General features: G+C 47.0%; 1 protein-coding gene and 1 pseudogene across 4 annotated transcripts; both read left to right on the forward strand.

Moving 5' to 3' along the window:
* Positions 1 to 16,743: 16,743 nt before the first annotated feature.
* Positions 16,744 to 17,392, forward strand: LOC138434631 (large ribosomal subunit protein uL1 pseudogene; annotated as a pseudogene).
* A 3,620-nt stretch (positions 17,393 to 21,012) lies between these two features.
* Positions 21,013 to 50,364, forward strand: PNOC (prepronociceptin). Of its 4 annotated transcripts, none has more exons than XM_069576695.1 (4): positions 21,013 to 21,294; positions 34,723 to 34,872; positions 44,959 to 45,352; positions 49,930 to 50,364. In XM_069576695.1, the coding sequence occupies exons 2-4, from the start codon at positions 34,747 to 34,749 to the stop codon at positions 50,013 to 50,015; spliced, it is 606 nt and encodes a 201-aa protein (XP_069432796.1). In that variant the 5' UTR covers positions 21,013 to 21,294; positions 34,723 to 34,746; the 3' UTR covers positions 50,016 to 50,364. The 4 variants fall into 4 exon arrangements, with proteins under 4 accessions (XP_069432796.1, XP_069432798.1, XP_069432795.1 ...); XM_069576697.1 differs by having other exon boundaries at positions 21,221 to 21,294; positions 44,959 to 45,410; XM_069576694.1 differs by lacking the exon at positions 21,013 to 21,294 and adding an exon at positions 21,302 to 21,553 and having other exon boundaries at positions 44,959 to 45,410.
* Positions 50,365 to 51,097: the final 733 nt, after the last annotated feature.

A 51,097-nucleotide genomic window follows, 5' to 3' on the forward strand; every position in this document is an offset into this window, starting at 1 on the left:
AGAAGACGAACAGAGAAAGACGTTTCAAATTATTTGATAAACCAGAAAATGAAAAGCGACAGAGAGCAGCACTCTAGGCTTGAATCATGATGGGAAAATGTGACCTGTAAGTGAAACCTCAGACTGCGAGTCCTCAGATGATGTCATCCTGATGATTCTTCCCAGATTTTAAGAACCAAGGTGTGAACGATGTATATTTAAGGCTGAAAAGGGAATGCAGTATTTTATAATCATTAGTCAAAGGATGGATAATTGTTACAAGCACCTGGTCTATTCCATTTTGCTAAAAGGACATGCAATATTAACAGCACTGTCTTATTTTTTATATTTGTGCCACAAAATTTGCTTGATTCAAAGAGGTTTACTATTTGAATTTTTACCAAAATTTCTAATGAGGTTGTTTTCCACTACTCCTTTATGTTCACTTCTATAAAGTATTCATAAAAATGAGTGGAAGTCGCTCAGTCATGTCTGACTCTTTGCAACCCCATGGACATCCATGGGATTCTTCAGGCCAGAATACTGAAGTAAGTAGCCTTTCCCTTCTCCAGGGGATCCTCCCAACCCAGGGATCAAACCCAGGTCTCCCACACTGCAGGCAGACTCTTTACCAGCCGAGCCACAAGGAAAGCCCATAAAGTATTCATGCGGCTGCTGCTGCTGCTGCCGCCAAGTCGCGTCAGTCGTGTCCGACTCTGTGCGACCCCATAGACGGCAGCCCATCAGGCTCCCCCGTCCCTGGGATTCTCCAGGCAAGAACACTGGAGTGGGTTGCCATTTCCTTCTCCAATGCATGAAAGTGAAAGTGAAATTTCTCAGTCATGTCTGACTCTTAGCGACCCCAGGAACTACAGCCCACCAGGCTCCTCTGTCCATGGGATTCTCCAGGCAAGAGTACTGGAGTGGGGTGCATTGCCTTCTCCTAAATTATTCCTGCTGCTGCTGCTAAGTCGCTTCAGTTGTGTCCGACTCTGTGCGACCCCATAGACAGCAGCCCATCAGGCTCCACCGTCCCTGGGATTCACAGAGTGACTCAAAATAGAAAAGACAAATAAACCACTGGACCCCAATGCTGACCATTTTCCCCTCTGCCTTCTGGAATCCTCCCTCTGTTATAACCCACCCTGACTTTCCCTTCCCAGAATTATTGTCCCCCAAATCTCCACCATAACAATAGTTTCGTGTTATTTTTACATTTGGTTTCTTACCTAGAACGAATCATAATGCTCTTATAAACACATAGTTTTTCAGCCAACAAACATGTGAGTGCTGTGATGGGTACTGTGGGAGCCACAGGGACATGTCAGTAAGCACATTAGACATCATCCCCGACTTTAGGGCAGCATTTACTTCAACTGTGGCAACACCAGAACTTAATCAAGGGGGAGAGCAGTGAAAAATGTCATAGCTTCAGTGTGAGATAGACCTGGATTTGAATTCTGGTAGTACCATTTCCTGGGCTTCCCAGGTAGCTCAGTGGTAAAGAATCCACCTGCCAACATAGGAGACGTGGGTTCGATTCCTGGGTCAAGAAGATCCCCTGGAGGAGGAAATGGCAACTCACTCTAGCATTCTTACCCGAGAAATCCCATGATCAGAGGAGCCTGGTGAGCTACAGTCCATGGAATCGCAAAAGAGTCAGACATGCTGAAACTTCCCTGGTGGTCAGGTAGTTAAAAATCTGCCTGTCGGTGCAGGGGACATGGGTTCAATCCCTGGTCCAGGAAAATCCCAAATACTTAAGCTTTCACACTGCAGTGAAGAGTAGCCCCCACTCACCACAACTAGAGAAAGCTCTCATGCAACAGTGAGGACCCAGGGCTGCCAAAAATAAAGAAAGAAATTTAAAAAAAAAAAGTCAGACACAACTGAGGATGCACGTATGCATGCATGACTGCTTCCTACCTGCAGGAGCTTGGGAAAGTGTCTCTGCCTGTCTGAACCCTGTTCTCTTCATCTGAGCAGTGGCGGTTCCAGTTCCTTCCTTGAATAAATGTGTATTAGTTTACTAGAGCTTCCATAATAAGATACCACACAGACTGAGGAGGGGCTTTAAAAAAAATAGACATTGATTTGTTCACAGTTCTGGAGGTGGAAATCCAAATCAAAGTCGGGGCAAGGTTTCTCCTGCAGCCTTGCTCTTTGCCCTGAAGACGGCCGCCTTCTCACTGTGTGCTCACACCGACCGTCCTCTGCACACACACCCCTGGGTTCTCCTTGTCTTCTTATAGGGACACCAGCCACGTTGGATTAGGGCTCCACCCTTATGACCTCATTTAACCTTAATTATTTCCTTAAAAGCCTTCTCTCCTGCAGACACAGTGGGTGAAGGAGAGGGGGTGGGACATGAGAGAGTAGCACTGAAACATATACGCAACCGTGTGTAAAACAGGGAACTTGCTGTGTAACGCAGGGAGCGCGGACTGCAGCTCTGTGACAGCCTAGCGGGGTGGGAGGAGGGAGGGAGGTTCACGAGGGAGGGGATATATGTTTGCCTGTGGCTGATTCACGGTGATGTATGGCAGAAACCAACAAAATAAATAAAAACAAAAATAAATTAATTTTTAAAAACACATGAATTTTTTAAAAAAACCTATCTCTAAATACAGTCACATTAGGGATGAGGGTTTCAACATATAAATTTAGGGAGGACACAATCTGCAACAAAGTGTTATAAGGATTAAAGCATATACCGTCTATAACATACCTGGCACACAACAGATGCTCAATTTAAAAGTAATTAATTATCATTCAAGTCTTTCTGGCTCCTAGGTCAGTACTTTTTGCACCAAGTACTTCAAACAAGTCGAAATGACGTCTCACAGTTGTTACAGTATCTATACATTAGATATTTTATGACACCTTTTTCACAAGTCGACACTCACCTATTGCTTTGAGGTGTGGGTCTTTCTAGGTGTCTTCTGTCACTCCCGAGTCTGAGTATAAAGCCGCAAACAATGGGAAGCGTGTCTTCCGTTCATTTGCACACCAACCAGGAAGGTCCTCACCCCACACCCCAGACCCCTCCACCGCCACTGGGATTGAGAATGAGGGGTAACAGATTTGTGTTAAGCCATTCATTCAGATGCTCTCTTTTGGTTGGTCCCAGATCTGGGGTGAGGAAGTACAAGATAATTCTGAAACATATTGTACCAGAAAACACAAAGTATTCGTGTGATCAGTTTAGGACACGAGCCAACTGAAGAACTCCCACGGGCCAAATTTGGGGAAATTTGAGTGTCAAAATAGAATAATTACAGTAAGTGTTTGCAATACATTAAGGGTTTTTTTTAAGATTATAAATTCTATAATCCTCCTAAAGAAGTAGGGGGAGGGGAGAGAAGGAAAATAGGGGAAATTTTCTGTGTAAGAATGCCATTTAAAAATGAAGGATTGATAGAAAATCACCACTCTGCAACCTCTAATGCAGTAATTAATTTAGGCAAAGCTCATCAAGGAATACTGAATGAAAGTTGCAGGGAAACAGAATAGTCACAGTCTCCAAGCTACCATCCCACAGATTTCTTATGAATTAGAAAAGTCAAACATCAAGTTACAATGGAAAGACTTGGTGATGTCTATATTAACTAAATAATCAAGATTAATCTCACCAGAAATTGCCTCCTGATGTGATGAAGTAAGTATACATCACCAAGGTCATTGTTTTACCAAAAAATGTTTAACCTGAATCTTACCATGAAGAAACACCAGACAAATTCAGAATGGAGGACATTCTATAAGGCAACTGGCCAGAAGGCTTCAAAATGGTCAGTATCAAGAAACACAAAAGAAGGCAGGGTGATTGTTCTAGATTTTTAAATGACCAGAAATAGGCAGCATGAAAACCTTGACTGAAGATTATATACTAAGTGAAGTGAGGCAGACAGACAAAGATAAATATTATATGATATCCCTTTACGTGGGGGGCGGTGGCGGGGAGGATGGATTGGGAGTTGGGGATGGACATGTACACGCTACTTTATTTTAAATGGATGACCAACAAGAGTCTTCTGTACAGCACAGGGAACTCTGCTCAATATTCTGTAATAACCTAAGTGGGAAAAGAATTTGAAAAAGAATAGATATAGTATAACTGAATCACTTTGCTGTATACCTGGAATGAGCACAACATTGTTAATCCGCTATAAAATAAAATTTAAAAAAATTTAAAAACCTTGATTGGATCCTCAGTTTTAAAAATCATAAAGGGAAATTTGGGACACTTGATAAACTTTGAATATATGTTGGATATTACCTGATACTGTTAAATTGTGGCTAATTTTCTTAGGTGTGATAAGGGTGGTTCAGAAGAAGAAAGTCTTTACCTTAGGAGGCAATGCTAAAGAACTTTAAGGGCAAACCTCGTATCTACTACTTACTTTCAAATAGTTCAGTCAAAAATCAGCATGCGTGTGCTCGCGTGTGTATGTGTGTGTGGGGGGTGTGTGTAGGCAGAGAAAGAGAAAGCACATAAACATGGCAAAATGCTAACTGATGAGCATTAATCAACAATAAACAAGAAAAAGGTTTATTGTTCTATTCATTCAACTTTTCTATGGGCTTGAAATTTTTCAAGATACCCTTGGGAGCAAATAACCTCTTTTCTCGGAATTTGCAATTAGGATTTAGAAATGTTATTCTAGGTTGATCACTCAAGCCTGGAAATTGAGTTTGGGTTGTTTATTTTAAAGATGACAAGTAAATCCGAAGCTAAGGTCATCCACCTTCTACCACAGGCTTGGAAAAACAGGAAAACAACCCAGATGAAGAAACAGAAGAATCAGATACCCAGAAATTTGCAGAACAGAGAAAGCAGGCAACCCCAAAGATAGAGAGATAGACAGACAGACAGACAACATCTCCTTGTTTCTGGAGCTTTGGTTCTTGATCTCAGGCCCCTAAAAAGGCAGCCACGTGCCTGCCAATGGGTTTTAGGTGGCATTGCTATATCTAATGTCCTCCTTTGGGGACTTCCCTGTGGTTAAGTGGGTTAAGAATTTGAGAATCTGCCTTCCAATGCTGAGGACAGAGTTTCCATCCCTGGTCAGGGAACTAAGATCCCTAATACCAAAGGCCACAACTAGAGAAAGCTGGCATATCGCAATGAAGACCCAATGCAGCCAAAAATATGTTTTACAGTTTCAAAATCTAAAGTCCTCCTTTTGCTGAAACCAATTTGAGTGAGCTTTTCAGTTACTTGCAATCAAAGTGTATGTATATTATGTGTGTATATAGTGGTAGAGTTTTAATCTAACATTGCACATTGTGGTAAAATATACACAGCCTATGGGATTAACAGGTACAGAGTTCTAAAACAGATGAACAACAAGGTAGCACAGGGAACTGCATTCAATATCTTGGAATAACTTATAATGGAAAAGAATCTGGAAAAAAAATATATATATATACCAAATCACTTTGCTGAACACTTGAAACACCATATTATAAATCAACTATATATACTTCAATTTTTTAAAATACATATATAAATCCAGAACATAAATTTGACCATTTCTACCATTTTTAAGTGTACAGTTCAGTGGCATTCCCGGGTGGCTCAGAGGTAAAGAATTGGCCTGCCAGAGCAGGAGACACAAGAGATGTGAGTTTAATGGCTGAGGGGGGAAGATCCCCTGGAGAAAGAAATGGCAGCCCACTCACTCCAGCATTCTTACCTGGGAAATCCCACAGACAGAGCCTAGTGGGCTGCAGTCCATGGGTCACAAAGGTCAGACACGACTGGGCTTTAACGTGTACGTGCACTATCAGTGGTATTACACACATTCACCTCCCCATGCAGCCTTCACCCCCATCTAGCTCCAGAACTTTCCACCTTTCCCAGCTGAAACTCTGTACCCATTAAACAACAACTCCTCAATCTCCCCTCCTGCAGCCCCTGTTGTTAAATGTCGCTTCAGTTGTGTCCAACTCTGTGTGACCCTAGGAACTGTAGCCGGCCAGGCTTCTCTGTCCATGGGATTCTCCAGGCAGTTCTGGAGTGGATTGCCTTTTCCTCCTCCAGGGGACCTTCCCGACCCAGGGATCAAATCAGCTTTTTTGTCTCCTGCATTGGCAGGCAGGTTCTTTACCACTACTGCTACCTGGGAAGGCCTTCCCACAGCTCCTGGGTGACCACCATTGTGCCTTACGTTGCTATGACTTTGAACCCTCTAGTTATCTCCTATAAGTGGGATCCTACAATATTTGTTTTCTTGGGACGGATTCATTTCATTTCATGCAGCATCCTGTCTTCAAGATTCATCCATGTCGTAGCCTCTGCCAGCATTTCCTTCCTTCGTGGCTAAATAATGTTCCTTTGTATGTATATACACATTCTGTTCACCCATTCGTTGCTGATGGGTACTAGGGTTGTTTCTACCTTTTGGCTACTATGAATAATGCTGCTATGAATGTGATGGTAGAGTTTTAAAGATATGTTGTGTGGGCTTCCCTGGTGGTCCAGACAGTAAAGAATTCACCTGCAATGCAGGAGACCTGGGTTCAATCCCTGGGTTGGGGAAATCCCCTGGAGGAGGGCATGGCAACCCATTCCAGTATTCTTGCCTGGAGAATCCACATGGACAGAGGAGCCTGATGGGCTACACTCCAGGGGGTTGCAAAGCGTCAGACATGACTGAGCAACTAAGCATAAGCACACAGAGTTTTAAAGATATGCACACATGTCATTGAAACATGTATAATATCATATATGAAATGAATCACCAGTCCAGGCTTGATGCAGGATACAGGATGCTTGGGGCTGGTGCACCGGGATGACCCAGAGGGATGGTACGGGGAGGGGGATTCAGGACGGGGATTCAGGATGGGGAACATGGGTACACCCATGGCGGATTCATGTTGATGTATGGCAAAACCAATACAATATTGTAAAGTAATTAACCTCCAATTAAAATAAATAAATTTATATTTTTAAAAAGATATGCACATAAAGAAAAGTTTAGTTCTATGCAGTCAAATACTAAAAGAAGTTATCTCTGAAAGAATTAAAGACAATTTTTTAAAAGATGTTTTTAGAGACGTTTGATATGCACAGCAAAACTGAGAGGAAGATACAGAAGTTTCCCACATACCCCTCTCCCCCTCACATGCACAGCCTCCCCAGCCATCAACATCCCCCACCAGATGGTACATTTGTTGTAACCGATGAACCTACGCTGACAATTACTAATCACCCGAAGTCCATGGTTGATGTTAGGGTTCACTCTTGGTGTTGTATATTCCGATTGTGGATAAATGCAAGCACTGTTCTAGTGCCGTATATTTTCACTGCCCTAAAATCCTCTGTGCTCTGCCTATTCATTCCCCTTACCCTCTAGCCCTTGGTAACCACTTTTTACTGCCTACACAGTTTTGCTTTTCCCAGAGTGTTATATAGTTGGATGGCATCGCCGACTCAATGGATGCGAGTTTCAGCAAACTCCAGGAGACAGTGGAGGACAGGGAAGCCTGGAGTGCTGCAGTCCATGGGGTCAAAATAGTCGGACGAGACTGAGCGACTAAACGCATCCAGGTGTGTAGTGGTATCTCACTGCTGTTTTATTTTGCAGTTCCTTGACGACATATGATGTGGAGCATATTTGCATGTGTTTTTTTGCCATCTTATACCTGCTTGCCTGGTGGCTCAGAGGGTAAAGCGTCTGCCTGCAATGTGGGAGACCCAGGTTCGATCCCTGGGTTGGGAAGATCCCCTGGAAAAGGAAATGGCAACCCACTCCAGTACTCTTGCCTGGAAAATTCCATGGACTGAGGAGCCTGGTAGGCTACAGTCGGGGTCGCAAAGAGTCGGTCACAGCTGAGTGACTTCACTTTCACGTTCACCTTCTTTGGTGAAGTGCCTGTTAAAGTTTTCAGCTCATTTTTTATTCTGGTTGTTTCCTTATTGTTGAATTTTAAGAGTTTTTCTGTATTATGGATAATACTCTTTTAACAGATGTGTCTTTTGTAAATATTTTCTTTCAGTCTGTGTCTTGTCTTCTCATTCTCTTGACATTGTCTTTTGCAAAAAAGTTTTTAGTTTGAATGAAGTCCAGATTATCAGTGCTTCCTTTTATGGATCATTCCTCAGGTGTCTTACCTTCATACTCAAGGTCATTGAAGTTTTCTCCCATGTTATCTTCTTGGAGTTTTCCAGTTTTGTGCTTTACATTTAGGTCTATGATGGATTTTGAGTTAATTTTTGAGAAGAGTATAAGGCCTGTGACTAGATTCTGTTTTCCTTTTTTTCATTGGATGTCAAGTTGTCTCAGCACCACTTGTTGAAAACACTCGGGCTTCGCTGGTGGCTCAGTGGTAAAGAATCCACCACCAGCCAATGCAGGAGACACGAGTTCAATGCCTGATCTGGGAAGATCCCACATGCCATGTGGCATCTACGCCCATGTGCCACAACTATTAAACCTGTGCTCCAGAGCCAGGAGCCCGTGAGGTCTAGAGCTGTGCTCCACAGCAAGGGAAGCCACCACAACAAGAAGCTTGTGCACTGCAGCTAGAGGGTAGACACCACACACTGCAACTGGAAAAAGCTATGCAACAAAAAGGCCAGCACAGCAAGCTCAGTTACGTGTGTGCATTTGTTCAGCCCCATGGTGGTGAGGGGGCTGGGGTACAGTGGGCGTCATGGACTTTGTTCTGAACCCGATGAGACATGTTCCTAAGGGCACAGAACCGTTCAGCCTCCAGGAAATCATCCTCACATGGAAGAGAGGAATCAGATTTTGTTTTCTGAAATTGATTGGGATCTAAAGCCTGAAATAAATATTCATACTTAAAAAAAAAAACTGTTTAATGGGAGCAAAATACTTTGCAAAAAATAAATTAAAAAAAGAAAAGACTATCTTTGCTCCTTTGTCAAAGATAAGTTGACTATTTCTACATGGGTCTCCAGATAAATTTTTATTTTTATGCTATTTTTTGGTATAGTTTAAAAATTATTTGCTACAATGAACATATATTGCTTACATAGTCAGAAGAAAAAACACTCTTTTCATTTTAGGGGGAAGATACCATTTTCTGTTCCACAAGTGGTCTTTCCACCCCTGGAAATTATTGGAATAACTGTGTGGTGAAACATTCATTCATTTAGCAAACATTTCAGTATGAGAAAATTCTGTATTGCCTGCAAAGACTGGCTGTATCTTGAAGGTTTTTCTCATCCAAATTTAAGCTTTTTCTCCCTATTTTATACTATAAAGATTATTGTAACAATATGAAATAAACTTCTGAAAGCAGGGGGGAAATCATCATGGTGATATCTTTCTTGTTTCCCCCTAATCTGTGTCCAGATAATTTTTTCAAAAGAACGACTTCATTGAATTTGTTACAATATTGTTTCTGTTTGATGTTTTGGATTTTTGGCCTGGAGGCACATGGGATCTCAGCTCCACAGTCACAGATGGAACCTGTACCCCATGTGTTGGGAGGTGAAGTCTCACCACTGGACACCCAAGGAAGTGCCTGTATTCATGCCATTCCATCCAGTCATACTTAATCATCTGGCCTTCCTTTGACTTCCCTCTTCACAATCTACTAACTCATTCACTTAAAACCCTCTGCAATATTTCATATCTGGAGCATGTTTTGCTTTGTGCTAATTCTAAATGCGTTTTTCAAGCTTCAACGGTTACTCTGTGCGACAGACAGGATCTTGTCTCATTCTTGTCTGGTACCCAGCTCTGAGCATGGTGATGGGCACAGAGGAGGTCGGTAGCCCCCGCGCTTATTGAGTGAATGAACCAGAGTATGGATAGTTGTGTTGGCGGGGAGGGGATGGTCTATGTTTAGATGAAGCACAGGCGCAAAGCTAGACAATGCAAATGAGAACATCTTCCCCTCCCCAATCCTGAACCCTGACTCAGAGCCCTCTGGTGCCTTTTGTCTCCAAGCAGCAGGGAATCCAAGCAGAAAATTCACTATTAATGGTTCAATAAAACATTCAGGTCCTGGATGCAGCCCCATGGAGGCCGCGTGGCAGCCGGTAATACACATGTGCCGGCTCAGGAGGAAGCCCCAAACTCATTTAGTCTTATCTGTCATTAGGACCAAAGCCTGGGCTCCCCTGGGCCAGGCCTGGGGAACTCTTTCCCCATCGGAGGGCAAAGCGGCAGAACCAAGTTTTGGCAAGCCAGCTGAGTGTCTGGAAATTTCCCCTCCTGGAGGTCTGCACTCGGTTTTGTAATATATGACACAAGAGGCTCATCGCCTACCTTTCCCTCGGAGGAACAATGCCATTATCTTCAACCGATGATGCGACTTTGGGGTTTTTTTTAAGCGCTGTGCTCCTGTGATTCAACAAGATACATTTTGCAAGTAATTCTGACGGCACCAGCTCCTGTTGCTTAGGGAAAGCTCTTTGATTGTAATGATGGCAGACAGAGCTGGAGGTACCAGCTGTGTGCATGATGAGTGTGGTCCACAGAGGCCCAGGGTGGGGAGATCCATGGGAGGGAGGGAGACCAGCAGGACGAAGTTCTTAGGTAATGTCTTTTAATTGATGGTGAAAACATGGACTCAGAGATCCATTATTTCATTTTTGCAAAGAATGAAAATGAGTTTCTCTTTCAAAAAAAAATATATATATATGTCCTTATGTATGTGCATGGTGAGAGCTCTTTCGCTCAGTCACATCTGACTTTTTTTGTGACCCCCACTGGACTGTAGTCCACCAGGCTCTTCTGTCTATGGGATCACAAAAAAGTCAGACATAACTGAGCAACTGAGCATGCACCATGCACATATACAAATGAATTTTTTTTTAGAAAGAAAATTGTTTTGATTCATAATAGAAAAATATTTTATATCCTTTACCATCACTCCACCTGAGAAGCCATATATATATATATATGTATGTATAAAATCTGTTTTGTATTCTCCTCTCCCAAAACCATGAAATAGCTTTGGGAAGATAGTCATCTTGTGTGACAAACAGCATCATTTCGTGAAATGGCATTCTGTGAACTTTGTTTGGGGAGAGGGAGGATGAATGGGCCCTCCTCCCGTGAGGAGGGGCAGGCTCAGACTGGCTGTAGCTGTTTCAGGCCCCTGACTGCACTGGCGAAGGAGAGATGTGAGTTAGTCTAGAAACAGGAGGTGTCATGAGATTAGGAGATTTTCACACAATTTGCTGAAAAAACAAAACTTTCCGTGCAGTTGCTTGATTGCCTGTATGTCTATTTCTGACAGGATTTTGAGGTTGGAGTCATCCTTGGGGGAACAGCCTCAAGAGGAGAATCCACACACTCTCCTGCTCTCTCTGATCAGTAAGTATTTAGGTGGCTCAGTGGTAAAGAATCCACCCACCAATGCAGGAGACAGAGATTCAATCCTGGATCCAGGAAGATCCGACATGCCCCAGGGCCACTAAGCCTGTGCACCCTACCACCCAGACTCCCCAACAAGGGAAGCCACCGCAGTGAGACGCCCACGCCCCACAACTAGAGTAGCCCCCACTCGGAATCTAGAGAAAATCCCGAGCAGAGATGAAGACCCAGCACAGCCAAGCATAAGGAAATAAAATTATTTAAAAAGTAAGGAATCAGTGTTAACCCTCCCTTAACACTCCAAAGACTGCCCTGAGTCTATCACCCCCTGAGCAAAAAGTCCCCAAGTCTTCCAATTGCCAAGACAGAGCACAAATCACTGAGGCTACCATTCCAGGCCTTCCACTGTCTCACCCAGCTGGCTGGTCCAGCTTTCTGTCCGATCACCCTCTTCTGCCAAGCCTTCTCCATTCCAGGTCACCTGGCCTGTGCACTGTAATCCACCTTCTGGCCTATACATCTATCCGGATCTCACCCATCCTCCAGGACTCAGATCAAAAGCTTGCCTTTCAGCCAAGCCTTTCCCACCACCCAGGCAGGAGGGGACTCATCACCCTCACACACCAATGTATCTTTTGGAACAGTTTTACACACCCTTTTCCACTCTTACAACTCGTCTTCCAAGCCAGACTGTGAGCTCTTTGGGTGCAAGGATTTTTATTATAGCTCACTGAATCTCTTGCCTATTTATATGTGCCTTGTGTGATGAAATAGCTGATGTTCAATCAATATACGTGAGATTTGTTGACTTCAGGATGCTTGGCACTGTACTCAGTTGAAGAGGAACAGGAGAGAATATATATGCATCCCTCAGGTGGTTTATGCGCTTCCCAGGTGGTGAAGTGAAGTGAAGTGAAAGTCGCTCAGTTGTGTCTGACTCTTTGCAACCCCATGGACTATACAGTCCGTGGAATTCTCCAGGCCAGAATACTGGAGTGGGTGGCTTTCCCCTTCTCCAGCTGATCTTCTTGACCCAGGAATCAAATCAGGGTATTCTGTATTGCAGGCATGTTATTTACCAACTGAGCTATGTGGGAAGCCCTCCCAGGTGGTGCTAGAGGCAAAGAATGCCTGCCAGTGCAAGAGATGCAAGAGACTCCGGTTCAATCTCTGGGCCAGGGGAAGATCCCCTGGAACAGGAAATCACAACCTGAGCCAATACTTATGTCTAGAAAATCCCATGGACAGAGGAACCTGGCAGGCTACAGTCTATGGGGCCAAAGAGAGTCTGACATGATTCAGCAGCTGAGCACGCAAGTGGTTTGCAATCCTCCTAAGACAGGCAAGATGTGAAACTGGCAGGGAACAGCAGGGGGCGCACCAGGCAACGCAAACTGCAAATCTGAATACAAGCAATTGTCCTGGAAAAGGTTCTAGAAGCTCAGGAGAGGAAAAGGGCAACTTTTAATTGGTTGTAAGGTTTCCCTGGTAGCTCAAATGGTAAAGCATCTGCCTGCAATGCAGGAGACCTGGGTTCGATCCCTGGGTCTGGAAGATCCCCTGGAGAAGAAACTGGCAACCCACTCCAGTATTCCTGCCTGGAAAATCCCATGGATGGAGGAGCCTTGCAGGCTATCGTCAATGGGGTTGCAAAGAGTCGGACACGACTGAGTGACTAACACTTTAATTAGTTGTAAGACGTGGCTGTACTTGAGATGAGCTTGAGAGGCAATTATATGTCATAGTATTTATGTGGTGGCTCCCCAGGTAGCTCAGACAGTAAAGAACCTGCCTGTAATGTGGGAGACCTGGGTTCGATCCCTCCGTCAGGAAGATCCCCTGGAGAAGGGAAAGGTTACCCACACCAGTTTGCTGGTCTGGAGGATTCCATGGACAGAACAGCCTAGCAGGTTATAGTTCATGGGGTCGCAAAGAGTCAGACACGACTGAGCCTCTTTCATTTTCACTTTCCCTGGTGGCTCAGTGGTTAAGAATCTGCCTGACGATGTAGGAGACACAGGTTTGATCCCAGGGTCAGGAAGATGCCCTGCAGAAGGTCTTGACAACCCACTCCAGTACTCTTGCCTGGGAAATCCCATGGAGAGACTAGCCTGGTGGGCTACAGTCCATGAGGTCCCAAAAGAGTTGGGCACGACTAAAACAACAAGTATTTTTGTGATACCTTAGCATTTTCAAAGCCCCTTCCATTATATTGACTGAATAAATGTTATACCATGTTAGGTATTACTAGACCCATTTTAAAGAATAAGTGGACAAGGTCCTGGAAGCAGGAGAGATTTAGCCAGAGTCACATGGCAGGGTAGGGGCAAAGCTGGGACTCAAACTCCAATCTTTGGAGTTCAAATTGAATGGGCCTTGCAGTTCGCTCACTGCTTCAAACTGTTATTATCCACTGCCTTTAAATTTTGGATGTAAAGGATTTTGGAGTAAGCTAATGAAGCAAAATGAAAATGGCATTATTGGGCACACCGGGGTGGGGGTAGGACAGGGTAAAGGGATAATTAGGGAGTTTGGGATGGACATGTACACACTAAGTAACACCCTTAGTCATTTTAAATGGATAACTTAGGACCTACCGTATAAAAGTAAATGAAACGTTGGGCACAGAACCAGAATCATGGACGTAAAAAACAGACTGGTGGTTTCCAAGGAGGAGGGGGCTCGGGGAGGGATGGAGTACGGGGTGGAGGTGAACAGAGGTCAACTTTTATATGTAGAATGGATAACAGACAAGGTCCTAGTGTATAGCCCAGGGAACTATATTTGATATCCTGTGATAAATCATAATGGAAAAGAATGTTTAAAAAAAGAATGTGTATGTATATATGTGTATAACTGAATCATGTTGCTCTACAGCAGAAATTAACACAACATTGTAAATCAACTGCACTTCAATTAAAGAAATTAATTTTTGAAATTAATTTAAAATATTGGGCAAGGGGCTGTGTACAGGATAGATTGAAGGGGTGGGGGTGCTGGGAGCTCTGACAAATGGCAATAAAGGTGAAATGATGGCACTTGATAACTGTCCGAATGCAGAGGATGGGGAGAGAGGAGGGAAACACTCAGGTTATAAGCTGAGCAGCTGGGATGATGAGGTTGTGACTCTGGTAGTGTGGGCGGGATGCGTCAGAGTGGATAGGACAGCATCCCTGTGGGTATCGAGGTGAGCGAGTGAGGATTCCTGAAGGCAATGAAAATGTGGCAAGCGGGCTGAGACCTAAGGGCCTCCCCCAGGGAGTAAAGGCAATGAGCTTATCTTCACACCCTGTGCCTAAGTTGGGACTTTCTTGGTAGTCTAGCAGCTGAGACTCTGAACTCTCAAAGCAGGGGGCCGGGGTTCAAACCCTGGCTGGGAAATTAGATCCCGCATATCACAACTAAGAGTTCACATGCCCGCAACAAAATGCAGCGCAGCCATCTTATTATTTATTATTATAACAAATAATACATTATATTAAACTATAATAAAGCCATCTTTATTATGCATTAATAAATAACTTATGCCGAATTTAACAGAGGGACCAGCTCCGGACCTGGAGAAGGAAATGGCAACCCACTCCAGCACTCTTGCCTGGGAAATCCCACAGAGGAGCCTGACGGGCTACAGTCCGTGGGGTTGCAGAGTTGGATGCGACTGAGTCTGAGCGGCAGCTCCAGAGGGGTTCTGTAGCATTTATTTTAAAAAAGTGATGGAACATAAGCATATGAGAGCCCCCCACCCCCAGCCCCCGGTATTCATATGCTAACCTACCATCCTACAAACTCAGGGCCGGCAATCTGGAGCCTGTGAAGTGCCTGGAGGCCTTCTTCCTCCTGAGAATGCCAAGCCTTACGGTTCCAAGTTCCAGGATACACCTCCTCATGGGGATGGGACTCTTAAGACATGGCCCTGAGAACTGGGCAGGTACCAGGCCCACCAAGATACAGCAAAGCAGGACAGCCAGGGCCTGGGTAACCCCGGGGGAGGATGGAACCCACTGTGCACAGCAGTCACCCAGTGGCCCAGTGACCTTCAGTTCCCTTTCTGGGGTTTCATCCCCCTTATCTGATGGGCACAGTATCACTTCCCCCTGTTATTAATACACATGCCCTCCCCCACACACCAAATTTGTCTGTTGAAGTGCTCATCCGCAGGACCTCGGAATGTGACTGTTTGAAGATGGAGTCTACGGGAGGTGACTAAGGTTAAATAGAACGATCAGGGTGGGCCCCGATCCCATATGATGGGTGTCCTTGTAAGGGATGAAGATACAGAACACAGAGAGACCAGACCACGTGAAGATACAGGGAGGAGAAGACAGAAGGAGAGAGGCCTCTGGAGGATCCTCTAAAGCCCAGCCAGCCTCCCAACAGGGAGAAAACGAACATCTGTTGTTCGGCCAGCCGCTCAAGCTGACCTGTATATCCCATAATCCCGACGCTGCCCAGAATGAAGCCCGGATGCCCCTTCCTACCCACTCAGAACCTGCCACTGACCTTCAGTATCTTAACATTTTGTTCAAAAAGTAAGAAAATATATCCCATCTCTCCCTTCTCACCCAAACAGCTCTCTCGCTTCCGGCAGATCTGCAGTTGGCACCAGGGTATGTACTCCCTCATTCTCTCATTTCTAAGCCACCAGTGTGTGTCCTGTGCCCCAGGCTAGCTTCTCGAGGGCGGGACATCTGAGCTCACCCCTTGGGCTTCCCAGTCCCAGCACTTGGCTGGATGCTCTGGATTGTAAGACCACAACAATGGGCTATTTTGCCTTGAAACTGGATTTGCCTGACTCTTCATTTATTTTTTTTTTAATTTATTTGATTGTGCCAGGTCTTAGTTGTAGGATCTCTGATCTTCTTTATGGCACGTGGGATCTAGCTCCCCAACCAAGGATCGAACCCGGGCTCCCCTGCATTGGAAGCATAGCACCATAGTCACTGAACCACCAGGGAAGTCCCCTAACTCTTCATTTAAAACAATCACTATCACTCAGCTTGCCCTGCAAAACCATCAAATCCCACTGCTGGAGAAAAGAGGCTGGAGAGAGACAGGAGAGTCTCTTGATTTTCAAATCCATTTGTGTTTTGATTGAAGGTATTTGACAGTGAGGAGAGGGTTTGCCCTCTTTGAAAATAGGAAACAGCTTCTCCGTCTGGGACCCTGCTAGTGTGGTTACTAAGGAGACCAATTGGCAGTAGGTGCCGTAATTAATCACTAAATTCCCAGCAGCCAAATCCCTGGCGATGAGAGGCTCTTTCCTTTGAGAGAGACAAGTCCTGGGTGGGTGGAAGGTCGAGGAGTTCATGGTGGGAGCCCAGTCCTGCCTGCCTGCCTCCTCCTGCAGCTCCCTCGACTGAGATTTGCCAGTGATTGTTTTAAGAGCTTCTAAATCTGCCTCCAGGCTTATCTGTTAGAACTGAATGAAGAATAGAGCTCTTTTCCAGTTATTGCGACGTGGGGAACCATGAGCAGCTAAGTCTCCCCTGACACCATCTACGAGGCGGTGCGGGAAGTCCTGCATGGGAACCAGCGCAAGTGCCGGAAGTTTTTGGAGACGGTGGAGCTTCAGACCAGCCTGAAGAACTATGACCCTCAGAAGGACAAACGCTTCCCGGGCACCGTCAGGCTTAAGTCCACTCCCCGCCCCAAGTTCTCCGTGTGTGTCTTGGGGGACCAGCAGCATCGTGTTGAGGCCAAGGCTGTGAATATCCCCCACATGGAAACTGAGGCGCTGAAGAAACTCAACAAGAATAAGAAACTGGTCAAGAAGCTGGCCAAGAAACATGATGCCTTTTTGGCTTCAGAGTCTCTGATCAAGCAGATCCCACGAATCCTGTGCCCAGGCCTGAACAAGGCTGGCAAGTTCCCTTCCTTGCTGACCCACAATGAGAACATGGTGGCCAAAGCTGATGAAGTCCACGATCAAGTTCCAGATGAAGAAGGTGCTGTGTCTGGCAGTGGCTGTTGGCCACGTGAAGATGACAGATGATGAGCTTGTGTACAACACCCACTTAGCGGTCGACAGCCTGGTGTCATTGCTCAAGAAAAACTGGCAGAACGTCAGGGCCTTGTACATTAAGAGCACCATGGGCAAGCCCCAGTGTCTGTACTAATGCACAACTTAATAAACCATACACAACAATCAAAAAGAAAAAAAGTATAGATACATGTAGATGTATGGAGAAGGAAATGGCAACCTACTTCAGTGTTCTTGCCTGGAGAATTCCATGGAGAGAGGAGCCTGGTGGGCTGCCGTCTATGGGGTCGCACAGAGTAAGACATGATTGAAGCGACTTAGCAGCAGCAGCATACGTGAATCACTGCTGTACATCAGAAACTAACACAACATTCTTAATCAACTGTACTCCAATATGGGCTTTTCAGGGGGTGCTGGAGTAAAAGATCCACCCGCCAATGCGGGAGAGTAGGGTTCAATCCCCGGGGCAGGAAGATCCCCTGGAGGAGGAACTGGCAACCGATTGCAGTATTCTTGCCTGGAAAAAACATTCCTATAGACGGAGGAGCCTGCTGGGCTACAGTCCATGGGGTCATGAAGAGTTGAACACAACTGAAGCAACTGAGCATATACTCCAAAATGAAATTAAAAAAAAAAAAAAAACTGAATGGCTCTAAAGCTTGTAACCACCTGGCTTGGGCCTCTTGATTGCAAGAGGATGGGGAGCTGGTATGGACAGAGATGACTTTTCTGCTCCAATAATTTGAGTAAGTGGGTGTTGTCATTCAGAAGAGCAGAGGGCAGCTTGATGCTCCAAGACCTAGTCCCACCTCCAAGGAAGCCCGTGGACCTCAGGGTGCCATAATTCATCCACCAAGTGCAGAGGAGAAAACCTTTAAGTGACCCTGAGCACCCAAGTTGCACCCACAAAGTTTGTATCCCTGCTACTTGGCTCCTGCTCTTCCCAGAGGCAAGGTTCATACACACACACACTCCCACACTCCCCCCACATACACAGACACAACTGTGACCATAAATTCCTCTGGGCTCATTTCTGCCCTTCTCTCCAGGTGGTACAGGAAACGGCCCCCCACAAAATGCAACTTCATTCAACCCAACGGGAACTTCCAGCTCATTCAGTTCAATTCTTCTATTTGGTAAAGAAACAAAGAAAAATGCAGAGACGTTAAATGACTTTTCACTCTTGCTTTTTCTTTCTCTCCACTTCAAGGGAAGAAGATTGTTTGGCCACCCAACACCCAGCGAATAGGAAGATGCTCAAAAGTAAGAAGACCATGGAAGGTGTTTTTTGACTTCAGGTAACAGAAAACCCAAGAAAGTGACTGAAACAAAACATGGTGGTTAAAGTTAGCAATGGTTCCAGTGAACAGCCTCTGTAGAGCCACGTCTTTGTCCTCTGACCTTGGGGGTCTCCACCCAACCTGGCTCTGGACTGGCCTTATGACAGTCCCAGGTGGCCCAGCAGTAAAGAATCCATCTGCTAATGCAGGAGACAAAAGAGATGCGTGTTCAACCCCTGAGTCGGAAAGATCCTCTGCAGGAAGAGATGGCAACCCGCTCTAGTATTCTGCAAAAGTCCATGGACAGAAGAGCCTGGTGGGCTACTGTCCATGGGGTCACAAAGAGTTAGATGTGACTGAGCACACACACAGCCAATAAATGCAGTCAGAGCAAGCGGAGGGCCAGCACCAGGCTTAGGTAACCCCCAGGAATTCTACATGCTTCTGCTTGGTGCTTGCCTGGCTGGGACATACTTACTTGAACTTGCACCCCAGACCATGCCAGACCAGGCTGCTTAGGGGATGAGAGAGACACAGGAAGGATAAGACATTTGGGAGAGAACCAAGGTGCCCCCAGCCAACAACCAGCCCATCTATAGCCAACTGCAGAGTCATAGGGCGCCTGAGACCAAGGCTGCCCTGCCCCTCCCAGCCTAAGTAACCAATCTGCAGGATCAAGAACCAAATAAGTGGTTTGTTGTTTAACGAATTCTCTGACTTTGGTGTGGCTTGTTAGGAGCAAAGAGCAAACCGAAGCCTCACATTTGAAATAAACATCTGAGATTTTTTCTCTTAGAAAAAAGTTAGAAATTGGAAATCCAGGATGGGTATGGCAGCTCAGAGTCATCCAGGACCCAGAATCCTTCTGTTTTGATGCTCCATCATCTTTAGTTCATGGCTTTCCTCCTCAAAGCCATCTCATGATCCAAGATAGCTGCTGAAGCTCCACTCATCACATTTGTTTCCAGGAAGGCAGGCAGTAGGGTAGAGAAGAGGCCTCTTCTAGTTGAAGTTTTCCCCTTAAAAGAGTTTTCCTGGAAGCTCCACCCAATGACTGGCAGATTGATTCTCATTGGCTACCCTTGGCCACAAGGAAGGCTGGGAAAGCTAGGCTTTTAGTTGAGCGCTTTGCCACCTAGAATAAAAAAACCAGGGGTACTGTGTAGTAAGGAAGAACAGGGAAATGGGTACTGGGTAGGCCACCAGCAACATCTGCCACAGCGTGTGTGAAATCAAGCTCCAGTCCCCAACATACATCAGGATGCAAACCTGATCACATGCCATGCTGATTTCTCAGAGCTCACAGTGGTGGCTTTGCCCTATCGTAACGAAGTGTAAGATTTGGGCAATAGAAACCTAGGCGGAAAACTGTGCGTATGCCAGTCTCCTGGGCCTCTCTACACAGATGAATGGATGCTTTATTCTTAGAACTTGTTGCTCGTAACCTGGAGCAGATGTTGCTTGCTTGTTCTCTTACTTGCTGTTTTTTCAAAAAATTGAAATATGATTCGCATAGCATAAAGTTCACTGTTTTAAGGGACAGAATTGAGCGGAGGTTTTAGCATATTCACTATGTCGCGCAGCATCAGCCCTATCTAATTCCAGAACCGTTCCATCGCCCTCAGAAGAAACCCTGTACCCATTAGGAGTCAGAGCACATGCTTTCTGTAATGCTTCTGCATCCAGTCTCAGGTTGATGCAAGACCCAGACTCGAGACATGAGAGAGTGCTGAAGATCCTTGCAGCACTAGGCTCGAACCCTGGGATTCTGGAATATTTGTGGATCTTCTTGGGACAGCCAAGGAGGAAGTCCTGGTGTGATTCACCTGCAGCTGGGAAAGGAGGGAGGCACAAGGGCGTGCAGAATTGAAACATTCCCTGCCGAGACTGCTGTTGTCATTCCATCTGTAACTCGTGTCCAATTCTTTGCAACCCCACGGACTACAGCAGACCAGGCTCCGCTGTCCTTCTTTCCTGGCAGCAGATGAATTACACCATGGCCTCCTTCTTGCCGGAGGAGCCCTCATGAGCTGACCATGAGCTCTTTTCACACAGAGAAGGGAAAGACGCTGCATGCTGCAGGTCAGGTGCTTGGGTGGCGACACCCTTAAGTGTAGCAGCAGGTTTAAAAGCACTCTGTTGTGACAGTAAGCTGTTGGCAGAGGGAGTTTCAGATTCAGTTGGTCTGATTCCATGGGAAGAGATGAAGAGTGTGCATTCATTAAAGGTGTCGTAGATTCCGAATACAAACAGAATCTCATTTTTCTACCCACACTGCCATCCTGGGAGGTATTTGACTTTCCCCCTTCATAGGAGGAGACCTGAGGTTCACAGAGAGAGCTCGCTCTAATCAGAATCTCAGGCATGAAGTGCTGAGTCTCGTGTCTCAACACCTTCCGCTGTGAGCACCTGGGAGGCACCCGGGCCGCCCCATAGCAGGGGTGGCCATTCCCTCCAGCGGCCTAGTTGTGGCTGCCTGCGGGCAGGGATAGCTGGAGGGGACTCATCTGAACTCAGCTCTGGGCTTGTCTTTGCCAGTGGGAGCTCCCCCCACTTCTGCCCACTCCCGCTTCTTCATTCTCAGGAGAAAAGGTTGCTCAAGGAGACTCCAGGACTGGGGTCTGCCTCGTCACTGTCACCAGGAGGCTTTTTTTTTTTTCTTTCCCTTCCTGACTTGCCAGAGCTCCCCGTCAGTCCTCCCAGCGCCTCTGGAAGCAGAGCAGAGGCAGCTGTGGGATCCTGGCTGAGCAGCGTCCAGGTAAAGCAGTTGGGGGGTGGCCTGATGGGGCGCCTGAGATGTCACAGGTCTGAGCACAGAGCCAAGGCGGGCGGGGAACAGCCAGGAAGGGCTGTAGGTTCTGCTGCTCGCCTGATTAAGGGGGTCAGCCGTGTGTATGTGTCATCGAGGTGGGCAGGGAAGGGGAGGGCTGTGCGTGTGGGGGGAGGATATATACGCCGGTGTGGCTGACACGGCGGAGCCTCACACCCGGAGGAGCCCGGTTACTGACAGCTCGCAGGTAGGCGACTGCGCGAAGCCCTCCGCCCCAAGACACGCTGCTGGGAGCCTGGGGAAGTGGCGGGAGGGCGGCAAGGCTGTCTCCCCAGCCCCTCTCCTTCGTCCAGTGTAGATGCTGCTGGCCTCCCTTTAGATTATTCATTCATCTTTTCCGTGCTCTCATGGGGGTGGGGGGTAGCGGTGGAGGGGAGGGCTAAGGCTTTTATTCTGGAGAGAGATGCAGAAGAGCTGAACTTGGAAAGGAGGAAAACTTTCCACTCCCCAGGTGTGGTCCCTACTCTGTCACTGCTGTCTGCGGCGAAGAGGTGGTTGTAGAAGTGAGGCTGGGGGAGCGGCAGGCACTGGGGGGGTGGAGTGGGGGCTTGCCTTGCAAGGCAACCTTCCGGAAGCGCCCCCCACCCCCGACCTTCCCCTCCAGGCACACTTTAGGAGGGGTTTCTCTCTGTGACTGACTTCCTTTCATAGTGGGTGCAGGCTGCTTTTCAACATATCACTGAACTCGATTGCGATTTGGCTTTTTCATCCCGAGGGAACCCTGCTCCCCTCGGCACCGAATACAAATGGCTAGTGGTGATGTGGAGAAGAGTCGGAGCCTGCCCTGGGCTTGACCGGTACCCAGCCGATCGCGGTGGCTGTGTGTGAATTCCGCCGTGTATTTCCGCAGGGTTGACCTTGGTCTCCAGACCCTCATTCTTTCGGAGGTCTGTTCTCTTTTTTGCATCTTTCTTTCTCCTACCCATCTCTGCCACCTAAAGGTTTCTGCTGGGGTCCTGCGAAAATGACGTTCAGAAGTCATCCAAACTCTGGCTCTCGCTCAGCCTCCTTTTCCTCTCTCTCTCTTTGTGCGTCTCTCTCCCTGCGGGTCTGTCTTTCCCCTCCCACCACTACCCATCTTTATCCTCCCGCATCTCATTCTGAACATGGCCAAGTTCTGGGGGAATTTCAAGTAAGTCAGGATGATTCGGGAAACGGACTATTTAAAGCAAGCAGCTTTGGACTTGAATACCCTGATCCTGGGTTTCGACATCTGTGTTTCGCTTCCTCGAGCAGCCCATAATTGCCCTAATTATAACCAATAACATTGTTCGGCAGACTAACAAAAGATGAGCTTTGCATGGCATTTGCCAGCAAGCCGAAACCGGAGTTTTCAACATAGAGGGTTTGAGGCGCGCGGGGGGGCGGGGGGTGGGGGCGGCGGGGGGTGGTGGCGGGCGGGCAGACGGGTGACTGCCTGGCTTCTTCTCAAAACCTCCGAAGGAAATTGCTGCTCTCTGCCTGCCTGTGGGTGGCTGCTGCAGGCACGCTCCTCTTTCTCAATTATAAAGTGTGGCAGGGAAAAAGGTCTGCACCCTTCCACTGATGATGCTGCAATACCTTTCACAAAAAGCATTCGCGTTCCTTTGGACTAACTGAGTCTGCTGCCGGGGAGGGTCCCTGGAAAGACTGTCTCCCCAACCATCACCTTGGTAGAAGGAACAGCTTCCGCGTTTCCATGTGCTGCCTGTTGAGGGCGCTCTGGTGCAGCAGCAGGGTCCTTGGGCGCAGTTCCATTCTCCCTGGCTTTATCAGCTAAAGGCTGAGGGTACAGGGGATTTAGAGGATGCAGATTTAGCATTATCAACAAAGGGAGTAATTGCAGGATCAGGCGCAAAGCGGTGTTTCTGGAGCCCAAGACAGGAGCTGTCACGAAGCTATTCTGTATTCAATCAATCAGGTATTTATTATGCTCCACCAAGCAGGGGTCGATCCAACAGAGGTGATAATAACAGCCTTTACATTCACACAACGATTTACATCTTAGCGCTTTCACACCCATTATCCTCCGCGACAGCAATGGGAGATGGTGTCATTATCTCCATGGCGCAGTCGAAGAAACTGAAGCTGAGAGGTTAAATAATCTGTTTCAGGATGTGGCCGAGAGGGGACCAAGGCTGGCTCCAGTGCACGGCCCTCTACGAACCTGGGGTGCTTACAAACTAAGGGGGTGGGGATGGAGCAACACACAGTGAAAGAATTCGAGGAGGATGCAAGGCTGGGTGTAATTAAGTCCTAAATTTCGTAGTCCAGACAGCAAGCGCTGTAGGCATCTGGAGGAAGGAGCGCTTGCTCAGAGAGTCCAGGATTTCAAGCCGGTCAGGGAAGGAGATAGAATCTCGATGACCCAAGGGTTTTGGAGAGGGAGGTGGCCGCCAGAACAAAGGCACAAAAAGAGGGCAAAGGAATGGACATGTATTGACACCTACTGTATGCCAGACAGTGAGCTAAACTTATCTATATGTCTATTTCATGCTAATGTGCACACACACACACACACAGTAGGGATGGGAGATCTGGGGTGAGTTTTCTATACTTTTATCCATACTCAGTGAGACCCACACACACCCCGCAAGCCCCAGCTCCCACGAAGGAAATCTACCTGATAAGAATCTGGCTAGAGAACAGGCGTAACAACAGCTTTCACGGCTTGAATGGCTGGGAGCTCATCAGGCAACCAATGTTCTAAACACTTCTATTTAAATGCCTTTAGGTCCTCCTAGTCACCAATATGCCACTTTCCTTCTAAACACAAACTAGCTGTGAGATGTATGACACGCCTATTTGGGGGGCAAGCCGGTTTTGTGGGCATCTTCCTAGATCTATGATCACGTTCGATGTTGATTTTCTACGATCCTGAGATTTTTCAAATACTGGATGATGTCTCAGTGTTGCAGACACACAGCATCGCCAGCTCTGATGGGACTGACTGGGTGAGTGACGTGTGGAGCCGGCCTCCAAGGAGTCTAGGTCTCAGTGAAAATGTCAGCGGATCACCTGCACACACCCAGGCTCTGCCTAGCCACCCAGGCTGGGAGCCAGCCTCCCCGTAGCTCACTCTCCACCCCTCCACCCAGTCCCCATTCATCCTTTCATTCATTCAGCCGAGAAATGTGCCTGGATTCCTGATGAGAGCCCGCAGCGCTGAGTGCCTGGGAAACAGACCGGGCAGCCTGTCCTCAGAGCTCCTGGCCAATGTCACTCTCTATTAATGGGTCCAGGCTGGTGGTCTCCGAAAGGGGTGTGTGTGCCCAACAGTCCAGCGGGCTTTGGGAAACACATTGAATTTTTTCTGTGGTTATCTTATCTTTCTTAATTTGCACTTTAGTGGGTATTATAATGTAGGTAACAAATAAATTGGAAAGGTTTGCTCAAAACGGTTTGATTGCTTGAGGTATAAAGTTAAAGACATGTGAAGATTATTGGTCTTCCCTGGTGGTCTAGTAGCTAAGACTCCAGGCTCCCCCTTCCCAATGCAGGGGGCCTGGGTTCAACCCCTGGTCAGGGAAATAGATCCTGAATGTATGCCAGAAATAAAAGTCTGCATGCTGCAAATAAGACCTGGTGCAGCCAAATAAATAAATACTGGGAGAGAAAAAAGGGTACTAGGCTTCAGGAGATGCAGGAGACAGGGCTTTGATTCCTGAGTGGGGAAGAAACCTTGGAGGAGGAAACAGCAACCCACTCCAGCATTCTTGCCTGGAAAATCCCATGGACAGAGGAGCCTGGTGGGCTACAGTCCATGGCGTCGCAGAGAGACACAAGTGAGCACACACGCACACTGATCTGTACCCATTGTTCTTTTGCTGATCTGTATTTTCCAACGTTTTTGAAAGGAACATTAAGTGATTTTACTGTAAAAGCAATGGGGGGAAAAAAGCACATTTTTTTTATAGGGAACCGCAGGCCAGAATCAGGAAGATCCAAGACAAGAGTGACAACACCTTCCCACCTTTGCAACAGCACTGAGAGTAAATGTGCCTCTTAGGAATTCCCTGGTGGTCCAGTGATCAGAACTCGGCATCTTTGCTTCTGGGGCCTGGGTTCAATCCCTGGTCAGGGGGCAGCCAAAATATTTTAAAATAATATAAATAAAATTAAATTTAAAAAATAAAATTAAAAACTTTAAAAAAAATAAAAGAAAAGAAAAGAGGGGCTCTCCTGGTGGCTTGGTGGTAAAGAATCTACTTGCCAAAGCAGGAGACACAGGTTTGATCCCTTATCAGGGAAGTTCCCACATGCTGAAGAGCAGCTAAGCCAGCGTGCCGCAACTGTTGAGCCTGTGCGCTGGAGCCTGGGAGCAAGCCCTACGGCCCGAGCTTCGCAACAGGAGAAGCCCACCGCAATACGAAACGAAACTCGCAGTCACAGCTAGACAGTAGCCCCTGCTGGCGGCAACTAGAAAAAAGCCCTCAAAGCAATGAAGACCCAGCATAGCCAAAAATAAACAAGCAAAATTTAAAACGAAAAAAGAAAATGGGTCCATCTCTGCTCTGAGCCCCAGGTGCGCTGTTGTAACAAATATCTGGCCACTTATAAAATCAAAAACATTAATATTGACCATCTAACCCAACTGCCTCTTTTTGGAGAAGGGTAAACAGAGCCGCAGAGAAAGGGCTTTGCTCAAGATCCCATAAGAGGAGCCTGGTGGGCTACAAGAGAGTCAGACATGACTAAGCACTCAAGACTCAGGATCCCAAAGGTGAGGGCGGAGCTGGAGCCCAGGCCTCTTCCTCCCCAGGCACAGGGCTCTGTTCATTCATTGCCCACCAGCTCCCAGCATATCCGGTCTGTGTGGGGTGGGGACATGCTTGGCCCTCCACCTTCTCTACACCCACCTCCCCACCTCTTTCCAGGTGGGAATTTAGAAGCAGAGGAGCAACCTTTTTGGATGTAAGTCTATTAGAGGAAGAAAAGAAATAAAAGGGATTCAGTCATAACTGGTGAATAAGCAAAAGCTCAATGTAGGAGTCGGGGTTGCGACGGGTTAAAGAAATGAGGAAGACAAACCCTCATGCTGGGGGGCAATGAAAAACCCCTTCAGGAACTCAGGACAGGCAGCAATACAGAGGGTGTCAGTAGCAATGACATTTTTACACTACCGTGTGTAAAATAGATAATTAGCAGGAAGCTGCTGAATAGCACAGGAAGCCCAGCCTGGTGCTCTGTGACGACATAGAGGGGTGGGACGGGGTGGGGGAGAACAGAAGAGACACTCAAGAGGGAGAGGAGATATAAATAATCACGACTGATTAGAGTGTGCCGAAGAAACCAATGTAACATTTAAAGCAATTATCCTCCAATTAGAAAAAAAAAAAAAGGTGTATCATGAGAGAGGGACACCCAGAGTTCAGGACAAAAGGAGCTCCTTGCAATGAATTCGCCCGCAGGAACAGACAGAAAACCACCAAAATCCTGTTTCTCTTCTTATTTTGGTCACACAACTTGTGTGGCATGTGAGATCTTAATCACCCAACCAGAGATCAAACCCATGCCCCTTGCAATGGAATCAGTGTCCTAACCACTGGACCACTGGGGAAGGCCCTTTGCCAAGATCATTGAAACATCTGATGAGAACATGAGCTTGGAAATCAGATGGGTTGGGGTCTCAGCTCTGCCACTTCAAGTTATTTCACCTCTTCAAGCCTCAGTCTTCTCAACTGTAAAACGGGGGCAATAACATTTACCCCATAGGACGGATGGTTACAAAGCCGTCAAGACAGTGCCTGGCACAGAGGAGTGTGCTAAATATAATAATAATAATATGATTACTGTTAAATACAGAGACCATCCCAATAAGATGCCACCAGAATTTGTCAACCTTTCCAAAGCAGGACCAGTATGTGGAGTTTATGGTTTCCCAGAACATGTTTTAGAGTCAAAACACCTGAGTTTAAGTCCTGGCTTTTTTATAAGCCGGATTACTTTAAGTAAATTGTTAACCTCTATAAACATACGAGAGGGGATAATATTAAGATTATAGGATTGTATTGGGCTTCCCTGGTGGCTCAGATGGTAAAGAATATGCCTGCAATGCAGGAGAGCCAGGTTCAATCCCTAGGTCAGGAAGATCCCCTGGAAAAGGGAATGGCAACCCACTCCAGTATTCTTGCCTGGGAAATCCCATGGACAGAGAAGCCTGGTGAGCTATAGTCCATAGGGTGGCAAAGAGTCACTTTACAGGACTGTATAAGAATATAAAACTTTTGTTACCAGCAAGAACAACAATCATACATGTGGCTGATGAGAAGGATAGGGGGAGATATGCCTCTAGCAGAAAGCCCAGTCCCTCTTGCCTTCTCCACTAAAAGCACTAAAATTACAGCCTTTCTCATAGGTCATAAGACAAAACTCAATTAGCTTTTAGCTCCGCTAAAGCCTCATACGTAATCCTCCAAACAGATAAGCAACTAATTATATTGCCCTTGGAAGCATGATTACAAACAAATAGATTAAATAGATTAAAGCTAAATACAGTGGTATTTTATCTTTATAAAGAGTGCTGTGGCTGAAATAAAAGGTAATTAAATATTTCTTTACTCAATACAAGATGTTCGGATGCATAGCATCCCCACAAGGAAGTGTTAGCTGAGTTTGGTTCACAAAGTGAATATAAACCATGTAAAATTTAGATACATTCAGGGAAATTTTATTTACTGATAGTCTCTACTGCACAATTAAAAACAACAATCACAACAAATCTGTTGTTCCCCCCATTTTGCAGGTGAGAAGACTGAGGCTCTCAAAGGTGAAATGTGCCCAAAGTCACACAATTACAAAGTGCAAAGATCAAATATAAATGTAACTCAGAAATCAATTACTTGTCTACATTTCTCTTGCCATTAACTGACACACAGCTACAAAGAAAGCACACAGATGTTAAGACTTCTCAAAAAAAAGTCTTAACCTAGAACACAGTAGTACAGGGCTGTGAGGATCACCAAAAGCAGCAAAGTGTTGTCCCCTTTATGAGAATATATACTAGTCACTCAGTCGTGTCTTTTTGCGATTCCATGGACTGTAGCCCACCAGGCTCCCCTGTCCATAGAATTCTCCAGGCAAGGATACTGGGGTGCGTAGCCATTCTCTTCTCCAAGGGATCTTCCCAAGGGGATCGACCCAAGGATCGAACCTGGGTCTCTCGCATTGCAGGCAGATATTTTACCATCTAGGTCACCAGGGAAGCAAGCCTCTTTATGAGAATAATTACACATATTTTGAGCTTTTGTTTATTTTAATCTCATTTAAATACTAGAAGCCACCTGTAAGTTTGGACTGTGTGGTAATTCCAATTTTTAGGATTCTTTGAATTGCAAAGCAGAATGAATAGCACTGAGTAACGATTTTTCATTAATTAGTGGAGTCACTTGTTAAAAGTGATGGGTAGCAATCTCTGGCTTCCTGGCTTCTTTTACTGTTAAATGCCCACTGACATTCATCAATCTTTCTGTTTCGGTATGGATGGAACTTTGTTTTGTTTTGCCATACCATACAGCCTATGGGACCTTACTTCCCTGACCAGGGCTCAAACCGGTGTCCCCTGCCTTGGGAGCATGGAGCCTTTACCCACTGACCCACCAGGGAAGTCCTGGATGGAACATTGTTACAAAAAAGAAATAAAACCTTTAGCCTCCAGCATCAGCTACTCTTTAATGCTAACTCGTAAACAAGGATAATAACCAATCACACCTCCCCAGCACTCAATTGCTACCAAGTGTTTTTCATTAAACTTAAGCGAAACACTGCCCAGGATGCAATTTTAAGATAATATTATTAATCACATGCCTTGATTAGCCTGGCGGAGTAGAATAAGAGAACCGGCTAAATTTTTTAAAATGATTTTCTTATTTCTGAAAAATAAATTAAAATGTAAAATAAATAATTGCAAGGGATGGGAGCTCAGAGGTGAGAGGAAAGGTTGGTGTTCCAAGGATCAGCAGTAATGGCTGGGCTAACCACTAGTAGGTTTGATAAGGTTTCCCCAAGGACCAAACAGTTTCACATGCAGGAAGGGTATGGAATGGAACACATGCTCATCTTTCTTTACCTCATCCTCAAAACCCATTTACCCAGAATTTGAGATAAGGAGTAACAGTCAATCCGCCAGACATTTGCTGAATGAGCAAGTTGCCACATTTAATGAAGTTCATGAAAAACCTCAGCAGGAGAGCATTTCATTAACATCTGTCAGAATTTATCAGCTCAGCCTATGCAAACATTACGGATCGCAATTTTGTATTAGGAAGGAAAGGCAAAGGTCCCTTTCCTCCTGGCTTTTCCCTTCCTTCTGTGACGTACGGACACTGCCACCATGTGGCCAGAGAGAACATAGCATGCTGAACAAAGGAGACACAACTGTCTCTCTGCCCAGAATGAAACTGAATAAAGAAGCTTAAAGGCAACTACCAAATTAAACAAAGGATGTAACCAAGCAGTCCTCAGTTTGAGACCTTTGCTGATAAGGTGACTGTTTGGAACTCAAAACATATAGTCTCTTCCAAAGAGCCTATAAGTGGTGATGAGTCTACCTGTTGTCTACCAACAGGTTGCACCACTGCAGACTTAGCACATAGCACCATCCCAACCGTGCCTCCCAGACACTGGCAACTAGTCTTTTTCCAGAACATGCATGCGGTTCCAGCTTTGGATGGCATCTGGCCTTGCTCTGGAGCAAAACTTGTTCCCAGCCCTCCCACCTGGAGTGGAACAATTAACTACCAGAACCTTGTCAGGCCACAGGCTTCCCTGGTGGTTCAGACAGAAAAGAATCCTCCTGCACTGCAGGAGACCTGGGTTTGATCCCTGGGTTGGGAAGATCCCCTGGAGGAAGGCATGGCAACCCACTCCAGTATTCTTGCCTGGAGAATCCCCATGGACAGAGGAGCCTGGCAGGCTACAGTCCGTGGGGTTGCAAAGAGTAGGACACGACTGGGCGACTAAGCACAGCGATTTGTCGGATAGGTCCTGAAGTGGCTTTTATGCCTGAGCATCCCAGGCTCCCAGGGAAGTGGGGGTCCTCCTAAACATGCCCCAGCTCTCATTTGTGAAGAAGAGACACTCGTGAGACTCCACTGTCATCTATTAGACTTTCTTGAGCATGGCCTAAGCACCTGGCCCTGTGCTGGGTGCTGGAAATTCAGAGAACCACAGAACATGGTTTCTGCCCTTCAGGAAGTCACAGCCCAGTGGGAGAAATAGACACGTAAGTCAAGCTTACAGTGTAGAGTGCTAAGTGCCACACAGCAGACAATAATAGTATTACAGTAGTAGAGTGAAGGCTATGTCCTGGGCTCCTTCGACAAACTTTTGTTATACTTGTTCTGTGCTGGGTGCTATTTTAACTGTGTCAGGTTGATATTTTAAAGATAACCCATTAATCGTCCTATAAGATGGTTACTCTTACTGTCCCAGTTTTACAGATGAGAACCTGAGAGGTTGAGTTGCAGATATGGGATTTTGCAGACCCAGGCAGTCTGTAGGGATGAGAAGATGAGAAAAGATGAATCCCTCCGTTGAAAACAAACAAACAAACAAAAGTAGAGCTACTATATGCTGCTACAATCCCACTCCTGGGCATATATCCAGGAAAAAAAACGTAATTCAAAAATATACATGCACTCCAATGTTCATAACAGCACTATTTACAATGACCAACACATGGAAGCAACCTGAATGTCCAGGGAAAAATGAATGGATAAACAAGCATCCATATATATATATAATGGAATATTACTCAGTCATAAAGAATGAAATAGTGCCATTTGCAGCAACATAGATTATCATACTAAGAAAGACAAATTATATGATATCACTAATACGTGGAATCTAAAAAAATAATAATACAAATGAATTTATTTACAAAACAGACTCACAGACAGAAAACAAACTTATGGTTACCACAGGGGGAAGGCTGTGGCGGGGGCGGGAGGATAAATCAGGGGGCTGGGATTAACATATACACACTACACTATATAGCAAAAGGGACTCTACTCAATATTCTGTAATAACCTACATGGGGAAAAGAATCCAAAATATGTATAAGTGAATCACTGTGCTGTACACCTGAAACTATTACAACATTGTTAATCAATTATAAAATTAAAGTTTTTTTTTTTAAAAGAAAACAGGAATCCTAGCAACCCCGTCTATAGGTCCCTTGCGCCTGTTTGATGGACAGGTCCCCAGGGCTCACGGTCCCCAGGGCCGTGATGTACTTCACAATGCCACACAAACAAAGGGGACTCATCTAACTCAGACCAGGGAGGGCTTCCCCTGGGGGATAACTCCTGTATAAAGTGTGAGCTGGAGTCGGGTATTCCGAGCAGAAGGAAGAGCAGGGACCAAGACACAGAGGCATGGAGGGACCTGATATTATGTGTGACTCATGAGGACTGGAGGAGATTCAAGGAGCTGAAGCCAGAGGGCTGGGTAGGAGTGGGGCTGAGTCCCACGGGGGACGAGAGAATTAAAGAATGAGGGAATCATCAGACGTGGAGATGGCTTGGTGGGAGGCTGGATCTTTGGGTGGACTAATTAGAGGGTGATCACAATAACCACGGTGATAAATCTCAACTAAGGTACTAGCCCCTGGGATATAGGAGAAAGATGCATTTGAGGCATATTCATTTGAAGACAGCCCATGCCATCACAAGAGGGTTGGACACAACTTAGCAACTAAACAACATTTGAATACATGTTCAAGTTCCTTGTTCATTAGCACAGACCTCCCAACTGGTAGGGTAGAGGTTGAACCCTGTAGATGGCAAATATTGCCCTGTTTCACCGAAAACGGGCCTCTCTCTCTCAGAACGGGCTTCCCTTAGGAAGACAGCCCCAGGAAGGCTGCCTGCTCACCATCCCCTCCCACCCCTGCTGTGTTCTCCCTTCCTCTACGTCTTCGCTCTTTGTTTATCTTTCAGCTGTGCCGTGTGGCAGGTGGGATCTTAGTTCCCTGACCAGGTATGGTATCAAATCCGTACCCCCTCCACTGGCAGCATGGAATCTTAACCGCTGGACCACCATGGACGTCCCTATGCCTTTGGAAAGCCATTCCCTGTGTCTTCTTTGTCCTCTTGGCAAACTCTTTTTGTGATAACTGGAGTATAACGGCTTTACAATGTTGTGTTAGCCCCTGCTGTACAGTGAAGTGAATCAGCTATAGGAACACGTATATTCCGCCCCTCTTGAACTTCCCTCCCACCCCACCCCCAGCCCAGCCCTCTAGGTCTTCAGAGCACTGACCTGTGCTATGCACAGGTACCATATTGCCTAGCAACCCCTCTACTGGGCATATGCCCTGAGAAAAGACACGTGTGCCCCAACATTCATTGCAGCGCTATTTAAAACAGCCAGGCCTTGGAAGCAACCTGAATGTCCATCAACAGATGGATAAAGGAGGCATGGTACATACATGTGATGGAATATTGCTCAGCCGTTAAAAAAGCTGGGTCATCTGTAGAGATGCGGATGGACCTAGAGTCTGTCATGCAGAGTGAAGGAAGTCAGAAATAGAAAAACAAATGTCATATATTGATGCATACATGTGGAATCTAAAAAAATGGTACAGATGGGCCTGCCTGCAGGGCAGAAACAGATGTGGAGAGCGGACATGCAGACACAGGGGAGCGGGGAAAGAGGGATGAACTGGGGGACTAGGACTGAACATATACACTACCACGTGAGAATAGACAGCTAGTGGCAAACTCTCACTCGTTACTCAAAACCCATCTCAGATGTCACCTCAATAACTTAACAAGCACTGACCATTGATTCAGTCGACATACTCTTGGTATGAAAAGCGTGGATGATGCCCAAGAAGAGCTGGCCTGGTGTCCCTACAGGGGGGGTGACCCATGGCCGCGGAGGCTCCTCCTCCCGCTGACTAGCTCCATTGCAGACCCACTTTCTACCTCTGCTTCTCAAACTCTAAGCATGTGTGCAAATCACCTGAGAATCTTACTAAAAGGACAGATCCAGATTCAGCAGATCCGGGGTAGGGACCGAAATTCTTGATCCCAGGAGATGCTGCTGGTCTGCAGACTGCATTTGCATAGTAAGGCTTATACATCGTTTCAGTGTCGTCTAATAAAAAAGTAATAAAGGCCATTATTTGTTTTTCTATGCTGAATACTGAAGGTGAAATTTACATGCAAGGAAACACACAGAATCTAAATGTACAATTCAGTGAATTTCTGGCAAACATATACACCCCTGTGACCTACGCCTCAATCAAGAACATTTCACATTTCCAGAAAGTTCCCTCATTCCCCTTTCCATTTAACCCTCCAAATAAAGCTGATTCTACAGGGACCCAAAGTGATGCGGTCCAAGAAAATAGCTTTCCAATGCAGGAGACTTGATCACAGGATAAGTTTAAAGGGAAACAGAAAGAACTGCACATCTTTGAGGCAATCCTGCTGCTGCTGCTGCTGCTAAGTCGCTTCAGTCGTGTCCGACCCTGTGCGACCCCATAGATGGCAGCCCACCAGGCTCCCCCGTCCCTGGGATTCTCCAGGCAAGAACACTGGAGTGGGGTGCCATTTCCTTCTCCAATGCATGAAAGTGAAAAGTGAAAGTGAAGTTACTGAGTCGTGTCCAACTCTCAGCGACTCCACGGACTGCAGCCCACCGGGCTCCTCCGTCCATGGGATTTTCCAGGCAAGAGTACTGGAGTGGGGTGCCATCGCCTTCTCCGTGAGACAATCCTACATAAAGAATATAAATGACTGATCTAACTCATAATCATTGGCGCTATTACCTTAGAATAGTCTCTGGTCGTTTTTCAATAAATGACTCCATCTGCCTGGCCCTGTGCTTTGCACAGAATAACAAGGTGAACATATTAGCTCTGTGTGCAGAGAGCTGGCTCCCATCAAGGAGGAGAAACAGACAGGAAACCTAGCAGATGCTTCCCAGAAGAGTGAATTTGGGGCCGCAGGGCATTCCTGGCCAAGGCAGGGGAGGATGAGTCATTCATAAACCTCCTATGTTACACATCTCACACTCTGCAAAACATTTCTTATGGCTCTCATTTTTGCAACAGCCCTGGGGCAAGGCAGGCACCAGTGTTTCCCATTAAGAGCTGTGAAAAGTGAGACTGGGAGGGGCTGTCTCAAGGCCACAAGTGGGCCTTGCAAGTGGGGCCTTCAGCTCCCTGGAAGCTCCATACACATGGAGGCCAGTTGGATGGCAGGAGTAACAGGTGTGCCTGCTTCCCCATCCCCACCCCAGAACCCAGATGCCAGCCTGTGCGTGAATATCACCCCCGGCAGACAGGATGTGGATGAGGGTCTCCAGCCCCTACCGGCTCCCAGAGAAGGGCTGTGCTAATGGTGCCCACCCTCACTTTTGTTTTAGCATCTGGCTTCCGGCTCCTGCACCATGAAAATCCTGTTTTGTGACCTCCTGCTGCTCAGCCTCTTCTCCAGCGTGTCCAGCAGCTGTCAGAAGGACTGTCTGGTCTGCAGAGAGAAGCTCCACCCCACTCTTGACAACTTCAACCTCGAGGTAGGTCCAGGAGGTTGGACCCTGTCTTCCTCTCCCCACCCAGGTCACGTGAGTCTCCCAGTGTGAGATGGTCCCTAAGAAACAGCAGCTTCTGAAAGCAAACCCTGTCATCGTCCCACGTTTCCACATTTGAGTAAAGACCCACCCAGGCTGCTGTTTTGCTCCTATTATTAAAAGCATGCACACTCATTCTAGAGAATTTGGCAAATTCCAAGAACTATGAAAAGAAAAAGTTAAAGTCACCTTTAATCTCACCGGTCAGAGAAAAAAATCTTAGTTTTTTCACTTGCTGTGTTATACCAAAATAAGTTTCTCATTATTAACATTATTTTAAGTATACTTGGCTTAACCAATCCCTCCTGCTGAGCATGTAAGTTATCATCCAGTTTTGATATTATAGACAATTCTACAGTGAACACTTAGGTGCTATCTCGTATTTAATTTGTTTATTTGAGCACTAAATTTCACTAAGTCAGCTGCTTTCTCCACTGCTTTCACTACCATTTAAATAGTTACTCCTCTCCTACTTAATCTAATATAACTTGATTACTTTTTCTTTTTAGTCAAGAAAACTTCTTTCAAAAGATGTCATGTTTGGAACTCCTCAATCTTAAGAGCCACCTTTTCCCTCCTGTCCCTTGAGGCAAGTGTACAAATATAGAAACCAAGTACCCACATTGGGCTGACACACAAACGTGAACAGACACAGCCCCCTGACCCACCAAAACACCACGCTCCTCCCATGCCACCTCAGTGGCTTTCGAGCCTGTTTTCTGAACAGTAATGACCGCCAAATCATGAAGACGCATCCCGAGAACCCATTCAAAAGATCATCCATTCTCCTCCTTCAGTTATTGTGGGTCTTCTGAGCACTTACTATGCACCAAGCACCTACTATGCACCAAGCACTGAACTAGACCAAGGGCCCCAAGGTGAGCAGATAGATAGTGGCAGAGAAGAACCCAGGATCCTTTCCTGAGAAATGAGGAAGCAAGAGCAGTGCACCCCAACCTAGTCTAGAGGGGTGGAGGGGGCTTTGGGAGGAACTGAGGCCTCTAAGGAGACCTAAAGATGATCAGAGAGGCAGGGGGTGAGCCCAGGTGCCCAGGTAATGAGGAAGGCACTAGAGTGGGGAGGAGCGCACATGTGCAAATGCCTTTTGGGGAGAGGGGAGTGGCATGTAAGGAATTGAGGCAAGCTGGATTTGGCTAGAACACAGAAGACCCACACGCCTTTTCTGTGCAGGCCAGAGAGGCTTAAAATTTCACCCAAAACAAAACGCTTTCCCGTGGTCTCAGTCAACAGAGCAGACGGCTAGTTCACAGGTAAACCAGTGAAGGAGTTGATTAAGGAATAATCTCATCATCATCGCAGTCTTGACAAAGACTGACAGTTGTGCACAATTCCTGAATCACAAGCTTTAACTGCAACCCTCTATCTCCCACTCCAAAAAAGCATGAGGACCTGTGTACACCCATATTTATGCAGCATTACTCACGACAGTCAAAAGGCAGAAAAGACAAGTGACCGACGAGAGACGAATGGATAAACCAAACATGGTCGAGGCGGACAACGGAATATTATGCAGCTTTTAAAAAGGAAGGGAACTGTGATACAGGCTACATCCTGGATGAGCCCTGAAGATGTATGCTGTCACAAAACAACAAATACTGTAGGACTGCACTTACCTGCGGTTCCAAGAACAGTCAGATTCAGAGACAGAAAGTAGAATGGGGCTGCCAAGAGCTGGGGACACAGGGAGAGGGGAGCTAGTGTTTAATAAATGCCAAGTGCCAGTTTGGGAGAATGAAAAATTTCTAGAGACGGGGGCAAGGGTTGATGGTAACCCAACAAAGTGAATGTACTTAACGCCGCTGAGCTGTATGCTTAGAAATGGTTTCAGTATAAATTTGATGGTATTTGGATTTTACAATAGAAAAAAAAGTATTTGGAGCTCAACTGTAAAGATAACACGGAGTCTGCACTAGGTTGTTTTTTTTTTTTTTTTTTTTTTAACAAAGTAAAGCATTCACAGATTTAGGTAACTTGTCGAGAGCAAACATCATGCCTGACTGTGAAGCACTGTGATGCTCTGGCTCCCGGGACACCTTGACCCTGGGTGCCGGTCGTGAGATGACAGAGGCTACCAGGGGCAGGGGCAGGTTCCCTCCAGCCTCCTTATTGTCATCTCAGAATCTGCTTCTGCTCCTTCTTCTCCCCCCTTCCTGTGTACCACTGATTTTCCTGCTGGAAATTCTTTTTTCCCATCTCCCACTTGCTCTTTCCTTCCCTTTGTGGTCCTGTTTTTGGAAGAGTGTCCACATTTGCAACTTGGACCCCTCACGGTTGCCTCACCCCTTTGCTGTGCTCGAGCTCAGTTGCTCAGTAGTATCCGCCCGCATGGACTGTAGCCCGCCAGGCTCCTCTGTCCATGGGATTCTCCAGGCAAGAATACTGCCATTTCCTTCTCCAGGGGACCTCCTCTACCCCGTGACTTGAACCCGTGTCTGCTGCACTGCAGGCAGATTCTTTAACACTGCCCCACCTGGGAAGCCTGCCTTAACTCCTTAGCCAATCTCCAAGGTCGTCAGCGGTTCCTAACCACAGAAACCTTCGCCAGTGTGCAGGCTTCCCCTCCTCGTCCTCTCTGGTGAACCCCGCTCTCTTCTCCATTCTGACTCTTCCTTTTCTGCCTGTTAGAGCCCCATTTCTCTTCCTGCCCTCCCCAAACACAAGTGATAGCCAAGATTCCCTGTTCTTACCTCCATGTCCTTTCCCCTTCCCGGCATCTGCTTTCCCAGGCAGCAGGAACACTTTTTGCCTCCTCTTTCCTGGGCTCCCATCACTTTCCATAGTTCCTGGGAAACCCATGCTTCTCTTCCCTCCCCACAGCTGTCCTGCCATCTTGCTCATACCTCCGACTCCTCCCCCAGCCAATAAACCCTTCAATACTACTCTTAGGAGAGGATGCTTTGCTGATTCTCCACCAGTCCCCAGCTGAGCCAGCCCCTAGCACCTTTGTTCTCTGACAATTACTTGCATCTGCTGGGCTATCTCTTAGGCGCTGTCTTTGCCGGTTAATCTGGGCCTTGCCAGCACACAGTACAGTGTGGAACAGGGCACTACTCAATAAACAGGTCCCATGAAAACTGGAGGGCTTCCCAGGTGGTGCTAGTGGGAACCTGCCTGCCTGTGCAGGAGATGAAAAAGATACAGACAGGTTCAAACCCTGGGTTTGGAATATTCCCTGGAGGAGGAAATGGCAACCCCCTCCAATATTCTTGCCGAGAGAATCCCATGGACAGAGGAGCCTGATGGGCTACAGTCCATGGAGTCACAAAGAGGTGGACATGACTGAAACGACTTAGCATGCAAGCACAGGGAAATTGTAACATTGCAAGACCTTTTAGTTTCCTAATGGGTGCAGACGCTGTAGAAGTTTTACACAGGTGTCTTTCAAAGCCAGGAAGGAATTTGGAGCTTGTTTCTATTTCTCCATAGCATCTTAAATCTCTGGGGTCTGGAAAACACTGTAAGAAAATGGCCAGTTCCCGCTTCAGAGTGATGGACGACCTCTGCAAGCGCCTGCTGACCCCCAGAGGCCCTGGTTGCCTGGGTGTTTCTAGCTTGTATTCACTTTTAACCTATTTTTTTTTTTTAAGTTTTATGAAATGCCTAGAATCGAGGCAACCACATCTCACTTCCAAATCTTGCAACCCTTGACTATGTCCCCTCTGTGAAAGATGGGGGGACTCAGATATTTAGGCAAGGGTCACTATCCGCCCCCACCCCAATCCTTCCACCAAATGATGGAATCCTAACCTAATCCCAGGACCTTCCGGACCCTTGGCTTCCTCAGGACTTTCATTTGTTCTCACTCCAGGGCAATGGTCCAAGCATGCCTGCCTTTTGTTAGACTATCATTTTGGTCAGTAACTGACTAACACACAAGCCAAATGATTGGAAAGTCCTGGGCTGTCAGCTAATTGAGAATGATACTTACCCTACCAGCTTACGAAGAAGAAAACTAGACTCACCGAGTTATTTTAGTGACCAGGAAGAAGGTAACTCCCAAGAAAGGTCTGTCTTGTTGCTGTAGAAGTTTAGTCACTCAGTCATGTCCAGTTCTTTGCGACCTCACAGACTGTAGCCCACCAGGCTCCTCTGTCCATGGGATTTCCCAGGCAAGAACACTGGAGTGGGTTGCCATTTCCTTCTCCAGGGGATCTTCCCAACCCAGGGATCAAACCTGTATCTCCTGCATTGGCAGGCAGATTCTTTACCGCTGAGCCGTCAGGGAAGCCAAGAAAGGTCTAGGGAAACTTATTTAAATTCCCTAAAACTCTATTAACAGCAGAAGAGTTACTACTCCTGGTAGTTTCTGTCTTCATTACACAGAAAATCTTAGTAGTTGACTTGCCGTAGGAGTTCCTAATACGTTTTTCTTTTGTACTATGCATCTGCTGGCCCACTAGCGTTGGCTCTCTGATATACTGGCAGACCCTCCCAAAGCAAATAGGTCCCAAATGTCTCTTGGTCAGAAGTGGCTGGATTCCTTAGAGGCAGAAACGTGACAGTCTGAATGAGTTGTTTATTTTCCTTCTGTTGGGCTCACTAATCTTTGATCCTAGACATTCAGATGACCCTTTGCTCACTGACTTCCCTCCTCCATGCAAAGCCCAGCTTCACAGATCAATTTGGCACCAATCTGGGACTTTCCAGATGCTCCTCCATGCTGTGTCTGAATATAGCAATGTCATCAGAGTGGGCTGTGAAAATGTGTCCAGCTCACTTAATGGGCCATTAACCCATCTCTGCAAACAGGCTGGTGAGTCCCTCAGACCAGAGAGTGTAGTCAGGAAGCTCATATGCCCATCTGGTGCTACAAATGTTGCCGTCAATTTGGATTCCTCATTTTTTTGCCCCAAAACCTTCTCCTAAATCAAGAATCAAGATCCGTTTTTTAGTACCTAATCATCTAACAGTATGTTGAGTCTCAGGAAGGGCTATACATCTGGTTTGATCATAGAATTTCATTTTCTCTGATTGACATGCAATATAATTACCATCTGGGCTTAGAAAGCCAGGGGCTTGCAGAAGATCTGAGAGACTCTAGGATAACAGTTTCCACCTGTTCCTGTAAATGGACAGAGCAGAACAAGGCAACAAGCACTTTGAGGATCCTATCCATGTGAGGGCTGAATCAAGTGTGTTCAAAAGTCCTTTTGAGTCCTACAAGTCTACGCTTATGACCACACAAGTCAGGTTGGGACTTGAACCCAGCAAAACCCCAGGATGGAACTTGAACCCACTCCTTTTTTTCTTTTTTATGTGACTGCTCCAGGTCTTAGTGGCAGCACACTGGAGTTTTCCTTCTCACATGCTAGATTTTCATCGTGGCATGTGGGAGTGAGTGTGTGCTCAGTTACTCAATCGAGTCTGACTCTTTTCGGCCCCATGGACTGTAGCCCCCCAGGCTCTTCGGTCATGGGATTCTCTAGGCAAGAATACTGGAGTGGGTTGCCATTTCCTCTTCCAGGGGATCTTCCTGACAGAGGGATCGATACCCACATTTCCTGTGCCTCCTCCATTGGCAGGCAGATTCTTTACCAAGGAGCCACTTGCGACGCCCTTAGTAGCAGGATGAGGGATCTAATTTCCTGACCAGGGATGGAACCCAAGTGCCCTGCATCGGGAGTGCAGAGTCTTAACCACTGGACCACCAGGAAAGCCCCTGAATCCACTGTCTTTTCATTGAGATTGCACACCTGGTCTCAGGACTTAATGAAGCTTAGATTCTTTATGTCTCCTTGCAGAAAGAACTCAGTAAGAGACAAAGTGATAGGTAACAAGTGGATTTATTTAGAGATACACATTCCATAGACAGAATCCAGTCTGTCTCAAAAGGAGAGAATGGCCCTGGAAGAAATACATGTCACAGACAGAGTGTGATCCATCTCAGAAGGCAAGAGGTCCCAAAACATGGGGTGGTTAGTTTTTATGGGCTGGGTGATTTCATGGGCTAGTGAGTACGAGAATTATTCCAGCTATTTTGGAAAAGGGGTAGAGATTTTCTGGAATTGGGCCAGCGCCCACTTTTTGACCTTTTATGATCAGCCTCTGAACTGTCATGGTGCCTGTAGGTGTGTCATTTAGATGCTAATATCACAGCGAGCATATGACGAGGCTCAAGGTTCACTGGAAGTTGAATCTTCCACCATCTTGTATCTAGTCGGTTCTCACCAGTTTACGTCATATCTTCTAGGGCTATGTCATGTGATCAGAGGTTTTATCCTTCCCACTTCCCTCCTATTTCACTTCTGCTGGCTTTTCGGGTGTTACCCATGCTTTCTGCTTCCTCCCTGACTCTGTAGAGTAGAGTTTCTCAGACTCTGTGGATGTATTAAGCTGGATAATTATTTGTTGGGGTGGGCTGTCCTATCCATTACAGGTTGTTTGCCAGTGTCCTTGTGAAATGGAGCAGGACCCTGGGGGTCCTCCTGGGTACAAGTCCTTTCTGTGTCCCCCAGTTCTTGTTTTTAGGAAATAGGTTTCGTTCAGTCTCCTGAACCTGCCCTGAGTTCCAAAGGGAAGTTGCTAATCAGGGAAGGCAGGGGATGCCAAGAGCAGGGAGGGGCAGTCAAACAACAGTGCAGCCATTCTTGGTTCCGCCTCAAGGAATATACATAACAATACCTTTGAGTTCAAAGAGCTGACTCATTAGAAAAGACCCGGATGCTGGGAAAGTTGGAGGCAGGAAAAGAAGGGGATGATGGGAGATGAGATGACTGGATAGTGGCACCGACTCAGTGGACATGAGTTTGAGAAAACTCCGGGAGGTGGGGAAGGACAGGGAAGCCTGGTGTGCTGCGGTCTGTGGGTCGCAGAGTCAGACACGACTATCGATGGAATGACGATGACGACCTTTGAATTCTTCTGTGGGACCTAAGGCCCCCACCCAGGTGAATGATGGTGACTTCAGGATGAGTACAAGATTCCTGGAACATCTGTTACCACCAGCCATTCAGAACAAAGTCACACACCCTGCAGCCTTTACCCCAAACCTTGCCTATAAAAACTTCTCCCCAAAATCCATCAGGGAGTTTGGGGCTTTTGGATAGGAGTCACCTGTTCTCCTTGCTTCACAGCACCCTCAGGAGGAAGTCAGGCAGAGGGTGGAAAGGAGACGGCAGACTCACATGCTGACCAGATGGAGAAACGGGGTCCGAGAAGGGGCGTGCTCCAGGGGTCTGAACCTGAACCAGCTGGGGAATAAGGTGACGTTCAGAGAGAGACAGAGCAAAAAGACTTGAGGTGGGAAAAAGTAGGAGTGAAGTACTGATATATCTGCTTCATTCAAACCTGTTCCACTCATACTGAAAAAGTATATCAGATAAGAATTAGAGTCACTGTCTATGGGGTCACACAGAGTTGGACATGACTGGCACGACTTAGCAGCAGCAGCAGCAGCAGCAGCAGCTAGTAACAAACACCTGATGTGACTTCTTTAATAAGATAGAGATTTAGGAGTTCTCAGGTGGCTCAGCGGTAAAGAATCCGCCTGAAAATGTAGGAGACTTGGGTTCTATTCCGGAGTAGGGAAGATCCCCTGGAGGAGGAAAAGGCAACTCACTACAGTCTTCTTGCTTGGGCAATCCCACGGACAGAGAGGAGCCTGCTGGGCTACAGTCTGTGGGGTCGCAAAAGAGTTGGACGAAACTTGGCAACTAAACAACAACAATACCTGGTAGTCCACTGGTAGGATTCCGGGCTTTCACTGCTGTGACATGGGTTTAGTCCCTGGTTGGGGAACTGAGATCCCACAGGCTGCGCTGTGTGTCCCATCCCCTGCCCCCCAAAGATGGAGATTTGATCCCTCACACAGAAGTCAGGAGGAGAAAGTGGAAAATGCTGAAGTGGAGGCATGGGCGTGACCACATCTTGGAGAAGTTTGGTAGAAACAAAAGGAGGGCAGGGTCAGAATAGTAAAGGCAAGCCGGAGAAGTCAGACTGAAGGACAGGTTTTGATGATTTCGTGGAACAGCTGGTGAAGTCTGTGATTTAAGCTGCATGCCTATCTCACTACTCAGTTAGAGATCACGTTGGAAACCTTGCCTATAGAGGCATGTGTGCCGCTCTGAACACCCGGGTGGGAGTGCTTGCTCCCCAGAGAGCCCCGATGGGGCACACACACATCTTCTCACATCCTGCACCTGTCCAACCAGAGCAGTAACTCCTGACGTCCTGTAAGCCAGGCACGGACCCCTTGGCTTGGGGCTCTCTTGGTAGTCCAGTGGTTAAGACTCCAAGCTTCCAATGCAGTGGGTGCAGGTTTGATCCCTGGTCCAGGAACTAAGATCCCACATGCTTCATGGTACAGCCAAAAAAATTAAAAATTCAATTAAAAAAAAGACTCCAAGTTTTGATGAAGGACTCTGCAGCTTCCTGCTCACCATGATGTCAAAGTCAGGCTGAAGTGGGATTTTCATCTGGCACCAAAAACACAGAGAGGAGTGTTCAGGGTGAAGTGTGCGTGGGCGCTCAGTCATTTCTGACTTTTTGCGGCCCCACAGACTATAGCCCACCAGACTCCTCTGTCCACGGGATTTTCCAGGCAAGAATACTGGAGCAGGTTCCCATTTCCTTCTCCAGGGAATCTTCCTAAACCAGGGACTGAAGCTGTGTCTCCTGTGGTTCCTGCTTTACAGGTGGATTCTTTACCACCTGAGTCATCCAGGAAGCCTGAAGCCAAAACAATAGGAAAAAAACTTGGAGGCAGAGGCTTCCAGGAGATTCCAATCAGACAGGAATGTGGGAGGGAAGGGTTACGGCCAGGGCCAGTCAGGAAGGTACAGGAACATCATGGTCAGGCTGGTGGTCTAGACGAGAGGTGGGAGATGCCAGGAGAGACAGAAGCTGCAGGGGTTCCTAGAGAGCTGGCAGGTCCACTGAATTGTGTTGGGCAGTCCCAGATTACCAACCTGTCTATATCCCAAAGGGTCTTAACCCCCCTTTTCTACTTTTTTACTGGTGTATAGTTGATTTACAATGTTGTATTAATTTCTGCTGTACAGCAAAGTGACTCGGTTATTATATATGCAAATTTTTTATATTCTTTTCCATTGTGGTTTATCCTAGGACATTGGATTTAGATCCCTATGCTATACAGTAGGACCGTGCTGTCCATTCATTCTGTGTGTAATAGTTTGCACCTGCTCACCCTAAACTCCCAGTCCATCCTTCCTCCACCCCCTCCTAACCCCTGGCAACCATAAGTCTGTTCTCTATTTGACCCCTATTTTCTATAACTCATGCACTGATAGTGATAATGAATGTACGCAAGGTGAAAAATGAATCACACCAAGGTTGATCTTTACCAGGTGACCTTAGAATAACCATGCAGATTTAACTGCGTGACTGTATGCTTTAACATCCCCAGTTTCTTAAATCGCTCTGACCTCTCCCAGGCCGGATAAGAGAACAGAATAAAATGTTTCTTTATGGATGATCCTGATGACCTATGTTTGGCTCCCAAAACCCAACAAAGACTATAACTCTTGTTTGTGCATTTTGTTAACTTGCTGGGTCACCTGGGTCACTTAACCTCACCTCTCTGAGCCCCAGCTTTCTTTTTGAAATGACAGAGATGGGCCAGTTCATTTTCTGCTTCTTTCCAACTCTGAAATTCTAGGAACTTGAGTAACTGTATGTAAAGCGGCTCCATGGTACTGAAGAGGTGCTTCAGAGGCCCTTGCATTGATTGGCACCAAAATAGATCCTGCGTGCACGCTCAGTCGTGTCCTGACTCTTTGCCACCCCATGGATTGTAGCCTGCCAGGCTCCTCTGTCCACGGGATTATCCCAGCAAGAATACTGAAGCAGTTGCCATTTCCTCCTCCAGGAAACCTTCCTGATCCAGGGATCCAGCCTGCACCTCCTGCTTCTCCTGTACTGTCAGGCGGATTCTTCACCACTGAGCAATCTGGGAAGCCCTCAAGTAGACAGCAAAAACACTTGATCTCCTCATTGCCTTGGACTAACAGATGTCCCTGGTCTTTCTCTTTCCTCCAACCTCTTTCTTGGCAGGTGTGCATCGTCGAGTGTGAAGAGAAGGTCTTCACCAGCCCTCTCTGGACTCCATGCACCAAGGTCATGGCCAGGGGCTCCTGGCAGCTCAGCCCTGCTGACCCAGACCACGTGGCAGCTGCTCCGGACCAGGCCAGAGCCTCTGAGATGCAGCATCTGAAGCGAATGCCCCGGGTCAGGAGCCTCTTTCAAAGGCAGAAGAGGACAGAGCCCGGCCTGGAGGAGGTGGGGGATATCGAGCAGAAGCAGCTGCAGAAGCGGTTCGGGGGCTTCACTGGGGCCCGGAAGTCGGCCCGGAAGTTGGCTAATCAGAAGCGGTTCAGTGAGTTTATGCGGCAGTACCTGGTCCTGAGCATGCAGTCCAGCCAGCGTCGGCGCACCCTGCACCAGAATGGTAATGCGTAGCTGGAAGGGGAGCCCCTCCCGGCTGCACCGTCCACTTCAACCCATGAGTGAGTGGGGCCCCAATGAGCTGGGGGCAAGAAGAAACGTCCTCTAGCCCATCTTAAACTTCCTCCCCGGGAAACATGTTGGCACCCAAACACATACACATACTCCACACCACTTCCTTCAGGGGTTCAGCTCCTAAGACTGCTCCAACCGGCCTTTTTTTTTTCCTTTCTGGGAGCAAAAATTTTCCTGGGATTACTCCCAACAGCTCACCACTGCGGTGAAGAGACTGGTTACCATGGGGATAATAGTAGTGTGTTAAGATAACTAATTCCTCTATGGCTCTTCAGGAGCTTAGTTACTATGGGGACAATGAAGTGGACCAAGCCTCCTATCTGGTTGCCATAGAAACCATTCACTCACCTTTCCCCGGAGACTTTAAGGACCCAGAGCTGGACCTGCACTTAGCCATTTGCAGAGTCTGATCTATGTCTGTGATGTTGCTGTTTCACCTTCAAAGATGGTTTAGCTGTCCCCTTCCCTCCTCCCTCTATCTCAAGGTGACTGGCTTCCATGTCAACCTTTCAACTTTCCCACTCTCCCCCAGTCAAGGAGCTCTGGTTAGGACCAGTTCTTGTTAGGACACCTTCTGTGTGTCTTTCTGCCACACGTCATTTGTTCACCTGATCACTTTGGGCTGGTGGGCTGGTGCTTTGTAGCCGACGGCACCTGAGCAAGGCTTTGAGAATCTGGCCCTAATGACCTGAGTCACTTTTAGGAGAGGGACTATAGGATCATCATTTTTCCTCACTTATTTGCGTCTTTCCGAGTGCCAGGTCTGGTTTTTTGTTGGTCGGTTGGTTGGTCTTAATTTTTATTTATTATTTTTGGCTGCACAGTCTTCGGTGCTGCTCATGGGTTTTCTCTGGCTGCAGCGACTGAGGGCTACTCTGTAGTGCAGCGCACAGGCTTCTCCCTGTGGCGGCTTCTTTTGGTGCAGAGCACGGGTTCTAGGGTGTGAGAGCTTCAGTAGTTGTGTACAGGCTGAGTTGCCACACAGCATGTGGGATCTTCCTGTCCTAGGGGTTAACCCATGTCCCTTCCTTGGCAGGCAGATTCTTAACCACTGGACCACCAGGAAAGTGCCCAGGTGCCATTTCTGCTTTGTGTTTCTTTGGTTGCTTGCCTTTCCTCCTATCTCCCTGCCTGTCTGTTCTTACTCCCCTAGGCACTTGTTTATACACGTACCTACAATGCAGATCAGATCATAAATATCAGAGATCCTAACTTATTTCCCAGTCATTACAAACTCGGCTTTCCTCAGCCCATTAACCTATACATAACTTTGAGTGGCAGAGGGACCTAGCACAATGAACTTTTCTGAAAACCTGAGAGAATTCCAATCATTAAGCATATGTGCCTTAATTCATATGTAGGAATATGATTATCTGCAGGAGTTCATCTGAGCTTCCCTGGTGGCTCAGTGGTAAAGAATTTGCCTGTCAATGCAGGAGACATGGGTTCAGTCCCTGGGTTGGGAAGATCCCCAGGAGGAGGAAATGGCAACCCACTCCAGTATTCTTGCCTGGAGAATCCCATGGACAGAGGAGCCTGGCAGGTTGCATGCAGTTCATGAGGTTGAAAAGAGACAGGACAGAGCGCATAGGCTCGCATGCGGTATCTCATATCTCTCCTTAAAGAGAGAAGCTTCCCCGAACAGAATGAACTATTTAGTTGGTCTGAAACTCCACAGACATTATCACCCAAGTAGGGGCTTTTGCCTGACACAGAGGCATAAAAGCAAAAAGTTTGTTCATGGGCTCCTTTACTTTGCTTCCTATATGTCAAAGGTGGCCAGATTGTTAATAATCTTCCTTCAATGTATATTAATCCACATGTGAATCTTGAGCTCCCACACTGCAGCAGGAAGGCAGCCCACTTAACACTTTGCAGGTAGGCTGGCTTGTTTGCAAAACGCCCATTGCCAAATATGGACATATGTATTCAGTGGCGAGCCAAAGGCTGCTGTGTTCATTTTAGCAGAATGACTAATCTCTGAAGGCCCTAAATTAACCTGCACTGGGTTTAAAGTCATATTCTTGGATCCCTAATAAGCATTCATTTCTCCAAAGCCATATCTACACAGGACCAAATAATCTTTCAGAAATGGCATGGGCTGAATTCTTCCAAATCTTAAAGAAATTCTTCTTCTTTTTAAATTTTTAATTGGAGGATAATTGCTTTACAATATTGTGTTGGTTTCTGCCACACATCAACATGAGTCAGCCATAGGTATACATATGTCCCCCCCGCCCCCCCCGCCCCCACCGAACCTTCCTCCTAAACTTTAGGGACATTCTTCTTTAAAGGGACCATCAAGGCACCCTGAAGACACGTCTAAGCCTGAACTACGACCGTTTACCTTATAAAGACAGTTTCAAATCAGTCATGTTAGCAGGAATCAATTTAGTTTTTAGAAAAACTATTTGAGCCCCTATTTGGGCAATTGGTTTTTCTAGTTTTCTATTAAGCCTCCAACTGAGAGGCACTGGAACATAACGGATAACCAGCTTCTGCCTGTGGCTTTGCTAAAGATATAAAGTTCTTGATGGAAACGCTGGTGATATTAAGCAGCTCATCTGGGTATTATCGATTGCTCTCCTCCTGCGACCATCTTGCTGATTCTTTTTTCCACACATTCATGGCTGCTGAGTTCCAGTGTGGATGTGTATCTATGAGTCCCTTAAGCCTGTCTTTATTCGCCTGTACACACCCCAGCCAGCCCCACACATGCTTGAGATTTCTCCACGGCTCGGGGGCTCCTATTGGCAGAGCTGTTCTGGACACCTGAGACAACCAACACCAACCTATATTTAGAATGCTGGACGAAACGGCGCCACCCAACACATGGGACGTGTGTCTGTGTGCTCAATCATGTCCGACTCTTTGTGACCTCATGGACTGCAGCCCACCAGGCTCCTCTATCCGTGGGATTCCCCAGGCAAGAATACTGGAGTGGGTTGCCACTTCCTCCTCCAGGGGATAGGACCCATGTCTCCTGTGTCTCCTGCATTGGCAGGCAGGTTCTTTACCACTGAGCCACTGGGGAAGCAAACTCTTGGGATAAAGAACCCTTATTCAGAAAGTGTAATGATGTCCTGGACACTGGTATATATGGAATCTAGAAAAATGGTACAGAGGAACCTATTTGCAGGGTGGGAATAGACATAGACTGTAGGGAATGGACTTGCGGACGCAGCAGGGAGAGGCGAGAGGTGGCCTGGATCGAGAGAGCAGCACTGACTATACACACTGTCATGTCAAACAGCTAGTGGGCAGCTGCGGTATGGCACAGGGAGCTCAGCCCAGCGCTCTGTGACGACTGAGAGGGGTGGGATGGGGCGAGATGGGAAGGAGACAGGCTCAGGAGGAGGAGATGTACGTATGCTCATAGCCGACTCACTTTGTTCTACAGCAGACAATAACAACATAAGAAAGCAATGACACTCCAATAAAAAAATAACAAATGGAACCAAAAAAAAAAAAAAGGGACATTGGGGTGCAGGACCAGTCCTAGAGAGGCCTGTGAAGAGTACATGACTGATCCCGATACCTAGTGTCCGTTTTCCTGGCCCTGTGCTCCCCTCCTCTCTTCCGCTGCCCCGGATCTTGACCTTCTAGATGGGGGAGAGTGAGCAGATTCCTTCCTGCTGAGGAATCAGTGAAGTTAGCGCTTGTAATATAAGAGAGCCACAAATGAGGGCTCTTTTTAGCCTGAAGAAATGAATTCCTACACAGAGATCCCAAATACTGATACCAGGGATAAGAGAACCGTTTCTAGGCAGGAGGCTTCCCCTTTGTTCTGTTGGTTCTGACGCTAGATTATGGGCCAGGGAAACAGGTGTGTAGGAGTCAAGGACCCCTTCTTGCTGCTTTTGCGGCTAATTATGTGGATTATAAAACTTTTTTTTTTTTTAACATAATTTACTTGGCCGCACTGTACAACATGTGGGATCTCAGTTCCCTGACCAGGGATTGAACCCGGGCCCTGCACCTTTAGGGGTTCCCTGGTAGCTCAGCTGGTGAAGAATCCGCCTGCAAGGCAGGAGACCCCCTTATTCAATTCCTGGGTCGGGAAGATCTGCTGGAGAAGGGATAAATTACCCACTCCAGTATTCTTAGGCTTCCCTGGTGGCTTGGAGGGTAAAGAATCCACCTGCAATGTGGGAGACCCAGGTTCGATTCCTGGGCTGGGAAGATGCCCTGGAGAAGTGCATGGCAACCCACTCCAGTATTCTTGCCTGGAGAATCTCCAAGGACAGAGGTGCCTGGTGGGCTACAGTCCATGGGGTTGCAAAGAGTTGGACACGACAGCGACTAAGCACAGCACACAGCACCCCTGCATTTAGAGCATGAAATCTTAACCTCTGGACCACCGGGAAAGTCCCAGGTGATAGTTTTTCTTTGCCCCCTTTCTATTCCTCAGGCACTAGGGAAAATCGAATTGAAGGGTCAGAAAAACTGTCAGATTTGCCATTTTAATCTGCCATTAATTTGTCATTTTAATTTATGTCTCCCCAGGTGTCCGGGCGATCCCCAAAGCAGCATGTCTCCAGCCCCAAACCTGCCGGCTGGGCATCAGGACGCCTCCCTCCCCAAGGCACTGAGGCGAGCTTTGCCTCCAGGCCGCCACCCCAGGGCCCTGCCCCATCTGGTTGTCTTTCCCTCCCTGACTCCTCCTGGCCCCTCCCCACCCATGGCATGTTTCATGACAACCCTGTTGCTACATCAGAGTGTATTTTTGTAATTCCTCCAGCTAACATTTAAACGGCCCCATCTCTCCTTCTCACCCACCTCTTCCTTCTTTGAGGTGGTGGGTTCAAGGAACAGGAAATCAAGCCTGGGGTTTTGACTTGTCACTGCCGTAACTTGTTTGTAAAAGAGCTGTTCTTTTTGACCGATTGTTTTAAACAGATATTTCTCCATTAAACTTCTACTGAGCAAATGGTTAGTAAACGGGTTGGCTGCTTCTTTAACTGAGAGCGCAGACTCCAGAGCTGCCTCTCCAGGGAGCCAGAGGCAAAACGCATGTGACTCTGTTTTATGTGAAGTGTGTCGAGCAGGAACACCCCAACTGTGCTGGGTCCCCAGATCCAAAGCCCCGAGCTGTGATTGGACCCAGCGGGCGAGATGGTGGAGGGGCCAGGCTGTTGCACCCCACTCTCAGTTTCTGACTCACTAGAAAGTTTCATCTTTAACAATTCCCAGGTGATGTAGCATTTGCTGGTTTGGGACCCTCTGGCTGGGGTCAAAATTAACTCAAAACATGTTAAGATGGGTAATATCAGTTCAGCCAAGAAACCTCTGATCCACCCAAATGGAGTGATTGAGGTGGGTCAATCATCTATACAGATAGATAGGGAGCCGTGGGAAATCAATAGGGAGGGTAAAGGGGGAGGGGGCGCCTGGTGAGGTGAGGGATTACTGGAACCCAGTGAGGACTGTAGCTCCCTCTAGTGGTCAGGAGGGAAACAGCCACTCACTGTGCAGGGTAGTACCGTCGGCGAGATTGAACAACTCTCTCCCTTCCAACTCTAGCCTGGCGTCTCCTGGTGGTCAGACCCAGCTGGGAGCCAGAAAGTTAGGAGGTCCTCGGATGCACCCACAAAAGTGGGCTTGGGAGGGTCCAGAGCTGCAAATGGACAATGTCCGGCCCAAAAGCAGTAAACCCTTTTAAAGGAGGGGTGTA

The sequence above is a fragment of the Ovis canadensis genome, chromosome 2, assembly GCF_042477335.2.
Source record: "Ovis canadensis isolate MfBH-ARS-UI-01 breed Bighorn chromosome 2, ARS-UI_OviCan_v2, whole genome shotgun sequence".
NCBI lineage: Eukaryota > Metazoa > Chordata > Mammalia > Artiodactyla > Bovidae > Ovis > Ovis canadensis.

What these genes read in the sequence shown, in the direction of transcription:
- PNOC (XM_069576693.1), top strand. Translation starts at nt 21,431, where the DNA reads ATGTGTCATCGAGGTGGGCAGGGAAGGGGAGGGCTGTGCGTGTGGGGG. An exon ending in TTGACAACTTCAACCTCGAG is followed by an intron (nt 34,873 to 44,958) that starts GTAGGTCCAGGA and finishes CTTTCTTGGCAG; the next exon opens with GTGTGCATCGTCGAGTGTGA. An exon ending in GCGCACCCTGCACCAGAATG is followed by an intron (nt 45,353 to 49,929) that starts GTAATGCGTAGC and finishes ATGTCTCCCCAG; the next exon opens with GTGTCCGGGCGATCCCCAAA.